The 72,089-nt window shown below is 41.7% G+C and overlaps 1 long non-coding RNA gene across 1 annotated transcript; it reads left to right on the top strand.

Annotated features, from left to right (window-relative positions):
• Positions 1–12,772: 12,772 nt before the first annotated feature.
• LOC132823135 (uncharacterized) lies at positions 12,773–66,007 on the top strand. Its single transcript, XR_009645502.1, has 3 exons — positions 12,773–12,950; positions 24,260–24,436; positions 65,794–66,007. It is a non-coding gene; the product is annotated as an uncharacterized LOC132823135 (long non-coding RNA).
• Positions 66,008–72,089: the final 6,082 nt, after the last annotated feature.

Raw genomic sequence — 72,089 nt, 5'->3', positions numbered from 1 at the left:
TCTTCGGAGGGTCGGTGTGGACTTGTTGGACCGAAGGGCCTGTTTCCACACTGTAGGGAATCTAATCTCTAATCTAATCCCAGTCTCAATAGTGATGCAAGCAAACAGCCCACTGCTAACTCCTCAGTTGGTCACTACCCATATGTAAATCTGGATGTGACCAATTCACCAAATGAGACTGAGTCATTATCCAGTTGGGGACCTCCTGAATTATGCAGAGTTAATGATAAACAAAAGTATCTGCCGTTTATTAACAATTCAAGGAAAGACTGACTGACCATATCTGTCAAGAAAGTAGCAAAGAATACATGGAAAGTCTGACCATTGGACAAATAATACAAATGTTGTAGATTAGATTTAGGTTTTGATTTTATTGTCATGTGTATACAAGTGAAAAATGCATAATGTCACACATGGCACCATCTGAGGAACCTCGGTGCAAAACCCTTAGACACTAAGTAGAAAAAGAAACCAAGTTTAAAAGGTTAAGCATTACTTTCATAAAATAAGTTGAAAAATAACAAAATGAGGTTTGAGTTAACACTAAAGTCATGGGGGCTATTTTGCTTGCAAATAGCAATTGATAGCAGGAATTCAAAGTTTATTTAAGTAAACAGAATGTTAACTCAGGCACTTGCCCCCTGAATCAGGCTGAGAGAAATATCAAAAGGGTGATCAGGGTGGGAGATATGATCGATTTCTTTTCCAGATGCACTCATTCTGAGTTTCACGATTGTGTCCTGAATCTGACCCCAGCCGAACCTGCATCAATCAGGGATCTAACAGAACAAGTCCCCTCATTTTGTGTCCTTGCAATGTACCAAACAGCACAACTGGACGCAAAGCCAGAGGAAGTGATGGGCACACAGTTAGTCTCTACCAAACCAGCAGAAATCTGGAGGAAGTGGTCTGTAACCCGCTGTTGAGAGTTTTAACCAAAATTAGTATGAAGAGGAAGGAAAAGGTGCAATCCCACAACCAGCAGAGTCCTTTGTGCTGATCATAACCTCACTAAACTTGAACTGGTTGCTTGAGTAAGGCAGCTGCTCTGACTTTCCTTTCAGGGACAGGTAGTGGGATGTGGAGGCAAGTGTTTGTTTTATCTCTTTAACTTGCGTTAGAAGCAGATGGGCTCCTCCAGACATAAAAGAGAAATTTCAGACATCCTTGTTATGAGGCTCACTGTATGCGATAATCCTGGCAAAGCTCTCTGGAATCCAACTCTGCCACCCACCTTGCATTGACCAGTGGCTGTGGGCCCTGCAATTTTCTTCTGCACCCTAATTGAGCCAGGTCGGGGGTTAAGTAACAACATATTAATACAAACTAAACGTTGAAACAGCCCAAGCCTCCTCTCTGAACTAGAATCAAGGACCAACAGCAGGTCCTTCAGCCCACACCAAGCTTCCAAAGAGCATCTCATCCAGGCCCATTCCCCTACCTCTGTACTTCCCATGGCCAATCCACCCTCACCTGCACATCCTTGGACACTATGGGGCAATTCAGCATGGTCAATCCACCCTCACCTGCACATCCTTATATTCTATGGGGCAATTCAGCATGGCCAATCCACTCTCACCTGCACATCTTTGGATTGTGGAGGAAGTCAGAGTACCTTGAGGAAACTCACATAAACAGAGGGAGAATTGCAAACTCTGCACTGACAGTCACCTGTCTGTCAGAGCCTCCACCTGAGGCTGGAATCGAACCCAAGTCCCTGGCACTGTGAGGCAGCAGTGCTGACCACTGAGCCACCATACTGCTCCCAGCAATTAGTTGCTCTTAACCCCACAGAGCTAAAATTAGGAGCAAGAAAGAGAATTTTAAACTGTCATTACGAGACAATGTGTTGGGGTCAGTAGAAAAGTTTGAACGAAGCAGAGAAAGAAAGTGAAGAAAATATAGTTCTGGTGTGTTAATATTTTTGATAGCGTGCTTCAGTTTATATTAAGTAGGCAAGCTGTGAAATTGTGACCAACTTCCAATCCAAATACACACATAATTGTGCAAGCCATATATTCCACAGTTGTAACCTGATCATGAACTAGGAAACTTCCATGTGGGAAATCACCTGTGCCACCTATTTCCAAAGAGCTATTCCTGTGTTGGTGTGATAGCTTCAGTCCCCCAGTCAAGAACAGACTCTGTCAATGAATGATTAGTTTTTGAAGGGCTCCAACAGATGAATCTCAAATCAGAACTTTAAAAAAATTCTTTTGAAAGCCGTGATTGAATCTGCTTATACCACCCTTTCAGGCAATGTGTTCCAGATCTTAACCAGTCATAGCAGCCTGACCTTAAAGTGCATTACCATTTCATGCTAGTAACATTATTGTGCAGTAGACCAACATCCGTGTGCTACTAGGATCCAAACTTGCATCTCTTTCGTATAAATATTAACCCTTTCCTATACTGAGGAACGCTTACAGGACCCGCAATATTAAAACTGCTTTCTCTCCACAGGTGCTGCTGGACCTGCAGAGATTTTCCAGCAATTTCTGTTTTTGTTCCGGATTTTCAGCATCTGCAGTTTCTTCAGTTTTTGTTTTGTTAAATTCTTCCCTTTACTGCTCAGAACTCCCCTTTTTAAGGAGAGGCAAAAGTTGTTCGGACTTCAATCAGTCTTCTTTGAATTGCCAAAAACCTTCTGAACTAAATTTGAAAAGCAACTTGCTCATCCTAAGGCAATGACTTAATGCATACTTTCTCCAACTGAAAACTCCCACAACAGAAACACACACTCCAAATCATGGTTCTATAAAGACACACCTAGTTAATGCTTAAACTCCTTAGCATCCATTTACCATAGGATTCAAACTTCCATCTAAACTCTAAAAAAAGTATGAAATATAAATAAATTACACATCTGTCACCACAGTGCCTTCACAAGTGATGAGGTAGGAGTTTTCCTAATATAGCAAGATTGAAAGCATGTGCCAAGTTGTGACCAGAGAACCTTTCTATGTTGTGATGTGAATGACGTAGAAGACTGACTCCAAGGTTCATAGACTGTATGAACTAAATTAGCAAACATTCCTGTAGAATGAGTTTTGAGGATGTACTTGGGACAATTTCTTATACCAACGTGTTCAGGAATTTGTTTTTGGGACAAGCTGTTTTCGACCAGATAATGTCAAAACCCCAATTGGGAGGATGACATTTAAACCAATCACTATAACTTGAGAAAATAAGAAGGAATATTAATGGTACTCAAAGCTGAAAACTCCCCTACATCTGATGGTCTGTAATGCCAGGTCATCGGGTCACAGAGTCATAGAGATCCACGGCATGGAAACAGGCCATTCAGCCCAACTTGCTTATGTTGCCCAGTTTACACAATTAACCCAGTCCCATTTGCCTGTAATTGATCCATATCCCTCCATTCCTATCCCATTCAGGTACCTGTCCAAATGTTCCTTACTCATTTCCACCACTATCTCTGGCTTGCCCATTCCAGACTCTCACCACCCTCCATGTGAAAACATTGCCTGTCTGGACCCTTTTGGATCTCTCCCCTCTCACCTTCAGTCTATGCCCTGTAATTGTAGACTCCCCTACATGGGGAAAAGCTGTTATCCCATGGTAGCGAAGGCACCACACCCCCCCCCCCCACCTCACCTTCATCCAGGGCCCCAAACAGTGCTCCCAAGTGAGACAGAGGTTCACATGTCTCTCTTCCAACCTAGTTTATTGCTTCAGTTGCTCCCAATGTGGTCTTCTCTACATTAAGGATACCAAACTTAAACTTAAGGAACAGTTTAAGCTGGACACACAGGGGCCGGACACACAGGGGCTGACCTGACCTCCCAGTCACCGCCCATTTTAATTTCCCTTCTCATTCCCTTACCGACATGGCCATTCCCGGCCTCCTCCATTGCCACAATGATCCACACCGCAAAGTGGAGGAACAACACCTCATCTTCCGCCTGGGCAGCCTACAGTCTGGAGGACTCAACATTGAGTTCTCCAATTTTAAATAACCTCTCTCCCCATCCCCCGACTCCTTTCCCAGTCCCTCCCCCTCCCTTTGACTTCTCCCTGCCACTAACTGGATTCGTTCCTCCCATTGACCAACCAGGCTGTACCCTCTACCTGCCTTCACCTATCCCCGCTTCACCACCCTGCCTCCGCCACCCCCTTTATCTGCAGCTCCCCCCACACCCATCCCCAATCTTGAAGAAGGGTTACACCTGAAACATCGGCTTCTCCACCTCCTGATGCTGCCTGACTTGCTGGGTTCTCCCAGCCTCCTGCCTGTCCACTTTAGATTCCAACGTCTGCAGTTTTTTTTATTGTCTCCAGCAAATGGAATGATGCCAATCAATCCAAACCACTTCACAAGCATCGGAGTGTTTCTTAGACAGTCAACATGCCAGTGAAGAAAGTACTTTGTTTCAGGGCTGATTAATAAAGTTGGATATCAACTGCAATACAAAAATAATCAAGTGAAACTAACCAAAATAGTTCAACTCTGATAATATTTTAATGAATAAACAGAATTAAAGGTTAATGCAGAGAACTGCATGCATTACAATGTACTTTACCTTGAATAATCTCATAGTATATGGGTAAACATGGCAGGAATTAACTTCCATTTAATATGAATGCTAATTGGGACCAAATACAATAAATTAATAACAAAGATATTTGGTATTTTTCCCCTCTTTGTCTGTCACAGGTTGAGAGTCTGGGGCACAAGTTACACAAAAAAAAATAGCCTCACTGTGAATAACTTGGAGTGCCCATCCCATTGAAAGTGACATTTATTGTCCAGTGCCCAACACCTATCCCAAGATATTCTGAAAACTAACTTTTATACAAAATGTTTGTAAATATTATCAAACGAAGGCTGCATCTGCCACAGTAAAGATGGCAAGGGTGTCTTATCATCAAGTAATGTTTTACTTTTCATTTCTCTCCGCTGGTGCCAACAGCAAATCTAATGGGTTTTTTCATTCATTCACAGGATGTGGGTGTTGCATTGGGTTTACTGTCCATTTCTCTTGAGAAGACGAAGGCAGTAAACTGACTTCTTAAACTGTTACGGTCCTTGAAATGCAGATATACCCACAGTGCTCTTCGGAAAGAAGTTCCAAAATCTTTGACTCAGCTACAGTGAAGGAACAGCAACGTAGTTCCAAGTCAGGATGTGGTGTGTGGCTTGGAGGGGAACTTGCAGGTAGTGCTGTTCCCATGCATCTGCTGCCCTTGTCCTTCAAAGTGGTAGAGGTTGCAGACTTGGAAGGGCTGTTTCTTTTGAGAAAGATGATACCTCGGCTTTAAAGAAAAACACTTCTTGTGGCATGCTCAGGCAGTGACACCCATCCTGTTTTTGCATTCACTTCCATTAGATAATCTCAGAAACTGTGCTGTCAGACAATACACTTTTTTAAAACTTTCTGCTGTCTATCTAACCATTTACCCTTTCAGTAATTCATTGAAACTTACCTACTGGAATATTAGTTGCCAATCAGTTAACAAATGTAACCAGTTAAACCATAAGGCCATAAGACATAGGAGCAGAAATTAGGCCATTCAGCCCATCGAGTCTGCTCCATCATTCAATCATGGCTGATGGGTTTCTCAACCCCATTCTCCCACTTTCTTCTTGTAACCCTTGATCCCTTTGACAATCAAGGGCCCATCTCTCTCCATCTTAAATATACTCAATGACCTGGCCTCAACAGCCTTCTGTGGCAGTGAATTCCATAGATTCACCACTCTCTGGATGAAGAAGTTTCTCCTTACCTGCTTTCTAAAAGGTCTTCCTTTTACTCTAAGGCTATGCCCTTAGGTCCTAGTCTCTCCTACCAATGGAACCATCTACACAACGTCCACTCTGTCCAGGCCATTCAGGATACTGTATGTTTCTTTGACTGCTGTGTACATACAACCTCAAGAGAGGAGAGGGTGTGAGTGTCAACTGTTGTCAGATTAAGCGACCGATTTACCGTTCAACATTGAGTCATAGAGATATACAGCATGGAAAGAGAAAAAAACTTGTTTAAGTGTGTGACATTTTTTGTTACAAGTCCATGTGCATCGTTACATTCGCTGATGAAATTTTAGACTGGAATAAAGATTTGTTGCACTCAAATCTCAAAGTTAGAATTCTCTCCTATTGGTCTGACCTCAAGGGACAATCTGTAGTTTTGAGTCACTTGTCTTTTGCATTGTAATTCATAATAAAGCACACATATCCATAAACTTGCTAGTTGACACTCAATTCTTGGCTGACCAACATTGGCAGCTTAACTTTGACCCAACCTTGCACCAATAGCAGGTTTTGAAAACGTTGGGGTTGGCTCTGCAAGTTGCAGGCATAAAGAAACTTTCTTTAGTTTAACTCCCAGCATGATTTTAATGAGACAAATCTTTCTCAGAGCAACTCGTGTGTCTTTTAAAAAAAATACTTCAAGTCTTTGGCTTGGCCCAAAACCCTTGCAAACCTTTCAGTTTCACAGGGATCCTGAGACAGACCTTGTGCATTCGGCTTTTGCCAAACTTTCCTTCAATGGTTCCATCAATCCTGCACTTACTGTTCCCTGACCACGGGTCATGGGCAGTGGAACGTGAATGTAGGAGCCTGGAAATGCTGCTGTGCCATTGAAACAGTGACTGTGGGTGCCTGCAACTTGTTCAGAAGCTGGCTTATATCATGGACCACACTCGCGCTGGGTAAATTGCAAGGATTGGGATCAATTGTAAGTATCTTTGATATTTTTTGCATAATCTGAGCTGTTAACTTTTAGACTGCATTCCTGTGGGCTAAACGCAGCAGAAAAAATAAAGAATCTGACTCCAGGTCAATGTAACTTTACTCTCATGCTATAATGACAGGATGTGATAAGCTTCCTTTCTTTCTTAAATGAATCTGTATTTCCATCACTGCTATTTACACTTCACAGTTTAGACTTTTGCTTTCTAGAGTGCTATATTCCTAAACTTTCCACTGTAGACAAGGAAAGAAAAGCTGGAGAATCGATATTTCGGGCATAAGCCCTTCATCAGGAATGAGGCTTGTGGGCCAGGGGACTGAGAGATAAATGGGAAGGGGAGTGGGGTGGGTTGGGGGGAGAACCCCACACCCCTCCCATTTATCTCTCAGCCCCCTGGCCCACAAGCCTCATTCCTGATGAAGGGCTTATGCCCGAAACATTGATTCTCCTGCTCCTTGGATGCTGCCTGACCTGCTGTGCCTTTCCAGCACCACATCTCCAACATCTGCAGGCCTCACTTTCTCCAAAGGAAGAAAAGCTGCCTGTCTCCCAGGTTTTTTCAGACCTTTAGCTTAAACCTATTAAGAATTATTTGGAAGGTGAATTCTGCAATCAGGTCCTGAGTGCAATTTGAGATTAATTGCTGGGTTTTCCCCCAAGCCTCCACTTCGAGCTCACTTGGGAATTGATTTGGTGCAAACTGACTAAGTTACTCTTCACTTTTCATATTTCAGACTTATTTCCGAGTCGTTTGAAACCTTTATGGAGAGGGATGCACCAAGATGCTTACAAGCAGCTGTGTAATGCAGTTGCTACCTCCTGTTGTACGTTCAGGCTTCGTGCGCAACTAATGCCTAAAGGGCTATCATTTTTCTTCAGGAAAAAGCATTTGACAAATCCTTCCTTACCTGGCGTGGAGGAAACACTGCTTTAAGTTTGTGCACGTTGACACACATCATTACCTTGTGTGATTGTTCCAAATTTAAAAAGACTAACCAAGTAAGTTCTTTTAATTCCCATGATGATTTTTAAGGCTATTTTATTGTAGACAGTGCATTACATTTCATTCTGCTCGCTAATCCAATCTTGACTTAATGCTTCATCAATGAAGATAAAGGAAAGCTTAAAGAAGAGTATTTTATCTTTTGATTGGCACTTTCCAAAGTTTATTCTGGACTCCCCTTCTTGAGTTCAACAGCTGTGGGTGAAAGCCTCTTCATTGCTTTTCTGGATGACAGCTGTTGGTAATGATTCTCTCATTGCCATTTATGCCTCGGCTAAGCACTTTTGAAAGACTGTAATGTTTGAGTTTTTAGCTTCATTTTTCTTCATTTTTCTACTTAATACTGAGAATTACTGTAACGTTTAACTTTTAACATTGTCAGCGATTTTTGAGAAGATTTGAATTGAATTGAATTGAAGGCACAGTGAAAAGCTTTGTCTTGTGAGCAATACAGGCAGATCACAGAGTTAAGTAGCACAGATAAGTAAATAATAGGTAAACAGCAGCAAAAACAAAAACACAGGTGAATGTTAAGAGTGTGTGAGTCCATTCAGTATTCTAAAAAGAGTAGGGTAGAAACTGTTTTGAAACCGGCTGGTGCGTGTGTTCAGGCTTCTGTATCTTCTCTCTGATGGTAGAGGTTGTAGAAAAACATTACCAGGATCTTTGAGAATGCTGGCGGCCATTCCTTGACAGTGGGCCTGGTAGATGGATTCTATAGATAGGAGGTTGGTCTTTGTGATTGTCTGGGCTGAGTATACAAATTAGCTCACTGAGCTGGAAGGTTTGTTCTCAGATGTTTCGTCACCATGGTGAGGTAACATTATTAGTGAAAGCCTCTGGTTCACCAGTGCTTCACCAGAGACTCTCACTGATGATGTCACCTAGTCATGGTGACGAAACATCTGCAAACAAACCTTCCAGCTCAGCAAGCTAACTTACATAATTTTAACTTTGTTCTTTCTTTCTATCTTGTTCTTATGATTCCACGCCTAGGTACTTGTACCTAAGATGGCACCTTGTGTGGCGACATTATACTCTTTTTGCTGTACTCCTGTACTTGAGTACATGTGACAATGGGAATCTAAATCTAAACCTTCTCAACCCATCTTTCATTTCTTTACCAGTCTCACTAACATCCCCTTTTACCTCAAACTATCATTCCTTTTGTCATTTAATCACTCTTTCCCTCTCCTTTATTCTGGACCTTTCTTTTCTACCCCTGTACACAACTCTTTACTTGCTTAAGAATCTGCAACCTATCGATGGCTTTTAAAAATGTGTTCATGGGATGTGGACATGCCTGGCTATTCCAGCATTTATTGTCCATTACAATTTGTCATGGAGGAAGTAGGGTGAGCTGTCTTCTTGAGACATGAAATCTCTGGAGTGTGGTGCAGTTAGACAAAGAGTCCCACAATCCTGACCCAGTGACAGAGGAAGAATGGTGATATTCCAAGTTAGGATGGTGTTTGATTTGGAGAGGACTTGACCTGACTGGCTGTGCTTTTCTAGCACCACACTCTTCGATTCTGATCTCCAGCAGCTCCAGTCCTCACTTTCCCTTTCTGTCCGTGGATGCTGCCAGACCCGTTGAATTGTTCCAGGAACTTCTGCTTTTATTCATATTGCTGGTAGCTGGTCTCGTTCAGTTTCTAGTCAATGACAATCCTTGGGAGGGATAATGAGGGAATTCAGTGATAACAATGCCACTGAATATCAATGAAAGAAGGCTGGATTCTCTATTGTCAGTGGTGGTCATTGCCTGACATTTGTGTTCTACGAATATTAATTGCCACTCATCAGCATAAACCCTGATGCTGTGCTGGTCTTATTCCATTTAGGATGAGAAAGTGATGGTGTGACTGGGATGGGCAACGTTAAAAATCACACGTCACCAGGTTACAGTCCAACAGGTTTATTTGGAAGTACAAGTCTAATTCTGTGTCCTATGATCCTGCCCCACTAGCTACCTGATGAAGGAGCAGTGCTCTGAAAGCTAGTGCTTCCAAATAAAACTGTTGGACTATAACCTGGTGTTGTGTGACTTTTAACTTTGTTGCATTTAGACATGGACTGCTTTAGCATCTGAGGAGTTGCAAATGTGCAGAATGTTGCATCATTAGCTAACTTCCCCATTTCAAATTATTAAGAAGGAGGGAAAGTTATTAATGAAGCAGTTGAAAGATGGTAAAAGCTACAACACAGCAGTGAGGAATACTTGCAGTAATGTCCTGTGGCTGGGGGTGACTGAACTTCAATAACTGCAACCATCTTCCTTTCTGCAGTGTGTGTCTCCAACCACTAAAGAGTATCGTGACTCTGGATCAGAACCCTAAAGTACTCATATGCACATTAAAATTTCAACTCCTGCATGTCTTTGTTAAAAGAGGACAGCTACAGCCAAAAGATGTCTCTGGATGTAAACACACTGACTGTCTGGCCAAGTCTTGGGTGAACCCATGGAATGTCGCGCCTGTGCACAGTCAAGGAATCTTCAAACAGAAAGACTAAAAAGGAAAAGATAATGAGAGGCTGCCTACTGAATCCTCACTCAGCAGGAAGCCATCGTCTGTAGACAGGTCTGTATTTTATCCCTCCGGGAATATGCAAAGAAAGGGTTCAGAAATGTTTTCGTGTGTCAGTGGCCTGATGTGTTAACATGTGAACCAGTGGACTGCGAAGTTTACACCCTTAAAATGGTTATTTCCTGTGGTAGGGGTGCTTAACAGAGGAAAAGACACTTCCTCTCTCTCAGTGCTGTCAGCCAGCAACCATTAAAAGGAAGCAGGACAGAAAAATTTAAATTAACCTGCATGGCCAAGAATCTTGAATACATCTGATCACAGATACATGGGTAGAAGAGACTTAGAGAGACATGGACCCCAACAGGCAAATGGGACTAGTTCAGTTTGGAAAACCAAGTTGGAATGGGCAGGTTGGGCCAAAGGGCCTGTTTCTGTGCTATGTAACTCCATTAATGACCACGTCAACACAATCCAATATCATTCAATGGGATGGTACAACATTTTACTACCTACAACTCAGAGAAGTATTTTAATTCAAAATCTTTTTGGATCACTTCTTATTCCGAATGTCCAGATATGAGTGTGGTTCATTGTTTCTTGTCACGTTTAGGAACTAATCAACACACTGTTTTGTTTACTCAATAAAGCCTGGGTAAATTGACTACTTTTCCACACGTCAACTCATTTGCCGTGAGAGAAAGGCCTCCACAAGGGAAGGGATCCATATTAAGTGAACCTTGTTATGACCAGACAAGTCACAAAGGGAACCAATTCATCCCGTCTCACCAAAGAACTTAACAATTTGGAGCATCTTATCCAGAACTGTAACAGGTTTGGGGCAGCATGCTGGCTCAGTGGTTAGGACTGCTGCCTCACAGCACTACGCACCCAGGTTCAATTCCAGTTTCGGGTTTCCTCCCACAGTCCAAAGAAGTGCAGGTTAGGTGGATTACAACTCTAGGTCCATCTGCATTTGAGTTCTGAGCTGACTCTGAACCACCACCACCACCACCACTATCACATTGACCCAACTAATGTGGAAGTTGCCAATCCTTAGGTATCATCATTTGCCATTGCACTCTGGGCTCACTCTCCTCCCTCGAGGGTCTCGCCAATGCAGCCTCAGATACTCAGGAGGCTGGGCCTATTCTCGCCCTCCAGAGGACATTGAGAAAGACTTTTTAAAAAGAAAAGCAGACAAAGGGGTGGCACTGTGGCTCAGTGATTGGCACTGCTGCATCACAGGGCCAGGGACCCGGGTTTGATTCCAGCCTTGAGTGACTATCTGTGTGGATTTGCACGTTTGCCCTGTGTCCGCATAGGTTTCTTCTGGGTGTTCCGGTTTCTCCCACAATCCAAAAATGTGCAGATGAGGTGGATTGGCTGTGCTAAATAGCCCATAATGTTCAGGGTTGTGTAGGTTAAGTGCATTAGTCAGGGGTAAATGTAGAGTAATGGGGAATGGTTATGGGTAGGATACTCTTCCACGGGTCGGAGTGGACTTGTTGGGCTGATGGACCAGTTTCCACACTGTAGGTATTCTATGATTCTAAGCAGATGAACTCTAGGCCACGAGCCTGGACTCAGTGCTGCTGCTCCACTGCCGCCATCTTACATGCTTTCCAAGTATTTGTTACATTAAGAGAACGCAATTGCTGTGGGTTTCTATTTTCTCTCTTTAGAACACTACATCTGTTGCAGCTCTGAGTTTTGAAATGTCAATGGACCACATTCCAAGTTGTTAAATCTACTAAACATATGCACACCTCTTTTACTTGGGCCTTTTCCTCAAAGTCCTCTCATTCCTATTGGAACAATATCCGATGATACTTTAAGGCTTCTATAAAGCTCATTGTTCTTGTGCAGAAAGTTCAGTAATTTTCAGTGGAGTACAGTACAAGTGTACATGGTTCCTAATTATCAAGGCTCCTTTATTCTATTTGCTACGGTTCACAGCATGCAACTCATTTCTACTGAAACTTTAGTTCTTGCCTAAAATGTGACCAAACATCTATGTTCCAGTGATAATTTTCAGGATTTCCCCGAATCTACCCACGGAGTTTACACTCAGGAAGCTGCAGTATCAAGTGATCGACCATTACTTCCTTTTTTGTTGCACTGCAGGGGTTTTCTTAGAATTTACGCCTGATCTAACACTTTTCAAAAGGAAACCGTAACTTTTTCTTTGAATTTTCCTTCTTGAATAACTTTATTTCTAATCAATATTAGCCTCGGGTTACTTAATGAGACTTGCATGTTATCATACTGTACAAGTGGCTAAATCAAAGAGGTTTTGAACTGCCATCATGTCATGAGTTTTAAATGAGTCGGGATACAAGGGGAATTTCCCACAGCTATAACTGCATCAAGACATGTGAATGGAATCCACGCTTATGCAAATTAGCAGCACATTTTCCTTTATATACACAAATGTTTATGAACTAGTCACGTATTATGTCCAATGTAGGTGTTCAGTAAATCTAAACACACGATGCAGTTATTTCATTCAAAAGTAATCGACTAGAAAATGATGTGTAATGGGTGACTACAAGAGGGGGAAGGTAAAGGAAACTGCCCAATCATCATGAGTAAGTTCTATAGATGAGGATGGAACAGACAAGAATGAGAGGCGACAATCAAGGTAGAGATAGAAACTGAGAGAAGCTTTGTCATTGAAATTTCTGGAGCTGAAAACACAAGGTAATTTGAACTCTTTTGCATATGTTAAAACTAGATCAAGATTGGCAAAACAGCTAATTGGTGCCAATGATCTCCTTTTCTTATTAATTGCATTGGTTTCTGCAAAAGTTGTGTAATCTTTACAAATGAGAAGAAATAATTGAAATGTGACATGGATGCAATCAAATTCGTAAATCTTATCATTTAAAAATGATCAGAAATTAAATTTTGGAAACAATTAAAAAGGCTTCAGTTTCATGGCAAATATTTATGTTTTATCAAATATGTCAAAGTACTATTTATTAAAATGTTTAATTACACCAGGCACAGAATATTCCAAGATCATATATGTATGACACTTATAGCTATCACTGTATAGTCTCTTAATATAACAAACATATGGAATTTATAAATAATAATCATTAGAGTGTATAGACTTATGAAAACTCATATTGAAAAGGAGAAATAGACCAACAATGTCAACATTTTTACACGGTTTTATATTTTAAGCTCTTTGGTGAGAAATGGTGATACTTTAAACTTAGTTCTTTAAATATAATTAAAAATGGTAACTTCATATACGAAAATTTGGGGAAGGCAAATTAATTCACGCCAATAAATCTTTCATCCTTGCAGAATATTCTTTTAAAAAGTATTCCCATATAATAGAGAAATGAGATCTAATTATCAGAACATTTCAAGATTGTCTCCATTTTAAATTAAAGAGGTTAATTAATGCTACTATTCAAAGGATTGGCCATCTTCTGTCCTGTAGCTCTACTTAAATGTTAACAAAATAATTTAAATGTTTGACAGAAACATGTTCTAAAAAAATAGCTCTGATTCCACAATGCTAACTGCCCGTTTTTGGCAGTTCAAACCACTTTCGATACAAGTGGCCATACGTATTTTTTTTCATATTTTGATTCACAAGAAACTTCCTTGCACTTATGTCTCACGAGTATTTGATTTGCAGCCAGACCCTTCTCCTCAAAACTGACACAGTCAATTCACAATTGGTAGCATTTGCAAAATTGTTCCACCCAAAATTTCTAAATTGTATTGTTGTAGTGTGCGATAAAAGTATTTCCTGGACAAAGAGCATTTACAGCAAATAGGCAGTAATTTTACTGTTTAAGTACAATACTAAAGGAGATATTTTTGCGGTCAACTTTGGAAACATAAAGCGTTCTTCACCTTGGTATGAATTATTTTATGTAACTAAAGAGTCTTTCCCTCCAGCTATATTTTAAGATGTCTTTATTTGTATATAAATAACTGACTCGAAAAGTGGTTCTCATTTTTAAAACTCAGATTTCTTCATTTGGAATAATCCAGCCTTAATTTTCCTTAAATATAGTGGTTTCCCACTTCTTTCAAATAGATTTGGGGCCAGTTTGTGTCATGTACGATTGCCAGTTTTTTATTTGCCCCACCCTATCAGTTACCTACTTAGTAATTTGTTGGTCTATTCTCAAAAGCAAGAGAATTTCGGTGGCATTTTTTTTCAAGGGCATGGTAAGAAATATGAGGTAGGTAGGACTTGAACCTGTATCTTCTAGTCTAGGGGGCAGAGATACTACCACTGCACTGCAAGACTTCAAGGGCATTTTAGATGCTGGTAGCTGACACGAAATAAGAAAGAAAGAGTTTACAGAACCAAGTCCACCATTATCAGGATATCAGCATTAATCATATAGTTGTTATAATCATATAATTTAAACAAAAACTAAATATATTCTGCATACTGTCAACTGGAAAGAAGGTTAGAAAAAATGGTGTGAGCATTATCTGTCGACAGTTAATGTCACTTATTCTGGAGGCGTTTGCAGCAATCTGGAGGATATCTGGCCAAATGTTTTGAGTAAATGATGTATGTAGTTAAGACAGACAAATGGTAATAAACATAAGGCATCAGTTTACAGACAATTGCACATCACACATCAATGAAGACAATTATTCTACCTTAAATTGTTGCTGACCCACCCCAGCTCCATGTCTCTCTGCAATTAATGATCCATCAACAAACTGTTCACAGCAGTTGTTCTTTGAAAAGAGAGTGAAGTTTCATGAGCATGATAATATTACAAATTTAACAAAAATACAGAAAGGCATATTCCCATTATGTAACACAGCAGTTTTGTACCCTTCTGTCGGACTGTCTCTGTCCATGTAGAATTTGTGAAGGTACACAAAAGCAGACAGAAGAACCTCATTATTTTGTGAACTGCATCAGACATTTAAGAAGGTATTGATCCATTACATAGATTATATTGTACAATAACTGACAACAAAATATCTACCATATGAAAGCAACTTAATAGTTTTTTTTAGGCAGAAACAGTTGAATAGATTGATATTAAAACTACTTGGAATTACAAGGAAGCATATTGCATCTGAATCAATTTGTGCTGAGCATCTGTAACAGATAGGGCCCATTGAAAAATGATAATTGCACGTAGATCACACCTTTATAATCTTATGCTATATCTTGTTTCACATAAAGAATCATAGCTGCAAAATACCTGTATTGTAAAAATGAACTATTTAAGCCATTGTATTACAACAGTTGTAAATTAAACAAGGTAGTCTATCAATGTAAGAATTACAGAACTCTTTTTGAGTACATATTAGCAACAAACTAATGTTAATATGTCTTTTATGAGCACACTTCATATGGATGCAAGCATAGTTAGTCTGTTTGGATCCCTGTTTACTCGCTACGTTAACCTTTCCCTATCACCACTTACATGAATTTGATACATTTGACTTATTTTTCAAGAAGATTTTGCAAGATGACCATTATATAGAGATCATGTTATTGAAGCCCTCAGATAATATTCACAATTATAGAGACACAGAGTCATAGAGCACAGAAACAGACCCTTCTATCCAACCAGTCCATGCTGACCATAATCCCAAACTGAGGTAATCTCACCTACTGTGCTTGGACCATATTCCTTCAAACCTTTCCTATTCATCAACTTATCCAAACGCATTTTAAATGTTGCAACTGTACCTGTATCTGCCACTTCTCTAGAAGTTAATTCCACAAACGAATCACTCTCTGTGTAAAATGTTTGCCTCCCATGTCCTTTTTATATCTTTCTCCTCTCACCTTAAAAAAATGCTTATGCATCAAAGCCAATAGGACAGATTATTGGGGTTGATTTCCAACATACCTCATGGACATTGAGGATTAATTGTCCGTTACAGAATCGCTCAATTTTTATTTCCATTGCAAAGATGGCAAGTGGAAAGTCTGCCCCATTATATTACTTCCATCCAGATCAATTCAGCAACTCATTGCATTCAAGAGTCATACAGTCAGACTCTTGAGATTCATTATATTATTGATTTAACATAGCACGATTATTGTAAGACAAAGAACTGCGGACTTTGGAAATGTGAAGCAAAAGCAGAAATTGCTGGAGAAACTTAGCAAGCCTGGTAGCATTTCAAACTGGTTCTGGAGAAGGCTCAAAATGTTAACTCTGGTTTATCTCCCCAGATGCTGCTGAGTTTCTCTGGCAATTTCTGTTTCTGTTTAACTGGAGGTAGATCATGGATATGAAGGGGAACAGTTACTTTATTTCACAATGGATGATTGATACTTAACTATCTGCTTTGGAAACGGAAAAGCAAGTCAATCAGTACAGTATCTCTGAAGAAAGAGGAGAGGTTTTAGATGTGAGAAAACATTATTTTCTGCATTTGTCACCTTTTGGATCTTGACGGATGTGATGTGCATATCCACCACCTCCTTGTGTTTCTCTTCAGAACCCAACATTCTTCCTTGTTGCTCATTCCATTTTATAACCTGACAATATTTGTTAAATAAAACCAAATCTTAAATCATGGGAATCCATTTTGTTACTTTACTGACCTTAGACTGCAAAATGCCTGCTCCTTGTGACTCTCCTTATCAAGATGACAATGTGATTTTTTTTAAAATGGTAATTAATTTACAAAGACCTATTGCTATTAATGTTACAGATTTTTAAAATACTAGCTTCATTATAAACAAATCAGAACTCAAACTTCCAATATGCCAGACTGACTACAATTCTTCTTAGACATGTTTGGATTTTGTTGACAAATTTGGAGATGTTGTGGAGGCCGAAGAAGGTTTCCTCCGATTCCAACAGGATCTTGATCAGATGGGCCAATGGGCTGAGGAGTGGCAGATGGAGTTTAATTTAGATATATGTGAGGTGCTGCATTTTTGAAAGGCAAATCAGGGCAGGACTTATACACTTAGTGGTAATGTCCTGGGGAGTATTGCTGAACAAAGAGACCTTGGAGTGTAGGTTCATTGTTCCTTGAAAGTGGAGTCCCAGTTAGACAGGATAGTGAAGAATACGTTTAGTACACTTGCCTTTAGTGGTCAGTACATTGAGCATAGTAGTTGGGACATCGTATTGCAGCTGTATGGGACATTGGTTAGGCGACTTTTGGAATACTGCTTGCAATTCTGGTCTCCCTGCTATCGGAAGAATGTGTGAAGCTTACAAGGACATTGCCAGGATTGATGGGCTTGAGCTATACAGAAAGCATGTTTCCCCTGGAGCATCGGAGGCTGAGGGGTGACTTTACAGAAGATTTAAAACCATGAGGGGCATGGACAAGGTAAATAGCCAAGGTCTTTTCCCTGGGGTGGGGAAGTCTAGATGGCACAGGTTTAAGGTGCGGGGGGAAAGGCTTAAAAAGGACCTGAGCGGCAACCTTTCCATGCAGAGGGTGGTGCATGTGTGGAGTGAGCTGCCAGAGGAAGTAGTGGAGGCTGTGCAATTACAACATTTAACTGGCATTTAGATGGATATATGAATAGGAAGGGCTTAAAAGAATATGGGCCAAATGCTGGCAAATGGGACTAGATTCATTTAGGATATCTGGTCGGCATGGATGATTTGGACTGAAGGGTCTGTTTTCATGCTGTAAATCTCTTTGACTCTATAACTAACATTTATTGAATTATACTACAAGTGAGTGATTTTTTTAAAGGCTAGTACAGAGACTAAGTAGGAACCAATTACTCTGATGTCAGACTGGGAGTGGCATAACCACTATCGTGTTTTTTAAGTTTAGGGTGGGATGTGGGTATTGCTGCTTGGGGCAATATTTACTGCCTGTCCTTAGTTGCCCCTTGCGAAGGAGGCGGTGAGCTGCTTTCTTGAACCGCTGCAGTCCACGTGCTGTGGATTGACCCTCAATTCCCTTCAGGAGGTAATTCCAGGATCGTGACCCAGAGACAGCAAAGGAATGGCAATATACTTCCAAATCAGGGTGGTAAGTGGTTTGGAGGGGAACCTGCAGGTGGTGGTGCTCCCGTATATCTGCTGCCGTTGTCCTTCGAGATGTTAAGCAGTTGTTGGTTTGACAGGTGCTGTCTGAAGATATTTGATGAATTTCTGCAGTGTATCTTGTAGATAATACTCACTGCTGCTACTGAGAGTTGGTGGGGGGTTGACTGAATGCTTGTAGAAGTGATGCCAGTCCAGCAGGCTGTATTGTCCTGGATGGAATCAAGCTTCTTAATTTTGTTGGAGCATCCAAGCAAATGGGGAGCATTCCATCACACTCCTAACACACAGTTAGTATGCAGTTAACCTTTAAGAGACAGGTTTGTGATATCATATCTGTATCACAACACATAAACAGAGGGTTATAAATGCCTCAGACTCACATCATAACTGGGCCCACTTGACATATGCCCTGTTGTTGAAAGCATGTTACACATTGTGTCTGAATCACTCAATACTAGCCCATACACAGAAGTGCCGGTGATTGTAGTAGTTGTAGAATTAGGTGCCGTAATAAATGTGACCCATACCTAGTTCTTATGACACGGGAGTTAACGTAACTATCGCTGCGTTAGATAGAAGAGCCTTACTGAATCGCAATTCCAAACCAGAACAGTTGGCAGTTAAACAGCAGGACTGCAGTTCATCTGATAGTACAAGACTGATCCAGTTGGACGTTTTATGATAATCTAAAAGGATCATATTTCCAGTTTTAACTGAACGTAAATCCTCTCACTGCCATATTACCTGGATTATTTTCTCTGGCCTCGGGGTTACCAATCCAGTTGCATAGCCGTGACATGACTGTACATGATACTTATTTTCAATGATACAAACTACATTTTGGTCAAAATATTTGCATTTTTGTGTTTTAAACAAAGCAGCATTTAAAAGAAGTAAATGTAATTACATTAAAAATAAAAGGATTGTGGATGCTGGAAATCTAAAATCAATACAGAAAATGCTGGAGGAACTCAGTTAGCCTGGGACCTTCTGTGGGAATCTGTACGTGTCCTTCATAATTTTATAAATCCCCAGAAGAACGCCCATCGGCTCCTGAGAGAACAGCCCCAGCCTATTCCAGTTCCAAATAAAATCTTACTGGACTCGAAACGTTAACTTACATTCTCTCCCCACAAGTGCTGCTGGATGTGTTGAGCTTCCCTGGCACTTTCCGTATTTAATGTAATTACATTGAGGACCTGTCCAATTAGAGTTTGCAACACAAGACAAAAATCTACCCAGAGTGTGAGAGAACATCATGATTTAGCGACTCACATTTTACATCAGCAAGTTTTTCATTTTACTTCGTGCAAACGTATACATTAAATTATCTCATCAATTATGCATAAAAGATTTAATGACAATAATCTCAAGACTATTTCCCTAGCTGCTTTCTGCCACACTTCAGTACAACTGTTAAGCACTTAGCAACATTCACATTTCAAAAACTTTGCTGCACCAATATTCTCCCGGTTTTCCTTCATGGTTTTGCTTTATATGGTTACATTAGTATCTGCAGTCCTGTTCCTTCACCACAGTGGCCATTATCCAACTGCTCACTGTTGGCCAGTGGGTGGTATCAGAGCCAGATTATGCCAACACACACACAGGTACATTTCCAGCAGGAGTAAGTGGCTTGAAAATGGAATGGAACTGTGATAAAGGAGCAAGAAATCTAGCTTAAAGGAGTTCTCTGTCATACGCTAGGGAAATAGAGTCATAGAGTCAAAGAGATATACAGCAAGGAAACAGATCCTTCGGTCCAACTTGTTCATGTCAACCAGATATCCTGAATTAATCTTGGCCCATATCCCTCTACGCCTTTCCTATTCATGTACCCATCAAGATGCCTTTTAGATGTTGTAATTATACCAGCCTCCACTGCTTCCTCTGACAGCTCATTCCATGCACGCACCACCCTCTGTGTGAAAACGTTACCCCTCAGGTCTCTTTTAAATTTCTCCCCTCTCACCTTAAACCTACGTCATCTCATTTTGGACTCCCCCGGCCAGGGAAAAGACCTTGTCTATTCACCTTTTCCTTGCCCCTCATGATTTTATAAACTTCCATAAGGTCGCCCCTCAGCTCCAGCGAAAACAGCCCCAGTGTATTCATCCTCTCCCTATAGCTCAAACCCTGCAACCCCGGCAACATCCTTGCAAATCTTTTCTGAAGTGTTATCAGAGATTTTTTTAATATTGTGACTGTTGCTTTAGAGTAAACTATTTAATCACATTGTGATGATACAATGGCTTTAAGAGGTATATTTTAACCTTTGTTTTATGGAGAAATTCTGTTCCAAACCATTAAACAGGTTTGGGTTTTTCTTTTAAGTAGTGAGGAGGGATAGTGTCAAGCTCCCACAGAACCAGAATTTTAGTTTAACTTTCAGTCCCTGTTGGGCTATGGAAGCTGCTGAACATCTCTCCCTGCCAGGCAAAACATTTGAGTTCTCTCTCTGTCTCTGTCTCTTGATGTTCTTTCCTGCTGGACTGTATGTGAGACAATTGATTTCACTGAATTTGCCTTTGTCATGGGCGTGTTAATGGGATGTTACTATACTGGAACCCAGCTGCTGTTTAGTAGTTAAATCACCTATTATTCGGCCTTTAGAGTTGTTATTCCAATTTTTCTTACTTTTATTTGTATTTTAAGTATTGTGTAAGAGTAAAGTGTGTTTTGCTTCAATCCTGGTAGATTGACCAAACAAATCACATTCTGAACACAATGCCTTCCACTTACTTTTTTTAAAAAAAGTTAAGGTCTAGTCTATTTTCTCGATATATTTTGAGGGGATTTAGTCTGATCTATAGCTACATACAGACTAAAGTTCAACCTGGTGTCTTTAAATACATAGAACATCATAAACCACTTAAAGGATATAGTGGAGATAGAAGGAATGGAAGGGATCAACTGTTCACTGATAAAGAACTCCATTCTAATGGTAGGAATTTAGCATGACATTTTCTGAACAGTTGGAATTTTGCAAGAAATGTATCGTCAGAAATGATACTTAGCTACGGCTAAAACATCAGGTCATTTGAGATTAAAGGCCTTCCATTTTCTTTACTGCACTTAATCTGAAATACAACCCACCACCACATAATCAATATTTACTCATGGCTCACTTAAATACAGATGCATGTGCAAAAACTCATTAATTGATGGAAAATGCACTAACATCACCTTAAAAATAAATGCAATCAGTTCAGCTGATGATTGTATTTTGATACTCCTCAGCTAATAGCAAAGCCTCAGTAAAGGTTATCTGTGGGACAACAATTTACATTTGAAACCTGATAAATCAAAGAGAGCTAACCATTTGTCTTTAGCAGCTAATGCCACTGCAATATTTCAAAAATCATATCATGTTGTAGCCATGAGATTAATTTTATGAGGATTCAAAAAGTGTCCATTTCGCTCTGTCACAAATTAGGAACAAAAATCGAGTACAGATCTGCAGTCAGATTTTCCTTGGACATTCCCCCAGTGTTCTCCATGACATGACTCCCAGTATTTTTTTAAATTCATTGAAGATGTCGATGGCTAGGCCAGCATTTATTGCCCACTCCTAATTGCCCAGAGGACAGTTAAGAATCAACCACATTGCTGTGGGTCTGGAGTCACATATATGACAGTTTCTTTCCCTAAATACTATTAATGAACCAGATGGGCTTTTCCAACAATTGATCCACAGTCATCATTAGATTCTTCATTCCACATATTTATTGAATTCAAATTCCATCAACTGTCATGGCGGGATTCGATTCCAGATCCCCAGACGTTACCTAAGTCTCTGGATTAAGAATCAGACAATAATACCACTAGGACAGTCTCCCCATATTTCAATGCTGCGTTCTTCAGTAAACCCCCCCCCCCCCCCACCCCCCCACCTCCCCACATAGGTGCTATTTTGTGTGAACTAGATGCATTTGGCTCTCTCTCTGACTTACCCTCCTTCCTTCAAGAAACAATTACATGGTAAAGTTCAAGGAGGAATTCAGCACAAAGCTTCCTTTTCCCAGATAAAGGAAACGAGTCCGACTGTGGGGAGTACTCCAAGGATTGTTCCAGCATTCAGCAGCTTTTACCCATATTCTGAAGTAATTAAAAACCGAAAGAAAGAACTGTGGTTGCTGTAAATCAGACGCTGCTGGAAAGGCTCAGCAGGTCTGGCAGCATCAGTGAAGAGAAATCAAAGTTAATGTTTCGGGTCCGGTGACCCTTCCTCAGAAATCACAGATGCTGTGACACCTGCTGAGCTTTTCCAACTACCTTTGTTTTTGTTGCCAAGGTATAACCCTGTTAAAAATTACAATATAAAAGAGGATCACTATTCCTCTCTAGCCCCTGTATGAGTGTAATTGAATGCTGACTATTCAGCTTGGTATGACTAATAATTAGTGGCTGCACAACTTCAAGAAATTGTTTATGCTGGCTGTCGATAGATAAGTACCCACCTCACTTTACAGTGATTTAAATTCCTTCAGTTCCTCCTACTGTTATAGACCAGACCAGACTCTTCAAAATATTTCAAGAAAGTAGCTTAGACCCTAACTTTACTCATTGTTTTAAGCAGGTGGAACGCTAAAATCCCAGGAGGGATGCAGCTGGTCAAACCACTCAGTTTTAAACAAAACGGAATTTATTTACAAGATTACCGAATAAAAGAGAACAGAATACAGAATAAACTATCCAAAAACCCAACAGACCGTTCCAAAGTAACGATGCTGTTCCAAATACTTGCAACAATCCCCACAAACACACTTTGGCACAAAAGGTAAAATAAAACACAGGGTCTTACAGGAGAGAGAGAGAGATGGCAGTATGAAACACCCACTTCCATGTAGCTGTTTCTTAAATCATCAGCCTCAAGTCTGCCTGACTGCTTTCAGTGAACAGCCAGGTTGCCAAAAATCAAATCAAACCAGATAAAAGCTGAGCTGGGAGAAGTGGCCATTCCCTTTTCATTGTAACCTTTTTTTAAAACTTGAAAGCCTTTTTTCTGAGGCAGTATCTGTTAGCTATTATCAAATTGGCCCGAAAACCCATCAAAACCTAAACATTTCAGAGCCTGTGTCTTTACCACCTTCTGAAAAAAAAAACCAAGGATAATGTAACTTTGTTAACTGAGCAACATCATCACCTTATCCATTTGCAAATTTAATGGCAGCCATCGCAAGTCAGTAGGAGCTAAGAGATTTTTGCACGTCAAATAGTAGATAACCAATATACTTAGTAGAAATTTGTAAAAAGAGTAAAAAGATCTAGTCCAAAAAACTGGAAACGAACCTTCCAGCTCAGTGAGTAAACCTACATTCAGAACCTCAACCTGAGCTACAAATCTTCTCAAAAGTCTCTAGATGTAATCCAATTGGAGGGTTGAAAGGAAAGCATTAATGGTGAGGTCTATCCGCAGGTATTATCATCGCAGTAACTGGATGTCAGAATGTTGGAGACTATCTGATATACTCATAGAATATGGTCCTCCTTGTGCCTTTGTATAGCACCCTACTGACTACGATGTCACAACAGATCCAATGAGATTGGTCAATGGAGAAAAACAATTTTTGCCAAGAGTGTAATTACATATTTTATATCTGGGAGACTTTTGCCAATCATTTATTCAGTTGTCTGTGACAGATACTCAATGTAATCTCTCCTATTCCCATTGGAAAATCATGTGGCTCATCAGTTGCGAAGACATGTTGGGTATCCCTCAGACGGGGGGTTCATAAGGATCATGAGATCACTCCGTCCTTATAAGCAATATCTTCTTTGACTTTAGTGCATTTGTTACCCCCAAGAAACTGCTATTCTAGCAAGTTGTGTGCAAGTCATGAAAAGAGACAGAGAGAGAAAGAAAGAGAGGGGTGGAGGGAGAGAGAGAGGGAGTGAGATTCCTATTATATTAAGTACATTCAATGTTTTGTAAAGTCTTATATTATGATGTCACAGAACTTTTATTAGCCTTAGTTCGCACTTTCTTGTATTTTGTGAATGTATATTTTTCTGCTCTTCCAGACTTCCCTTTAATTACATCCTATTTTTGACTAAGCGGTGAAGCCCACAACCAGTTCAGACTGGGCCTGAAGTTTTTGCTGTATCAACAGTGATATTCAGAAAACAAGGTATTTTGGAATGTTGGCACACAGATTGCTTGGTTCGCCAAACCCTGGGTTCTGTTCTACGGTTTGATGGGTAAGTCCCCCAAAATGAAATTTTAGAAAGCTGAAAGAAACGTAAATGGTGGTTACTTTCTGAAATGGGTTCTGGGAAGCCTTGTTAGTTTTTATTTTTAATTTGACAATAGTATTCCCAAGAAATAGCTTCTCGTCTTCTATAAAACAGCATCAGAAAGGGTTAATTACGTGGAATCTCTACAGTATAGAAGCAGGTCATTTGACCTGTTGAATTCACACTGAACCTCCAAAGAGCATCCCATCCAGTCGCAACCCTATAACTCAACATTTCCCATGGATAATACACTTAACCTGCATAACCCGGGACACTATGGCACAATTTAGCCTGGTCAATCCACCTAACCTGCGCATCTTTAGACCATGGGAGGAAACTGGAGCACCCAGAGGAAATCCACACAGATGCAGGGAGAATGTTTCCGCCCACAATCCAAAGATGTGCAGGTTAGGTGAATTGCCCATAGTGTTCAGGAATGTGCACACTAGGTGAATTAGTGAGGAGAAATGTAAAAGTTATAGGGTAGGGGAATGGGATACTCTTCATTGGGCCACATGGCCTGTTTCCACACTGTAAGGATTCTTTGATTAGTTCTATGATTGAGAATGTGCAAACTCCACATAGACAGTCACCTGAGGGTGGAATCGAACAACCCATGTTGCCGGTGCTGTGGGACAGCAGTGCTGGCCATTGAATAACCCCATTACACAACAATATCCAAGCTGTCAGAACATCAAGTCCATGCAGCTAATAGAACATGTACTTATGCTTAACTTGAGGCTTAGGTTTCACGAGAGACAATTATCTACCTTATTTAGTAGATGTAACAATACTATTAATAGTTCATTAACACCATTTATAAAAGCCTTTATCCTTTATCAAGACTGAACCCAGCTTCTGTCAAAACATTCACATGGGCGTCCTTTCCCACACGGCATCAGGAAGACAGACTGATAGCAGTAAGGAGGATACATAGATGCGAAACAGCCCAAGGCACATGATATTAGCAATGTTAATATGGTATCAGTGGTGAGTGTTCAGAGACTTAGATTATCGACACACTAATAGAAGGGGGAGGCGAAGGCCTAGTAGTTTCAGTGCTGCACTGGTAATCCAGAGACCCAGGTAATATTCCAGGGACCTGGGTTGAAATCCCACCAGAAACAGGATGTTGGAATTTGAGTTCAATAAAAACCTGGAAAAAGAATCTAAGGTTGATTATGATTCCATGTCAATTGTCAGAAAACCCATCTGGTTCACGAATGAACTTTAGGGAAGGAAACTACCATCTTTACCTGGTCTGGTCTACATGTAATTTCAGACCCATGGCAATGTGGTTGACTCTTAACTGCCCTTGGGTAATAAATGCTGGTCCAGCCAGTGACACTCGAATCCTGTGAATGAATGAAAAAAAGTGCTCAGTGAAAAATATTTGTGTGACCAGTTTTAAAGTTACTTATGGCTTGAAGAGTTACTACTTTGAAGAGTAACTTAAAAATACCAAAGAATTGAGGTGATGCTTGAATGGATCTGCATGCATGCATTTTGAAATCAGTCTATGAAGAAGAGTGCTGCATTGTTTTGAGGAGGGACACTGGATTTCTCTCTACCCACAACTGCTACAATGTAGCACAGACAACAGTTGGCTGTCCAGTCTCTCGAAACTACCCCATCATTCAGTAAGGTCAGGGCTAACTTGCACCTTTACTCCATCCCTTAATTTCACCAAGAAGTTTATGCATGTCGGTACAATTTAGTTGCAGCAACAGGGATGAGACAGAAAATAGCGCAATAATCTGAATTTAGTTATTCCGAAATGGAATGTTTATATTCAATTTCTCCAAAAAGATGTCTGCTTCCTTTCAACGTCATGTTGTTGCTTGGTTCCCACTGAGCATTTATTGTGAGTCGTATATTGTCTCTCTACAACTGAATCATTGGGATATGTCTGAGCAGGATTCCACAGTGTTGTAGTTATCTTCCAGAGCCTCATTCAGTGGGTCACAAGTGACCCTGGTCTATGAAGTCTTCAAATGTATTAGAGCCGAGTCCCAACTCAGTCTGACCTCAATCCACACCCAGAACGTCTAATGTGTATCTTTGCCTTCATTGTTTGAAACAATTACTTTTGTCTAATCCAGAGATACTTATTATCTTAGCAGAGGTCAGCAAACACAGCAAAGATCTGGTGTGTGAGGGTCAGTTACCAAAACAAAGTGATTTTGATCTCTGATAACAATACAAATGACTAACTGAAATGGTTAGTGTAGGGATAGGGTTGTCTGTAATAAAACAGAGCTTAATTCCCTGCTGTAATTTGATCTGCTATGGAAAGTATAATCAGGAAAAATCCCCAATCCCAAGCTTAAATGGATAAGATGCCCCTAGGCCTATCATTAAACAGCCAACATGATTAAGTACTACCTGGATTGGATAGCAAATTAGCACATTTTACTAATCACATATTGATCTAATCAGTATTCAGACAATTTCTAAAACATGTCATACATCATCTTTACAATTGTAGATAATTAATATATTACGGAATATACCTTAATGAAGGAATATTAATTAGTAAGATGTCAACAGGCCAAATCTTAATTCTTTTCCCCCCCGAATCACCCATTTAATTTAAACTCTCACAGAAATACGAACTGAACTTCAGCAATCTCCATCTAATTGTAAGGGTGTTTATTTCCATTTCTCAAATTGGCTCAAGGTTGAACATTCTATATTTATAGTCCCTATCAACATGGTCTGTCCAAGACAGTACACGATACATATGTTGCTCATTGGCTTCTGTCACCTCTATTCCTCCATAATCGTAATTACTTTGACTTGCAATTTAGCAAAGATTTATTGGACATAAAGAATAATAAAAATCCATTTGAAGTATTGTTCAAGATTGGGTTCCCTTATACAGCTGCTGCAAGTCATTCTATTTAGCAATCACCTGTTCTACAATACTTTAGGAGAGACCCATCTCGGTATACATAAGAAAGCATTCAAAACAAGCCAACATTCAAATTTCAAGAAAAAGTAATGTGCTTTGATATTGCATCTTACCTGGCCTTTGCGTACCATTATGGATACCTCAAGTTATTGCAATGTGTAGTCACTGTTGGAACACAGCAAGATATCACAAGCCAAATGCCAAGAGTGTCTGGTTTAGTAATGTTGGGAACAAATGTTTGACACAGGAGCGGTAACCTTCGTGCAATTATAAGATTGCATCGAACAATATTTAGTTGAAATTTTTCTTCAAACAAGAATTGTGTTTTTTTGCCATTCTAATCCAGCGAGCACATCAAGCAGAACTCACAAACTACCTCATGCAGCAAGCTTTTGTAAGCAAATTAAATTATTGGGAATTTACATGAAAACTACAATTTTGCACAGAGGACTTTTGTAGTGGCTTTACCTATGACAAAACACTTCTTAAAAGTTCATTTGCAGGATGAGGGCATGGCTGGCTGATTCAGCATTCATTGCCCAGAGAGTAGTTAAGAGTGAACCACATTGCTAATGGTCTGGAGTCACATGAAGGCCAGACCAGGTAAGGATAGCAGTTTCCTTCCCGAAAGGATGTTAGTGAACCAGATGGGTTTTTCGATATGGCCATCATTAGACTCTCAATTCTTGCTAATTATTGAATTCAAATTCCACCACCTGCTGTGGAATGATTCAAACCCAGGTCTCCCCAAACATTAGCCGGGTCTCTGGATTAATAGCCCAGTGATGAATTTTGCCTTTCATTGCTAAATGGATTGAGTTTTAAAGCAGGGAGGTTATGTTGCAGCCGTCCAAGGTGCTGGTGAGACCACACCTGGAGTACTGTGTACGATTTTGGTCTCCTTGCTTGAGAAAGGATATATTGGCACTGGACGGGGTACAAACGAGGTTCACTGGGTTGATTTGGAATTGAGAGGATTGGATTATGAGGAGACACTGAGTAGACTTTGATTGTAGTCGAAGAGTGTGGTGCTGCAAAAGCACAGCCGATCAGGTAGCAGAGGGAATTGATGTTTGGAGCATAAACTTTTCATTCTGAATTCCTCATGAAGAGCTTACGCTCAAAACATCAATTCACCAGCTCCCCGGATGCTGACTGACTGGCTGTACTTTTCTAGCACCACACTCTTCGACTCTGATCTCCAGTCCTCTCTTTCTCTCTAGATTGGGATTATATTCATTGGAATTTAGAATAATTAAGGGGGATCTGTTATGGACCAGGCCAGACCCTCTCAAAACATTTCATGAAAGTAGCCCAGACCCTAGCTTTGCTAGTTGCTTTAAGCAGGTGTAACGCTGATATTCAAGGAGGGATGCAGCTGGTCAAAACACTCAGTTTTAAACAAAACAGGATTTATTTACAAGATTACCGAATGAAACACAAACAAAAGAGGACAGAATACAGGATAACTTAACCTAACTGAAACTCAACAGACAATCCCAATTTAATTATGCTGTTCCAAATACTTGCAACAATCCCCATAAACACCCCTTGGCACAAAAGGTAAAACCAAACCCAGGGTCTGACAGCAGAGAAAGAAAGAGAGAGAAAGAGAGAGGCGGCAGCACGGAACACCTTCTTCCATGTAGCTGTATCTTGGTCCAGCAGCCTCCTGACTGCTTTCAGTGAACAGCCAGACTGCTAAAAAACCAGAGAAAAGTTGAGCTGGGAAAACCGGCCACTCTCCTTTCATTGTCCAAGTGTTTTTTTGTAAAGACTTGAAAGCCTTTTGCCTGAAGCAGTATCTGTTAGCTATAATCAAATTGACTCTAAAACTCTTCAAATTTGGCTTTTCAGAGTCTGTGTCTTTTATGGCCCCTCTGAAAAAGATGCCAGCGACAGCATAACCTTGTTAAAAGAGAAGCAACATCACAGATTAGATTAGATTCCCTACAGTGTGAAACAGGTCCACACCAACCCTCAGAAGAGCAACCCACCCTCTGACTAATGCATCTAACACTATGGGAAATTTAGCATGGTCGATTCACCTAACCTGCACATCTTTGGACTGTGGGAGGAAACCCACGCAGACACGGGGAGAATATGCAAATTCCACATAGACAGTCATCTGAGGTTGGAATCGAACCTGGGACCCTGGCGTTGTGAGGCAGCAGTGCTAACCACTGAGCCACCATAAAAACATATAAAACTATGGAGGGAATGGATATGGTCACATAGGAACATAAGAACTAAAAGCAGGAGTAGGCCATCTGGCCCCTCGAGCCTGCTTCCCCATTCAATAAGATCATGGCTGATCTTTTTATGGCCTCAACTTCACTTACCCACCCTCTCATTTAATTCCTTTACTATTCAAAAAATTATCTTAGCTTTAAAAACATCTACTGAAGTAACATCAGCTACTTCACTGGGCAGGGAATTCCATTGATTCACAATCCTCTGGGGTTCACAGCCGTTCTCAATTCAATCCTAAATCTGCTCCCTGTAATTTTGAGACTACGTCCTTGTTTCACCTGCCTGTGGAAACATCCTCTCTACTTCGATGTTACCTATTCCTTTCATAATTTTATATGCTTCTATAAAATCCCCCCTCATTCTTCTCAATTCCAATGAATATAATCCCAGTTTACTCAGTCTCTCCTCCTTAGCCAACCCCCTCAACTCCGGAATCAACTAGTGAACCTCCTGTGCACCCCCTCCAGTGCCAGTACATCCTTTCTCAAGTAAGGAGACCAAAACAGTACACAGTACTCCAGATGTGGCCTCACCAGCAACCTGTACGGCTGGAATATGACCTCTCTGCTTTTAAGCTCAATCCCTTTAGCAATGAAGGACAAAATTCTATTTGCTTTCCTAATTACTTGTTGTACCTGCAGACCAACCTTTTTGCACAAAGATATTCATGCAGTAGGACACCCAAACCCTCTGCATAGTTCCATTCTGCAATTGAAGTAATAATCCTTATTACTGTTACTCCTACCAAAATGGATGACTTCACATTTATTAACATTGTATTCCATCCGCCAGACCTTTGCCCACTCACTCAAAGTATCTATGTTCCTCTGCAAAGTTTCACAGTCCTCTGCACACTTTGCTCTGCCACTCATCTTAGTGTCACCTGCAAACTTTCACACATGAGACATGGTCCTCAATTCCAAAACATATAGATGATAGAGAGGACGTTTCCACTGGTGGGTGAAACTAGGACAAGACGGTATAGCCTCAAAATATGGGGAACAGGTTTAGGACTGAGTTGAGGAGGAACTTCTTCACCCAGAGGGTTGTTCTGTGGAATTCCCTGCCCAGTGAAGCAGTTTAGGCTTCCTTCGTTAATGTTTTTAAAGCTAAGATGGATAATATTTTGAACAGTAAAGGAATTATGGGTTATGGTGAGCAGGCGGGTGGGTGGAGCTGAGTCCATGAAAAGATCAGCCATGATCTTAGTGAATGGGGGAGCAGCATCGATGGGCCAGATGGCCTACTCCTGCTCCTGGTTCTTATGCTCTTATAATATCACCAGGCCATTGGCTCCTTTTGTTCAAACCTAAGAGTACAAATTTCAAGATGAAAAATGGAACAAGAGTTTTCATAGAATTATAGACTGCCTACGGTGTGGAAACAGGCCACTCGGCCCAACAAGTACACACCAACCCTCTGAAGGGTATCCCATCCAGACCACTGAGCCACTATGCTGCCCAGTTGGTAGAGATGTGGGCCAGTGAAGCTGTCCTTTCTGTGTGAGGTCAGCTACAGCAAGTGATCACACTCTCCAGCACTCAATGCGCCCCCACCCCTTCCAACCATCTCATTCCTAAGCTGAGCAGGCACCTCTAATGTTTTACTTAAAACGTTACGTTGGAGAGAGGACACCCCCAAGTCTGGGCACTTTATGTGCAATGTTCTCAACCTGGAAAGCCTCCTTGGCATTCCAATCTGGAATGCCATTGAGCCTATCCCGAGGTCAGTAATTGGTACAACTCTAAAATATTATGAGCGCCCATTTTCCACATGGTGTGGGCTTCAGATGCACATGATCCGATTGCTCTGCTTCTGAAGGGAAATTCCTGTATGTAAAAACATGAACCGGGAAGCATGTTTGAATGGTTCATTTTTAAATCATGTATAGAAAATAACTTAATTAGAGGAAATGAAAGATTGAATTGAGAGAGAGGAAGACGACAGAAAAATGTATTTTTATAAAATCTTACAAAATGGACTTTAATTATTTGCAAATAATAGTATTCTGCCAGTGGGCAACTGAAACACTGAACATTGTTAAAAATTCACTTGCACTTGAATTGATAAATGCACCATAGAAAGGTAGGATTTAAGAGAGGCCCCACACTCTTCCATTTATCTCTCTACCCACACAAGCTTCATTCCTGATGAAGGGTTTACGCCCGAAACATTGATTCTCCTGCTCTTTGGATGCTGCCTGACCTGCTGTGCTTTTCCAGCACCATACTCCCGAATCTGATCTCCGGCATCTGCAGTCCTCACTTTCTCCTAGCAAACAAAAACAGACATTTTTGGAGAAACTTGACAGGTCTGGCAGCATCTATAGAGAGAAAAACAGGGTTTTGAGTCCATGACCCCTTCTTCAGAACAGATCTGGACTCGAAACATTAGGTCTGTTTCTCACTCCGCAGTTGCTGGCAGACTTACTGAGTTTTTCCAGAATACTTTCTGTCTTTGTCGGGTTCAAATTTCCAGCATTTGCAGTTCTTTGTTCTGTTTTAGAATGGGAACCATTCAGTTTTGACGTGATGATTTAGCAGTTTAAACATAGGTGGTCAAGCGACTTGGCAATAATTGAAATACTCCAGAAAATGGGAATGTTCAATTGGAGTTCACAAGTTCAGAAAGCATCAGCTTTTAGCTCGCCCCTTCAAACTCAGTCTCTTAACTTACCATTTCAGCATCTAGCTGTTGCGGACCTTTAGCACGAAAGCAGTCAGTGAGAAACCAAGATAAAATTGAAAATGCTGGCAATGCTCAATAAACTTGGCATCGTCTATGGAGGAAGTGAACGCTGATTTTTTTATGGTAGCTTTGTAGTCACATCGATTGGGAATTGAATGAAGTTTAGATGCCTCCTTTCTGAAAACTACCGTATATACTCGAGTGATAGTCGATCTCATGTAAAGGTCGAGCCCCTATCTTTAGTCAATTATCCTGGAATTGTCCATATATCTCGTGTAAAAGTTGACCCTTGTTCTTCACAGATAACAGATCAATGTTTATGGGCCAGTGTGCTGGCCTCATGACCAGGTCCAGCTTTCTAGTCTACCCGTTGTTCGGCTCTTAGTCTTCCAATCTGCTTGCTGTTGAGATCCGCTCCGGGCTTTCAGAATTACCATAATTCATTTTGTTTATGTTCATTTAGGGATCAATTAGGCTTCTGCTAATGATATGGCATGAATTTTGACGGGCATGAATTTCAATCCCACAAACATAGCATCCATGTAATAAATTTAACCTAAAAAACAATCCAAAACATTTGACTATTATTTGAGTATATATGGTATCTGCAAGTTAACTTTTGAAAAATTCTTTGTGCCACTTCAGTAATTTTGAGAGGTATCTTCAAATTCACTTTGTTTATTCACCATTAACAAATATTGAACAGTGTGGCTTAAAGATCAGTGCTGTATTCAGAGGGGGTGGGGGCAAGGCTGAGAAATAGGCCCTTCAGCCCAACAGGTCCACACTGATCCTCCAAAGAGTAACCCATCCAAACCTCTACATTTACCCCTGACTAATGCACATAACCTACACATCCCTGAGCACTATGGGCAATTTAGCATGGCCAATCCACCTAACCTGCACACCCTTTGGACTGCGGGAGGAAACCAGAGCACTTGGAGAAAACTCCACACAGACAGTCACCCGAGGATGGAATTGAATGTGGCGCTGTGAGGCAGCAGTACTAGCCGTGTAGCCACCATGCCACCTCAACTTTTTCACCTTCTGCTGTTTTGAAAACAGAAGTGCTGCTGTGTAATTCACAGCCACCCACTGGACATTAATAAGCTAACCCATCTGACAACTACCTCATATAATCCCAGTTGGGAAGAAATCAGAAAGAGCGCTCTGATATTCAACAAACCACTCCTTGACATCAATAGGCTGTACTTCATTTGACTTTAAAAGTTAAAGAATAAATTAACGAGACAGGTCACAAAGAACATGTACAGGAAAATAATACATCTCTGCCAATGGACCACCATTAAATTGTTTCAGTCATTTTTGTGTGGGTTATTTAAAGATTGCTTTGACTGCTGTGAGGCAGGGCAAAGGGCAGAGGAACTCTGCATCCATCAATGTGTCTTTTTACTGTTTGAATCAAAGGGTTCAGAAAACACTTACGAGGATGTTGCCAGGGTTGGAGGGTTTGAGTTACAGGGAGAGGCTGAACAGGCTGGGGCTGTTTTTCCTGGAGTGTCGGAGGCTGAGGGGTGACCTTATAGAGGTTTGTAAAATCATAAGAGGTATAGATAGGATAAATAGACAGGGTCTTTTCCCAGGGTTGGGGGGAGTTCAGAACTAGAGGGCATAGGTTTAAGGTGAGCGGGGAATGATAAAAAAGGGACCTAAGGGGCAACCTTTTCATGCAGAGGGTGGTGCATGTCAGAATGAGCTGCCAGAGGAAGTGGCAGAGGCTGGTACAATAACAAATTTTAAAAGGCATCTGGATGGGTTTATGAATAGGAAGGCTTCAGAGGGATATGGGCCAAGTGCTGGCAAATGGGACTTGATTGGGTTGGGATATCTGGTCGGCATGGACGAGTTGGACCGAAGGGTCTGTTTCCGTGCTGTACATCTCTTTGACTCTAATTGGAATACAACAGAAAGCACTGACAGCACATCAAACATTGTACAGTTTCCTGGAACTCAATAGCAGCTCCTGGGGACTTCAGCTGGTGAGGAAACGGAACAGTTACTGTATGATGAATTCACTCGCCTTGTTTAATCCAAGTACTTGGCATTTAGATATTCTGACTGCATCGTGTAAGCTCCCGTTCCGAGAGCGCGCTGGTTATTAAATATTGGCATCAGAACAACAACTGACAATTCAGTTAATTGGCTACAGTTGAAAATTGCCCAGCAGAAATTCTTGCCCGCAGAGCAGCAGAAGGTGTTAGCGGTGGAAAAGTATAGTGTAACAGAGCTTTCACAACCCTGTGTCCCCAGGTTTAGTGGCATTATCACTTGATTATGAATCCCGAGAGCCAGGTAATGTTCTTGGGATTCGGGTTCAAATCCTGCCCAGATGGTTGTTGGAAATTTATATTCAGGAACAAAATCTGGAATTAAGAATCAAATGATGACCATGAAACCAATTGCCTGGATAACACCCATCTGGTTCACTCATGTCATTTAGGGAAGGAGATTGACTATTGTTAGGTTAAAAGTTCCGGAAGGGTCCTTTCAGATCAAAATAGATATATGAAGACATGTGCACTTTGATACAAAGCAAATTTGTTAGCTTCATCCAATTTAAATATGTGCAATCGAATGATTGAATCTATTAGCTTAAACTACATTGGACATATTCAACAAGCAAGTCTCACGGCCCATCAAGTGATTGGAAATCAATGTGTTTCCCCAGACCCAGTCTGATGGTAAATGGTTCTTCCTGAGTTGGGAAAACTACCCAATATTCTTGCTGTTCTGATTGTGTGCCATCACTTTTCCCAAAGTACAGTCCTTTCTGCAAAAACAGGTCCAGGAGTCTTCGTAGAACAGTCTGTTCCAAAGACCAGCCACAATCATCACAATCACCTTCCAGACAAAACATGCTGACTTTTACATTAAATGTTTTTTAAGTTAACATTAAAGCTTTACATATTTTCCTTCAATTGCTTATTGCCGTGCCCAATTAATCCTGAATGATTTGCTCTTAACAATCTGGTTTGGAGGTAACATTTTTAAGCCTGACCCCACACTGACCTAGTAGAACATAGAACACTACAGCGCAGTACAGGCCCTTTGGCCCTTGGTGTTGCGCCGATCTGTGAAACCATCCAACCTACAGAATCCCATTTCGTCCAGCTGACTATCCAATGATCTTTTAAATACTCTTAAAGTTAGCTTGTCTACTACTGTGACTCAGATCCACAGCAATGTGGTTCCCTTCTGAAGTACCTAGCAAGGCTTGTGACTGCCAGACAGTCCCAAAAAAAGCAATGAAACTGATCTAAAATCTTTGTATCGGAAACAACAATGGCATATTTAGCCTTGCGAACAAGATTTGGAGAGCTCTCTTCCAGACTAGCCAAGCAGCAACAGAAGCATTCACAAAAACAATCTGCAACCTCATAGATTCAGAATAGTCCACACATAACCATTGCTATCAAGCTAGGGGATCAACCCTAGTTCAATGGAGAGTGTAGGAGGGCATGTCTAAAAATGTCAACCTCATGAAGCTACAAAGCAGACTACTTGAGTCAAACAGTCAGGGCAGGCAGGGACAAGGTAAGCCTAATAAACTAAACTGCATTTATTTCAATGTAAGGGGCCGAACAGGGAAAGCAGATGAACTCAGGACATGGTTAGGACCATGGGAATGGGGTATCATAGTAATTATAGAAACATGGCTCAGGGAGGGGCAGGACTAGCAGCTTAATGTTCCAGGATACAAATGCTTCAGGAAGGATAGAAAGGGAGGGAAGAGAGGAGGGGGTGTGGCATTTTTGATAAGGGATAGCATTACAGCTGGGCTGAGGGAGGATATTCCCAGAAATACATCCAGGGAAGCTATTTGGTTGGAACTGAGAAACAAGAAAGGGATGATAGCCTTATTGGGATTGCATTATAGACCCCCTAATAGTCAGAGGGAAATTGAGAAATAAATTTGTAAAGAGATCTCAGCTATCTGTAAGAAAAATAGGGTGATTATGGTAAGGGATTTTAACTTTCCAAACATAGACTGGGACTGCCATAGTGTTAAGGGTTTAGATGGAGAGGAATTTCTTAAGTGCATTCAAGACAATTTTCTGATTCAGTATGTGGATGTACCTACGAGAGAAGGTTCAAAACCTGACCTACTCTTGGGAAATAAGGCAGGGCAGGGGACTGAGGTGTCAGTGGGGGGACCACTTTGGGGCCAGCGACCATAATTCTATTACATTTAAAATAATGATTGAAAAGGATAGACCCAATTTAAAAGTTGAAGTTCTAAATTGGAGAAAGGCCCATTTTGACGGTATTAGGCAAGAATTTTCGAAAGCTGATTGGAGGCAAATGTTCGCAAATAAAGGGATAGCTAGAAAATGGGAAGTCTTCAGAAGTGAGATAACGAGAATCCAGAGGAAGTATATTCCTGTAGGGGTGAAAGGAAAGGTTGGTAGGTATAGGGAATGCTGAATGACGAAAGAAATTGAGGGTTTGGTTAAGAACAAGAAGGAAGCATATGTCAGGTACGGACACGATAGATCGAGTGAATCCTTCGAAGAATAAAAAGGAAGTAGGAGTATACTTAAGAGGGAATTCAGGAGGACAAAACAGGGACATGAGATAGCTTTGGCAAATAAAATTAAGGAGAATCCAAAGGGTTTTTACAAATGCATTAAGGACAAAAGGGTAACTAGGGAGAGAATATCCTCAAAGATCAGCAAGGTGGCCTTTGTGTAGAGCCATTGAAAATGGGGGAGATACTAAATGAGTATTTTGCATCAGTATTTACTATGGAAAAGGATATGGAAGATATAGACTGGAGGGAAATAGATAGTGACATCTTGCAAAATGCTGGTCAAAGCACAGCAGGCCAGGCAGCATCTCAGGAATAGAGAATTCGACGTTTCGAGCATAAGCCCTTCATCAGGAATAAGAGAGAGAGCCAAGCCTGCTGGCTCTCTCTCTTATTCCTGATGAAGGGCTTATGCTCGAAACGTCGAATTCTCTATTCCTGAGATGCTGCCTGGCCTGCTGTGCTTTGACCAGCAACACATTTGCAGCTGTGATCTCCAGCATCTGCAGACCTCATTTTTTACATCTTGCAAAATGCCCAGATTAGAGAGGAGGAAGTGCTGGATGTCTTGAAATGCATAAAAATGGATAAATCCCCAGGACCTGATCAAGTGTACCCTAGAACTCTGTGGGAACTAAAGAAGTGATTGCTGGGCCTCTTGCTGAGATATTTATATCATTGATAGTCACAGGTGAGGTGCTGGAAGACTGGAGGCTGGCAAATGTGATGCCACTGTTTAAGAAGGGCGGTAAGGACAAGCCAGGGAATTATAGACCAGTGAGCCTGACCTCGGTGGTGGGCAAGTTGTTGGAGGGAATCCTGAAGGACAGGATGTACATGTATTTGGAAAGGCAAGGACTGATTAGGGCCAACCCAACCACCCTGTGGCTCAACACTTTAACTCCCCCTCCCACTCCACCAAGGACATGCAGGTTCCTGGACTCCTCCATCGCCAGACCATAACAACACGACGGTTGGAGGAAGAGCACCTCATCTTCCCCCTAGGAACCCTCCAACCACAAGGGATGAACTCAGATTTCTCCAGTTTCCTCATTTCCCCTCCCCCCCACCTTGTCTCAGTCAAATCCCTCGAACTCAGCACCGCCTTCCTAACCTGCAATCTTCTTCCTGACCTCTCCGCCCCCACCCCACTCCGGCCTATCACCCTCACCTTGACCTCATTCCATCTATCGCGTCTCCAACGCCCCTCCAAGTCCCTCCTCCCTACTTTTTATCTTAGCCTGCTGGACACACTTTCCTCATTCCTGAAGAAGGGCTTATGCCCGAAACGTCGAATCTCCTGTTCCTTGGATGCTGCCTGACCTGCTGCGGTTTTCCAGCAATACATTTTCAGCACTGATTAGGGATAGTCAACATGGCTTTGTGCATGGAAAATCATGTCTCACAAACCTGATTGGGTTTTGGAGAAGTAACAAAGAGGATTGATGAGGGCAAAGCGGTAGATGTGATCTATATGGACTTAGATAAGGCCTTTGACATGGTTCCCCATGAGAGACTGATTAGCAAGGTTAGATCTCACGGAATACAGGGAGAACTAACCATTTGGATACAGAACTGGCTCAAAGGGAGAAAGCAGAGGGTGGTGGTGGTGGAGGGTTGTTTTTCAGACTGGATGCCTGTGACCAGTGGAGTGCAACAAGGATTGGTGCTGGGTTCTCTATTTTTTAGTCATTTGCATAAATGATTTGGATGCAAGCATAAGAGGTACAGTTAGTAAGTTTGCAGATGACACCAAAATTGGAGGTGTAGTGGACAGCGAAGAGGTTACCTCAGATTACAACAGGAACTGGACCAGATGGGCCAATGGGCTGAGAAGTGGCAGATGGAATTTAATTCAGATAAATGCGAGGTGCTGCATTTTGAGAAAGCAAATCTTAGCAGGACTTATACACTTAATGGTAAGGTCCTAGAGAGTGTTGTTGAACAAAGAGACCTTGGAGTGCAGGTTCATAGCTCCTTGAAAGTGGAGTTGTAGGTACATAGGATAGTGAAGAAGGTGTTTGGTTTGCTTTCCTTTATTGGTCAGAGTATTGAGTACAGGAGTTGGGAGCTCATGTTGCGGCTGTACAGGACATTGGTTAGGCCACTGTTGGAATATTGCGTGCATTTCTGGTCTCCATCCAATCAGAGATATGTTGTGAAACTTGAAAGGGTTCAGAAGAGATTTACAAAGATGTTGCCAGGATTGGAGGATTTGAGCTATAGGGAGAGGCTGAACAGGCTGGGGCTGTTTTCCCTGGAGCGTCAGAGACTGAGGGGTGACCTTATGGAGGTTTAAAAATTGTGGGGAACATAGACAGGGTAAATAGGCAAAGTCTTTTCCCTGAGGTTGGGGAAAGGGCTTATGCCCAAAACGTTGAATTTCCTGTTCCTTGGATGCTGCCTGACCTGCTGCGCTTTTCCAGCAACACATTTTCAGCTCTGATCTCCAGCATCTGCAGACCTCACTTTCTCCTGAGGTTGGGGAGTCCAGAACTAGAGGGCATAGGTTTAGGGTGAGAGGGGAAAGATATAAAAGAGACCTATGGGGCAATGTTTTCACACAGAGGGTGGTACGTGTATGGAATGAACTGCCAGAGGAAGTGGTGGAGGCTGGTACAAATGCAACATTTAAGAGGCATTTGGATAGGTAAAAGAATGGAAAGAGTTTGGAGGGATATGGGCCGGGTGCTGGCAGGTGGGACTAGATTGGGTTGGGATATCTGATTGGCATGGATGGGTTGGACTGAAAGCTTCTGTTTCCATGCTGTACATCTCCATGACTCTATGACTCTATGAGTACCAAACAGGAAATGGCAACAAATGATGGAAACAGCTTAATAATTTCAAATCCAATTGATGAAATATCGGCTCTCCAGAGCGTTTCAGAAAACATCTCTGGGATACCTGCACCAACCAACCCCATCGCCCTGTGGTTGAATGCTTCAACTCCCTTCCCACTCTGCCTAGGACATGCAGGCCCTGGGCCTCTTCCATTGGCAAACCCTAACCACCCAACGCCTGGAGGAAGAATGCCTCATCTTCTGCTGTGAGACCCCCCCAACCATACTGGATCAATTGGGATTTCACCAGTTTCCTCATTTCCCCTCCCCCCACCTTATCCTAGTTCCAACCTTCCAACTCAGCACCTCCCTTATGACCTGTCCTGCTTGTCCATCTTCCTTCCCACCTAACCACTCCACCCTCCCCTCCAACCTACCACCATCACCCCACCTCCATCTACCTGTTGCACTCTCTGCTACCTTCCTCCCCAGCCCTAACCACCCCCACCACACACCCCTCCCCACAACTCCCTCTCCATTTATCTCTCCACCCCCTCAGCTCACAAGCCTCATTCCTGATGAAGGGCTCTCGCCTGAAACTTCAATTTTCCTGCTCCTCGGACACTGCCTGACCGGCTGTGCTTTTCCAGCACCACACTCTCAACTGTAGGCTCTCCAGTCCTGTCACATCCAGCTGTGAATGGTGGAGGACAATTAATCAACTCCATGGAGGATGAAGAGGCTCCACAAATATCCCCAATCCATAAGAAATAGACTTCAGCATGACAGAACAAAACCTAAGGCTGAAGCATTTGCAGCAATCTTCAGCCAGAAGTGCCGAGTGGATGATCACTCTCGGTCTCCTCCAGCGGCCATGACAGATACCAATCTTCAATTCACTCCATGTGACATCAAGAAATGGTTGGAGACACTGGACACTGCAAAGGCTATGGGCCCCTGACAACATTTTGGCAACAGTACTAAACATTTGTGCACCAGAACTTGCCGGACCCCTCTCCAAACTGTCGCAATGCAGTTACAACACTGGCATCTACCCAACAACGTGGAAAATTGCCCAAGTACATCCTGTACACAAACAGCAGCACAAATCCAACTCAACCAATCACTGCCCCATGACTCTACAGTTGCTCATCAGTAAAGTGATGGAAGTGATCAGTAAATTATCAAGCAGCACCTGCTCAGCAATAACCTGCTCCGTGACGCCCATTTTGAGTTCTACCAGGGCTACTCAGCTCCTGACCTCATTACAGCCTTGGTTCAAACATGGACAAAAGAGCTGAATTCCAGAGGGGAAGGGAGAGAGACAGCCCTTGATACCAAGACCACATTTGACTGAGTGGGGCATCAAGGAGCCCTCGCAAAACTAGAGTCAATAAGGATCACAGGGAAAATATTCTGCTGGTTGGAGTCATACCTGACACATCGAAAGATTGTTATGGTTGTTGGAGTTCAGTCATCTTAGCTCCAGGACATCTCTGCAGGAGTTCCTCAGGGTAGTGTCCTAGTCCCAAGCGTTTTCAGCTGCTTTGCCAATGACCTTCCCTTCATCATAAGGTCAGAAGTGGGGATGTTCATCAAGGATTGCACAACGTTCAGCACCATCTGACTCCTCGGACACTGAAACCGTCCATGTCCCAACTCAGCAAAACCTGGACAATACTGAAGCTTGGGCTGACAAATACAACACACAAATGCCAGCCAATGACCATCACCAACAAAAGAGAATCTATTCATTTTCCTTTGCCAGTCAATGGTGTCAATCCTGGGAGAAAATGAGACCGCAGATGCTAGAGATCAGAGCTTAAAAATGTGTTGCTGGAAAAGCGCAGCAGGTCAGGCAGCATCAAAGGAACAGGAGAATCAACGTTTTGGGCATAAGCCCTTCTTTCTGAAGAAGGGCTTATGCCTGAAACGTCGATTCTCCTGTTCCTTTGATGCTGCCTGACCTGCTGCGCTTTTCCAGCAACACACTTTTTAAGTAAATGGTGTCAATCTTGTCAGCAGTGTGACGCAATACTCCCCACTTGCCTGGATGAATGCACCTCCATCAACACTCATGAAACTTGACACCATCCAACACAAAGCAGCCCGCTTGATTGGCAGCACACCCACAAGCATCCACTCCCTCCACCATCAGTAGCAACAGTGTGTACCGTCTACAAGATGCACTGCAGAAATTCACTAAAGCTCCTTATGCAGCACCCTCCATATCCATGACAACACCTTGCAAAAGGACAAGGGCAGCTGATATATAGCAACACCCTCCAAGCCATTCATCAGCCTTACTTGGAAATATATCACTGTCCCTTCAGTTCATTGGGTCAATATCCTGGAATTCCCTCTTCACACCGTATGGACTGCAGCAGTTCAAGAAGGTAGCTCACCACCACTTTTTCAAAGACAGTGAGGATAATAAATGTTGGTGCAGCCTGTGACACCAACATCCCATGAGTGAATAAAAAAAATTGAAATTAAGGAAATAGTGGATAAATTAGCCAGGTATTTTGCATCTGCTTAAACTGTAGAGAGTACAAATATCAACCTTAAAATAACTAAGTTCCGACGTCACACGACACCAGGTTATAGTCCAACAGGTTTATTTGAAGTCACAAGCTTTCGGAGCACCGCCCCTTCATCAAGACCTCACCTGGCGAAGGAGCAGAGCTCTGAAAATGATTTCAAAGAAACCTGTTGGACTATAACCTAGTGTCATATGACTTCTGATCTTGTCCATCCAAGTCCAACACCAGCACCTCATGAAAATAATTAAGTCAACAGGTGAAAGGAAATGAAGAACTTTAAGGAGTTACAAACACCGTTGAAATGGCACTGAAAAAATTCTTAGAATTAAAGGCTGACAACGCTTGAGTTTCTGATGGATCACGTACACGAATCTTCAAAGAAATTGCTACTGAGATAGTAAATGAATCAATTTTCCAAAAATTTGTAGATGCAGAAAAGAACTCATTATATTCAAAACCCATATGTAACACCTCTATTTAAGAAAGAAGGAAGACAGAAAGCATTGACATTTACACCAGTTAGCTTAATATCTGTCTTTGAGAAAATGCCTTATTCTGTAGGTTACAGGAGGACACTGAGAAAATCTGAATCTGGCCGAGCCAATATAGGTTTTTTCTTTTAAAAGGGAAGTTACGTTTGACTAATTTATTCTGGTTATTTGAGGAAGTACACATAATTTTGATAAAGGGGAAACCTGTGAATGTGGTGTGCCTGCATTTCTAAAAGACATTTGACAAGGTGCCACATCAAAGGTTACTGGACAAGAGAGAGCTCAGTGTGGGGTGCAACATATTAGCATTAACAGAGGACTTGTTAGCTAACAAGGAACAGAGAGTAGGCGTTAATGAATCTTTTTATCATTAGCTATGAGTAGCCACCCAGAGGGATCTGTGTTGGGCCCGCAACAATTCACAATGTATATAAATGACTGGAATGTAGGTACCAATTATGAAACTCGCTCATGGTAAAGGGATTAGTAAGAAAGTAAGCTGTGAGAAAGACAAAAGAAACCTGCAAAAGGATAGAAATAAGTCAAGTGAGTGCTAAACAAAATTGAAAAATAGGATATAATACAGTCAAATGCAAACTTGTTCACATTGGCAGAAAAAACCCAGGTAAGCAGCAGATTACTAAAATGGATAAAGACTCAGGAACTTGAAGATACAGAAGGATCTGGATGTTCCAAAGCAGGAATCACAATAAGTTAGCATGCAGATGCAGCAAGTGATTAGGTAGACCAATAGAACATAGAACATTACAGCACAGGAACAGGCCCTTCAGCCTACAATGATGTGCCAAACTTGATGTCAAATTAAATTATTCCCTTCTGCCTGCCCTTGGTCTATGTCCCTCCATTCCTTGCATATTCACATGTAATCTAAAAGGCCCTTAAGTACCCCTATCACATCTGCCTCCACCACCAGCTCCAGCAGTGTGTTGCAGACTGTTATCACTGTCTGTGTAAAAATCTTGCCGCTCACTTCTCCTTTGAACTTTCCCCCTCTTTCCTTAAATGCATGCCCCGTAATTTTAAACATTTCAACTCTGGGAGAAAAATTCTGCCTGTCAATCTTATCTTGCATCTTACAGTTTTGTAGACTTCTGTCAAGTCTCTCCTCAGCCTCTGCTGTGGCAGAGAAAACAACTTGAATTTTTGTAGCCTCCCCTTATAGCTCATACCCTCTAGTCTGGACAGCATCCTGGTAAACCTCTTCAGCACACTCTGCAAAGCCTCCATATCCTTCCTGTAATGTGGTGACCAGAACTGAATGCAAGGATGGCCGAACCAAAGTCTTATAGAGCTGCAATACAACATTCTGACTTCTGACCTCAATCCCCTGACCAGTAAAGGTAATGAAATGTTCTTGTTTATTACAAAAAGGCTAAGTATACAAGTGGTCAAAAGTGAGGTCTGCAGATGCTGGAGATCAGAGCTGAAAATGTGTTGCTGGTTAAAGCACAGCAGGTCAGGCAGCATCCAAGGAACAGGAAATTCGACGTTTTGGGCCAGAACCCTTCATCAGGAACGAATGATAAAGGGCTCTGGCCCGAAACGTCGAATTTCCTGTTCCTTGGATGCTGCCTGACCTGCTGTGCTTTAACCAGCCACACATTTTCAGCTAAGAATACAAGTGGGATGCTTTGCTACTATTACAATAGGTTTTATTCAAATCACACTTAGGAGTCTGTGTACAGTTTTGATTTCCTTATTTAAGGCAGGATAGAATTGCGTTATCCAGAGAAAGTTCCCTGGACAGATCCCTGGGATGAGGGTTTGTCTTATCAGGAAAGGTTAGGCTTGAATCCATTGGATGAGAAATGATCTGACTTAAACATGAGACTCGGAGGAGATCTGACCGATGGATACTGAAAGGATGTCTCCCCTTGTGTGAGAAACTAGAATCAGAGATACAGGTTACAAATAAGGGTTTCCATTCAAGACAGAGATCATGGAGTCATGGGGCTGCACAGCAATGAAACAGACCCTTCAGTCCAACCTGTCCACGTTGACCAGATATCCTAAATTAATCAAGTTCCATTTGCCAGCATTTGCCCACATCCCTCTAAACCTTTCCTATTCAGAGATGTACAGCACTGAAACAGAACCTTCGGTCCAACTCGTCCATGCCAACCAGATATCCCAACCCAATCAAGTCCCATTTGCCAGCACTTGGCCCATATCCCTCTTAACCCTTCCCATTCATATACCCATCCAGATGCCTTTTAAATGCTGTAATTGTACCAACCTCTACCACTTCCTCTGGCAGTTCATTCAACACATGCAACATCTTCTGCGTGAAAAAATTGCCCCTTAGGTCCCTTTTAAATCATTCCCCTCTTACCCTATACCTATACCCTCTAGTTCTGGACACCCCCACCCTAGAGAGAAGCCCTTGTGCATTTCTCCTATCCACGCCCCTAATGATTTTATAAACATCCATAAGGTCACCCCTCAGTCTCCGATGCTCCAGGGAAAACAGCCCCAGCCTATTAGGCCTTCGTGGAGATTGTTTTCCTCAGAGGGTCGAGAGTCTGGGGACCACTTTTCCTGAGGTAGCATTGGAAGTCGGTTTATTGGATTCTTCCAAAACAGAGGTAGATCAGTTCTTGACTAACAAGGAAGCTAAAGGCTAACAGGAATAAACAAGAGACAGTCGGGTTGAGACCACAAGCAGATCAGCCACGGTTTTATCGAAAGATGGAGTGGGCTCAAAGGGGCAAGTTATTCATTGCTGTTCCATGTTTCTGTGTTCAGATACTGAAGCAACTCAGATCACGAGCAAGGACTGTACAGCACCCTGAAATAAGTCACAGCAAAATCCGAAAAGAATTTAACACTATTGTACCTCAATAATTGGCTTGGACAGATTTCTAATACAGTATATGCTTCTCCACAGGAATCTAAATTGGACAAAATTCGGAGTTGAATTACTCAAGATGATTTTAGAATGGAACATTGAATAATTGTTAAGAAATGGACTACTTGTTAATGGGAAATATGCAGACTATGTGCAAGTGATGCATCACGCCTTGTGTCTGTGGGAATCCAGCAATGTGGGTCAGTTCCATTAGCCCTTCTTCCTCCCAGAATCATAGAATCTCTACTGTGTGGAGGCAGGCCAGTCAACCCATCAAGTCCACACCGATCCTCTGAAGATCATCCCATCCAGATCCATCCCTCTATCCTTGCATTTCCTGTGGCTGAACCACTCAGCCTGCACATCCCTGGGCACAGCCTCAGTGGGAAGGTAATCATTGAATCCCTACAATGTGGAAACAGGCCCTTCGGCCCAACAAGTCCACACCGACCCTCAAAGAGTAACCCACCCAGACCCATTCCCCTACCCTACATTTACCTCTTACTAATGCACCGAGCCTACACATCCCTAGATACTATGAACAATGTAGCATGGCCAATTCACCTAACCTGCACATCTTTGGAATGTGGGAAGAAAAACCACGCAGACACAGGGAGAATGGGCAAACTCCACACAGACAGTTGCCTGAGGCTGGATTTGAACCTGGATCCCTGGTGCTGTGAGGCAGCTATGTTAACCACCATGCCATCTAATGAATGAATAATGCCCATTACTTACCTGATGGTTGTGCTGTATCAGGCTTGGTTCTGGTAAGACGTTAATGTTCATGTCACATTGTTTCCACCCATTTTATTAATGTTCCTCATTGTCTATCACTGGTGACAGCACCATTTACTCAACCTTTCAGAGGTAACTAATATACCTGTTCCAACTAAGGTTCTAGTAATTACAGCTGACCAAATGTAGTTATACTTATTGCAATCATGTAAGAAACCTTCTTGTTATAGAATCAAATTAATATATCAAGTCAAATTGTTATAGTCCAAATTAATCTAGTCTCATTTGCCAGCACTTGGCCTATATCCCTCTAAACCCTTCCTATTCATATACCCATTCTGCTGCCTTTTAGATGTTGTCATTATGCCAGCCTCCACCACTTCCTCTGGCAGATCAATCCATAGATGCATCATCCTCTGCATGAAAACGTTGCCCCTTAGGTCACTTTTAAACCTTTCCTCTCTCACCCTAAACCTATACCCTCCAGTTTTGTAAGCCTCCACCCTGGGTAATAGACCTTGACTCTTCACTCTGTTGAAGAATGGTGTCTCTCCTGTACTCCAAGGTGGATAATCCTTTACCACCAATCACTATATGGGCCCAGAACAAAATAAAACCAAAGGAGGATTGAGAGCATACAACTACCTGAAAGAAAAATGCACACCCCTAGAGGTAAATTTCACAGACAAGTTCAGACAAGTGAGGGGAAGTGTCACAGTGATTTATAAAATTCTAACAGGAATGGACAGGATAGATGTTCCCCATGGTGGGTGTGTCCAGAACCAGGGGTCACAGTCTGAGGATTCGGGGTGGATCATTTAGGAAGGAGATGCGGAGACATTCCTTCACCCAAAGAGTGGGGAGCCTGTGGAATTCATTACCACAGGAAGTAGTTGATGCCAAAGCTTTGAATGTATTCAAGGGGCGGCTAGGTACAGCATTTGGGGCAAATGGGATCAAAGGTTATGGGGAGAGAGCTGGATTAGGCCATTGAGTTGGGTGATCAGCCATGATCATGACTAATGGATGAGCAGGCTCAAAGGACCAAATGGCCTTATCCTGCTCCTATGCTCCTATGTTACTGTAAGGCCAAGTGTGATGTGAGGGGTAAGTATTTTACACAGGGAATTCGGGACTCTGGAATGTGCTGTCAGGGATGATGCTGGAGTCAGATACAACTGGGGCGTATAAGGACTGTTAGATAAGCACATGAATATGCAAGGAATGGAGGGATATAGACCAAGGGCAGGCAGAAGAGATTAGTTCTGTACAGCATCATGGGCCGAAGTGCCTGTTCCTGTGCAATGCTGTTCTATGTTTTATGTTCCATGTGGGGAGTTGTCAGAATTTGACAGGAGCATTTTGAAAAGCAATCAACATATTAAAGTCCTTGCACTGGCTATGGGACTCCACAAAAAGACACTGCAAAGTGATTTTCTGCCTATTGAAACATAGCTGCTGCAGACAATGCAGTTCTGTGACATTAACCTGATGCTCTGTTCATGAGTACCTGATTGCTTTCGGTAATTTGGGAATTTGTTTTTCTCAAGAGCTCTGGCTTTACTCACTGACGTGGTCCAATAAGTCAATGTGCAAGAAGTCAAATGAGTATTTCTGAAGATCCAGTTGATACAATCTTCTTGCACTTCAGGACAAAGTTGCTTCAAATGGGCTTCAAATTTATGTCTCATTTGAGCAAGTGTGTTTGTTGTCTTGACGACACTGAGCATCTTGTGCAATCACGTGACATTTGTCCACGTCAAAATGCTAATAACTGCCAGTGTTTGACCATGCATTGCAAGGAACTTAATAACCTTGTTTCCCAAGGACAAAAGAAAATAATGTGAGGAGAGTAAACATGTACACCTCACAGCAAGAATGGTGAGAAATATTCTTAAATTGGAACATATCCCCTATGCGCTCCTTGTTAATTTATCAGGCTGTTCATCTAAACCATCACTTTATTGCAGTACTTAAGAATTTTTCCCTTAAATAATACACTGGACAGGCTGATCAACGCAGATCACGGTTTCACTTGCTGCACTCACTTTGTTTTTTTGAGCACATGCTACGTCTTGAGTAATTCCGCTGGGGCTCAGTGGTTAGTACTACTGCCTCACAGTGCTGGGGACCCAGGTTCAATTCCAGCCTCGGGCAACTGTCTGTGTGGAGTTTGCACATTCTCCCAGTGTCTGTGTGTGGGTTTTCTCCAAGGTGGATTGGCCATGGGGAAATACGGGGGATTGTGTGGGATGCTCTTTGGAGGGTCAGTGTGGACTCGATGGGCCAAATGGCCGGCAGCCACACTGCAAGGATTCTACGAATCATATTGTACAGAAGAGACATTTCAGTGCATCTAGGCTGCTCCAAACAAAAGATACTCTAAACCTGCAATAGCCACACTTGACCCATTGCCTTGAAAGTTTGACATTGCAAGTACTTGAGCAAGTAGTTTTGTTTTTAAAAGTTTGTTTAGTTACCACCTTGACTAACTTCTCAGGCAGACCTTCATTACCCTCAGAGTAAAACAAATCCTTAAAATTCCTCTAAACCTTCTGCCTTTCATCTTAAAATTAAGTCCCTTGATATTGAACCATCAACTAAATCATAAAAGAATACCGTAGAATCCCTACAGTGTGGAAGCAGGCCATTCGCCAATCAAGTCTATGCTGACCCTCTGAATAGCACACCTACTCTATCCCTACATTTCCCATGACCAGCCCACTGACCATGTGCCTCCGTGGACGATTTCCCATGACCAATCCACCTAACCTGCACATCTTTGGATTGTGGGAGGAAACCCACGCAGACACGGGGAGAATATGCAAACTCCACACAGACAGATGCCCGTGGCTGGAATCGAACCTGGGTACCTGGTGCTGTGAGGCAGCGGTGCTAAGCACTGAGCCACGGTGCTGCACAGCTGCCTGTAATCCATGCCCCTCATAACTTTGTATGCCCCAGTCGGCTCTCCCCTCGACCTCCTCTTTTCTAAAGAGCAAATTATGACTCACCTCCAGGTGCCATTTGCTGAACAAGAAATGCAAGACAAAATTGTTTCTCACTTCAAACCAACTAGAGAAAAATAAGTCTATTTCTGAAAACCTAAGTAGCTGGTTTAAATTGCTTTGGATGAACACTTTGCATCCTGAGGCTGTACCTAACCAACTATGTAATAACGTTTAGACTTAAAGTGGAACTGAACGGAGAATGACAGAGACTTAAATTGAACAATTTAGATTATGGTAAGATCGCTTAAGTGACGTCATTTCATTTAATTACAGATTTTGATTACTCCGATTACAGAATTAGTCCACGTGCACAATACTCTCTTTATTGCCATGGATATTCTGTTCAGTTTTGCACCATAAGGTAATGAGGAGGAAGGTCCATTCAATTATCAAAAGTTATCCATTTGGAAGCACTCCACAGATTGCAGCTGTTCCTAATAAAGGAAACCCTAGTCTTACCTAGTACCCTTGCCAGCAAGACTATTCTATAGTGCTTCGATTCCCTACAGTATGGAAACAGGCCATTGCGCCCCACCAGTCCACAACGACCCTCCAAAGAGTAACCCACCAAAACCCATTTCCCTTTGACTAATGCACCTGACGCTATGGGGCAGTTTAGCCCAGCCAATCCACCTGACCTGCACATCTTTGGATTGTGGGAGGAAACCAAAGCACCCAGAGGGGACCCACACATACACGGGGAGAATGTGTAAATTCCACACAGACCGTCGCTAGAGGCTGGAGTCAAACCTGGGTCCCTGGCACTGTGAGCCTGCAGTGCTAACCACTGAGCCACCGTGCCATCCTCAAAGTGGTTGATCATTATTTCAGAAGACAATTTTCCTGGCAATTTGTTTTTTAGTGATTTGAACCAGTTACCCATCCTCTTAATCTGTTTATTTTGAAGTTGTATTTTACATCTATTGCTCCAATACCACTTACAATCTTATCCACCTCTTGAAATTACCTTCCAAGATTAAAACGTAATTGTTCTTTGTCGAGTTCTCCAGTTGCAAAGATTTGTCTTTTGTCATGAAAGTGACTAAACTTTAAACATTAAACCACAAAGCACTTACCTGGCCTTGGATAAATAAGGCTTGCTTTCTTTCTCAGTCGCAAGACTATTGACCTTGGTGACAGAACTGGACAGTAAAAAGTGAGGTCTGCAGATGCTGGAGATCAGAGCTGAAAATGTGTTGCTGGTTAAAGCACAGCAGGTTAGGCAGCATCCAAGTAACAGGAAATTCGACGTTTCGGGCCAGAGCCCTTAACCAGCAACACATTTTCAGGACAGAACTGAACACACTAATTCAGGCACTGCCTGACAAACCAGAAAGTTTGACCTTGACTTCTTCTGAGGTGTATTGTACCTTTTAGCTCATCAGAATTATGTATATGTTCAATGATATGGAGTCAGGAATATTGAGGGTCAAGTGTATGAAGAACTTTTCAACTTCCTTCTAATTCATGTACTTCAATATGGAACATGAAGTCACAGGGTTTATTGTTCCATAGTTTGTACCTTAGCCTTGTCTGAATTAAACTGTACTTGTTGCTCGGTCAATATACATATTTTGGAGTTGTTGCACCCTTTCCTTTTATTTGGCGACCCATTCAGGTTAAGCGGATGCATGCAAGCAAGGCAATGGTTCAGATAAAGTGAATAGCAATGGTCTTTTCCCCAGGGTAGGGAAGTTCAAAACTAGAGGGTAAAGGTTTAAGGTAAGAGCAGAAAGACTTTAAAAAGGATTTGAGGGGTCACTTTTTCACACAGAGGGTTGTGCATGTGTGGAATGAACTGCCAGAGAAAATATCGATGCAGGTACAGTTACAGTATATTTAGAAGACATCTGGACAGGAACACGAATGGGAAAGAGGAAATAAATATCGGGCTCAATGGTTAGCACTGCTGCCTCACAGCGCCAGGGACCCGGGTTTGATTCAGCCTCGGGTGACTGTGTGCAGTTTGCACATTCTCCCTGTGTCTGTGTGGGTTTCCTCCGGGTGCTCCGTTTCCTCCCACAGTCCAAAGATGCGCAGGTTAGGTGATTTGGCGATGCAAAATTGCCCATAGTGTTCAGGGATGTGTAGATTTGGTGCATTAGTCTGGGGAAATATAGGGTAGGGGAATGGGTCTGGGTGGGTTACTCCTTGAAGGTTTGGTGTGGACCTGTTGGGCCCAATGGCCTGTTTCCATACTGTAAGGATTCTGTGAAAGAGCTGTGGATACTGTAAATCAGTGACAAAAACAAAAATTGCTGGAAAAGCTCATCAGGTCTGGCAGCATCTGTGGAGAGAAATCAGAGCTAATGTTTCAAATCGAGTGACCCTTCCTCACTCAAGCCAAAATGTTAACACTGTTTTCTCTCCACAGATATGCTGCCAGACCTGCTGAACTTTCCCAGCAATTTCTGTTTTTGTGTGAGGTTTAGAGGGAGGTGGCCACACACAGGCAAATGGGACAACTCTGGGAAAACTGATCAGCATGGATGAGATGGACTGACGGGTCTGTTTCCGTGCTGTATTACTCTATGGCTCTATTAAGCAAAAATGCTAGTTAAATATTTTGATTGCTTAAGCATGGACAAATCAAAATCGGTTTCACTTTGATTCAGCTCACAGGTATAATGGAGAATGAGTAAATAGGAGAAAAATGATCTAATCACCCAAATCTTTGTTGAAAAAAACATCGATCTGAAACTGGCAAGTACACAATCAATCAAATCATTTTGTAAGCTTGGTTTGGACTAGGAAGTTAATTCCCAGGGTCTTCTGAGAAGATTCTCCTTTCAGTATCATTAATGTAACAATTCAGGGCAAAAGACGCAGGAGTTGCTGATGGAACATCACAAAACTCTGGAAGGTACTTACTTACTGAGGTTGGTTTTTTGTTGCAGGAATTTGGATTACTTGTCTGAAAGTTCAGTCCTTGAGTTCAACTGCTGTTTTTTTTTACTTTTTGGCTGATGTTCCAGTACTTCTGATGCATTTTTTTTCAAAAAGTAGTTAACATCCCTTTAAAATAGCAAAACCTGAAGTTTACGATCAAATGATATTTGTGCAAGAATATTTATTGTAGGATTTCATTTAGCTCAGCACAGGAGCAATTGACCTAAAGACCAAAACAACAATTGTGTCTCCTTCTAACCATTTCTGTTGCCTTTTTTGGCTTCTCTATGCATCCATTTTTCAATTTCTCTGTATGCCTCTTACACTTGTTCTTATATCATAGCTTTATTGACCACCTTGTTCATAACATCAGAGATGCAAATGGCTATAATTACACAGTGCATCATTGGAATTCAGGAAATAACATTTGATAGTGTCACAATCTAACTTGGAAATGTACACAACTAATCATACTTTTAAATATATATAACATCTAAACAAGACCACCAAACTAACCAACTTTCCAGACTCAGGACCAAAACAACTCACAAGAAATTTCGTCAATGATAGATTAAAAATAAAAACTTATTTTAACACACTTTAACAAGGACATTGTAAAGAGTAGAATTGTCATCTGTTCACCTTCAACTGCACCCCTTCAAAACCCCAATCTCCCTTTCTCTCTAACAAAAATAGAAATTTCTGGAAAAGCTCAACAGGTCTGGCAGCATGTGGAGAGAAATCAGAGTTAGCGTTTCAAGTCCAGTGCCTCTCTCTCTCTGTGTCTTTCTCAATGCACACATACTGAATTATGATTTGATTTGATTTATTGTAGTCAAATGTAACTAAGTACAGTGAAAAGTTTTGCTTTGTGAGCAGTACAGGCAGGTCATAGTAAACAAGGACATACAGATCATAGGGTGCTTAGACAGAGTGAGGCACACAAGGTTACACTGCATAGGAGGGACGCAAAGCAAGATCAATATTAACAAAAGCAAACTTATTTGATGTTAGAGAGGTCCATTCAGCAGTCTATTAATAGTGGGGAAGAGGCTGTTTATAAACCTGTTGGTGCATGTGTCTGTGTGTGTTCAAGCTTCTGTATCTTCTGCCTGACAGAGGAGATTGGTAGAGAGTATTACCGGATTGGGAGGGGTCTTTGATGACATTGGCAGCCTTTCTGTAACAACAAGACGTGTAAATGGAGTCCATGGAAAGGAGATTGGCTTCCATGATGGTCTGGGCTGTGCACACAATCCTTATGTAGTTTCTTACAGTCCCAGGCAGAGCAGTTGGCGTACCAGGCCATTATGCACTCAGATAGATTGCTTTCTATGGGGCATCTGTTGACGTTGGTGAGGGTCCTTATGGACATGCAGAATTTCCTGAGCCGCCTGAGGAAGCAGAGCGGCTATTGTGCCTACTTGACCGTCGCATTTATGTGACAAATCGTTGAATACAAAATACGGCTGGAAAAAAATATATACATGTATCAAAAGCCCAAACCACAAAGTGGAAAATTACTTTTTCTCACATTGCTTTTGATTTTTGCAATGATGAGACACTGTGGGGTTATAATCATCCTTTAATTCAATGCTTGATAAATTAAACTTTGGTCTTTTCTTCAATGAATTCTATATTTTAAGCTTCTTGGGTTTTCTGTGTTTTACCCCATATGAAAAGAGAAAGACAGAGAGGGAGGAAGAGAGACTGAGATGCTTTTTGTTCGCTAGCACTGGATGGTTTTCCACAGTTTGTTGCTCTTGGCATATATAACTTTCTTTAATCAAAAGAGCACTGTTGGTGGGGAAGCTTTCCTTAGTTCCAGCCTGTCAGAGCCGTTCAGTCTTGAATTCAATCTCTATTGTTTCCAAAAAGCAACATGGAATTGTGCAGCTCAACAAAAGGCAGCGCTATGGGTCAGCATGGTGGTTCAGTGGTTAGCACTGCTGCCTCACAGCACTAGGGTCTCAGGTTCGATTCTAGTCTCGGGCAACTGTAAGTATGGCATTTGCACATTCTCCCCATGTCTGCGTGGGTTTCCTCCCACAGTCCAAAGATGTGCAGGTTAGGTGAACTGGCCATGCTAACTTGCACATAGTGTTAGGTCCATTAGTCAGAGGGGAAATGGGTCTCGGTGGGTTACTCTGCGGAGAGTCTGTGTGGACTGGTTGGGATGTGGGGCCTGTTTCCACACTGTAGGGAATCTAATCTAATCAAAATGCAGAGTTGTTTTCAAGTGGCAAAACTTGCTTTTTCAGTTATACCAGTACAATTTCCATTTCAGTTTACAGTTCCAAAAATAAAAGTAAGTAATGTCTTGCAAAAAAAATACATGAATATAATTACTTGCCTCACATAAAATTAATGTTTTACATAAAATTAAAGTATGTACTAATTAGAATATAGCATCCATTCCAATCAGTTATACATTGAGTACTATTTTTCCTTGATGAGCTGAAAATGTGTTGCTGGAAAAGCGCAGCAGGTCAGGCAGCATCCAAGGAGCAGGAGAATCGACGTTTCGGGCATGAGCCCTTCTTCAGGAATGAGGAAAGTGTGCCAAGCAGGCTAAGATAAAAAGTAGGGAGGAGGGACTTGGGGGAGGGGTGTTGGAAATGCGATAGGTGAAAGGAGGTTAAGGTTAAGGTGAAGGTGATAAGGTGAGGGTGATAGGTCGCAGTGGGGGTGGGGGCGGAGAGGTCAGGAAGAAGATTTCAGGTTAAGAAGGTGGTGCTGAGTTCGAGGGTTGGGACTGAGACAAGGTGGGGGGAGGGGAAATGAGGAAACTGGGGAAGTCTGAGTTCATCCCTTGTGGTTGGAGGGTTCCTAGGCGGAAGATGAGGCGCTCCTCCTCCAGCCGTCATGTCTGGCAATGGAGGAGTCAAAGGACCTGCATGTCCTTGGTGGAGTGGGAGGGGGAGTTGAAGGGTTGAGCCACGGGGTGGTTGGGTTGGTTGGTCCAGGTGTCCCAGAAGTGTTCTCTGAAACGTTCCGCAAGTAGGAGGCCTGTGTCCCCAATATAGAGGAGGCCACATCGGGTGCAGCGGATGCAGTAAATGATGTGTGTGGAGGTGCAGGTGAATTTGTGGTGGATATGGAAGGATTCGTTGGGGCCTTGGAGGGAAGTGAGGGGGGAAGTGTGGACGCAAGTTTTGCATTTCTTGCGGTTGCAGGGGAAGGTGCCGGGAGTGGATGTTGGGTTGGTGGGGGGTGTGGACCTGACGAGGGAGTTACGGAGGGAGTGGTCTTTTCGGAATGCTGATAGGGGAGGGGAGGGAAATATATCTCTGGTGGTAGGGTCTGTTTGGAGGTGGCAGAAATGACGACGGATGATATGATGTATATGGAGGTTGATGGGGTGGTAGGTGAGGACCAGTGGGGTTCTGTCCTGGTGGCGATCAGAGGGGAGAGGCTGAAGGGCGGAGGAGCGGGAAGTGGAGGAGATGCGGTGGAGAGCATCGTTGACCACGTCTGGGGGGAATTTGCGGCCTTTGAAGAAAGAGGCCATCTGGGTTGTTCGGTATTGGAACTGGTCCTCCTCGGAGCAGATGCAGTGGAGTCGAAAGAATTGGGAATATGGGATGCCGTTTTTACAAGGGGCAGGATGGGAGGAGGTGTAGTCTAGGTAGCTGTTGGAGTCGGTCAGTTTATGTTTATATTTTTCCTTGATGCAGTTCATATGACACAGTTTGTCAGATCTTTCTAGTGTGTGGACTGGATTTTCCACATTGTTTTTCTTGCCTTTGAAAGTTAGCTTGTTCGCTCAGAATGAATTCAATGCTGTTTTGATTTGAATATAGTCATATCATTGAATTCCAAATAACACTTCAGCTTAACTGCATCATAGAATTGGAACAGTAGTAGACTCGCCAACTTTAAGGGCATTTAAATGGTCATTGAATAGGCATATGGATGAGAATGGAATAGTGTAGGTTAGATGGGCTTCAGATTGGTTACACAGATCAGTGCAATATTGAGGGCCGAAGGGTTTGTACTGTGCTGTAATGTTCTATGTTCTAACTGCAAACACTTGAAGTTTAAATGTCAACTAAATCAGCTCTTAAGCATCATGACGTGGGCTAATAAAGCAACATATTCAAGCAACTTAGAACATTTACATTAACACAACATTTAGATGTCACCACCTCCAGTCCCCTGACAGCACATTGCAGGGACTGTTCTCTTCACAACATTCTCATCCACTCCTCCATCATTGCTAACACCTTTCCACACCAGTCCACCTTCCCATGCAATCATCAAAAACCCAACACTTACCACTTTACCTCCTCCCACCTCACCATCCAAGTCTCCAAACACATCTTCCGGGTGGAACAGTAATTTGCATGTATTTCTTTCAATCCAGTTCCACTGCCTTTGTTAGTCATAATGTGATATTCTCACCATTGGCGAAACCAAATACAGACTGGGTAGCCACGTTGCGGAACTCTTCCATCCTGTCCCACATGAAAGCCATTTCAAGGCACCGTCATGCTCTCATGTTCTGTCCTAGGCTGTTGCAGTGTTTCAGAAAAGCTCAGGACAGCCGAAGTAACAATATTGTGCTGAGGCATTTTGCAGCCTTTTGGACTTGACATTAAGTTCATGAACTTTAGATTATGATTTCCGTCTCCATTCTGATGAAAAAAACCTTCCCCATCAGTATTCTATCTACCTAATGGAGCTAGGGCAACCTCAAAGCTTTGCTTTTGTTCTCTTCCATTATTATGGGACACACAGTTCTAGATATTAACCATTTCAACCCTAATCCTACAGATTTCTACCAAGAGGATATAAAAATGACTACCAGCCCCATCTTTTCACTTTGTTATAGCAAATTGCACATTGTTTCTTCTTTAAACGTTTCCATAAACTTTTCCACAGTGCCAATAAAAAAACACCATGTGTTGCTACTTTTAGTCAAACATTAGATAACATAGCACATCCCACATGCTTCATTGATGTGTAGCATTTTTCTTTTGATATGCAAGTAACAGATTTTACCACAAATACTGGATTACAGCCAATGATAACCATGCAACATCTGAGCGACGAAACATGAAGTTACAGTGCACTGTAAAGGCTGCTGAGATATATGCATCGAGTTCCCTCAGCAAACTGATGTTTCCTGCTTGATTTATTTGAGTACACACTTCAAGAGCTTCAGTTCTCTAGCAAAGGTGGCTGAAATATAGCGAATAAACAAACATTAACAGAATAAAGAAAAAATATATATTTAGATGGTGCTATTAATGACCGTAGGATGTCCCAAAGAACTTTAGATGGTGCTATTAATGACCCAAAGAACTTTACAGATATTTCAGTACTTTCCTTTGAAGTGTGCTGACTGTTGTAAGAACATATGTAAAACTGTAAAAATATTGGCAGTCTAGTTTTGTATCAGCAAATTTGCATCAAGCTGTGAATACGATGATCGTCGTTTGTGCAGCCCAAGCCAGTTACTTTCTACTTGGCAATTATCTCAAATTTCTAAATATCTTAGCATTTGCTGCCACACATAGACATGGGAATTGTGTTCACTCACTGAGCAACCCCTATTCCAATCCTTCTGAAGAACTGTTCCAAGAAGCAAATACTTCAGTGTCCCACAATCTTCTTTGCTGTAAAAGTTGAAACATCTCATTTTTGGCAGTATATTCTCCTGGAACCACCTGAAATGTGAACGCATGGATGGCCCAAGGATCATGATTTATTCCTTTGGCATCAGGTCTCTACAAATATAATGCAGTATTTGTATGGAATCAAGCCTGAAGTTTACGTTTGGTTGAGGAATTCCTTTGTCTGTCTGATCTATCTCCCCACCAGGCCTCCTTCCCCAAAAGATCTCCTTTTCTCCAGGAAAGGTCTATTCAACTGCTTGAGCTGACCGTCTTGCTTCTGTCCCTCATCATCGCCATCTGCTGCTGGGAGGTTCCACTACACACACATACCTTCACTCAATGCACCTACATATCAAATAACAGGAAGTTGACTCCGGGAATAATCATCACACCAAATTTCCTGCTCCCACAATGAGTATATTTCATGTATTTGTATCTATTTATTCATAGGCAACAAGTTAATTAGCTGAGTTTGCAAAATGGAGGGCCAGTTAACCAATCCCATTTCGTCTCTTAACTCATTTTTCTACAGCTATCATGTGAAAAAACTTTTATAGTTATCTTGGAGATTAACAAGCAAAGTTGATGCATCTTCTTCACAGATTCCCTACAGTGTGGAAGCAGGCCATTTGGTACATCAAGTCCACATTGACCCTCTGAAGAGCATGTGGCTATGATTCCTGAAGAAGGGCTTATGCCCGAAACATCGAATCTCCTGTTCCTTGGATGCTGCCTGACCTGCTGCGCTTTTCCAGCAACATATTTTCACCTCTGAAGAGCATCCAACCAAACCCACCCTATGACCTACTCTATGACCCTGCATTTTTTATGGCTAATCCATCTAACCTGCACATCCCTGGACACTATGGGACAATTTATCATGGCCAATCCATTTCAGCTGGGAGGAGAAAACTGGAGCACCCGGATGAAACCGACGCAGACACAGGGAGAATGTACAGACTCCACACAGACAGCTGCCTAAGGGTGGAATCACACCTGAGCCCCTGGTGCTGTTAGGTAGCAATGCTAACCTCTGAGCCATAGGCCATAGAAGAGTACAGCACAGTACAGGCCCTTCAACCCTCAATGTTGTGCTGGACTTTTATCCTACTCTAAGATCAGAGTAACTGACATATCCTTCATGGTATTATCTTCTATGTGCTTCTCCAAGAGTAGCTTAAATGTCCCTAACGTATCTGACTCTATTATTACTGCTGACAGTGCATTCCACGCACCCACCATTCTCTGTGCAAAGAACCTACCTCTGTCATCTCCCCTAAACCTTCCTACAATCACTTTAAAATTATGTCCCCTTGTGATAGCCATTTCCACCCTGGGAAAAAAGTCTCTGGCTATCCACTCTATGTATGCCTCTTATCATCTTGCACACCCCTATCAAGTCACCTCTCATCCTTCTTCACTCCAATGAGAAAAACCCTAGCTCCCTCAACCTTCTTTCATAAGACACACCCTCCAGTCCAGGCAACATCCTGGTAAATCTCCTCTGCACCTTCTCTAAAGCTTCCACATTCTTCCAATAATGAGGCGACCATCATATGCTAATGAAAGCCGCAGTCGTTAACAACAGACTTCACAATATATAGACCTGCTTTTCAAAGGACAAGCCTTCAGCCTGATGAAAGATGCCTCCAGCTGTGAGAACTGAATTCCATGAGTTGTTCTAACTACTATATCTCAGCCCATGGTACTCAGTTCTGCAGCTTGGGTGATTTTTGCCTGCATTCGGCGATATTGTTTGTAACAGCGAACTACGTAAATGGGATGAGTAAGCAACTAAAAGTCTGCATCACTTAAAGACATTTATAAAAATATCAGCACTCCGCAATGAGTAACACACGGCAAAAATAAAATCAATCTTGTAAATGACGACTCTCAAATACACTTTATCGGTGTTTTTCTTAATGCTTTTTTTTCTGCTGGTAATAAAACTTTCTCCTTGAGCAATAATAGTGTCAGAGCCCAGGAACAGTTTACTTCACCATGCATTTATTACAGGGGATTCATTAATCTTGTGGAAGAGGAGACATTTAATGACCAACTTGGGAGGCAATTTCATCAGTTTGAGGAACCCCCTTCAAATTGCTGGTGAATGAAGTGAACTGAGTCAGTGAGCATAGGCATACAGATTTAAATAACAGGCAGCTGAAATTATGATCTATCATGGAAGCTTGACCTATCTCAAATGAGACATAAAGGACTGAAAACAGCTGGAAGAGAGAATAGGGGATAGCTTAAAAAAAATGTTGGAGATAAAATTGTAACAAGTGAGGTAGGAGTGTAATGGAACTCTAGTGCATGTTTTCACTAAACTGATAGCTACAATAAAGAACAGCCATTCAGCACACATTGCAGTCTCTTGGCATGAATCGCTACGGCATGGAAGCTGGCCATTCAGCCCACTGAGTCTACATCAAACCTCCCCTCTCTCTGTAGCCCTGCACATCCCATAGCTAATCCACCTAGCCTGCACACTTTGGGCAATTTAGCATGGCTAATCCACTCTAACTTCCACATCTTTGGACTGTGGGAGGAAACCGGAGGACCCAGAGGAAACTCACACAGACACGGGGAGAATTTGCAGTCTCCACACAGACAGTCGCCCAAGGCTAGAATCAAACCCTGGTGCTGTGAGGCAGCAATGCGAACCACTGGGCCACCTTGCCACCCAAACTAATTTTCAAATTGTCTGCGACAGTATAATACCATGATTTTTTTCATACAATTGGTTCTATTAAACTGGTGAGATTGGATTTAACTTGTAAACATTCGGGAAGATCAGATGACTAAACATTACAGAATATGCGCTTTATTTATCTTTGCAGAATGTGTGAAACCTAAAGTGCAGGGCGATCAGTCATCTTTTTCTGTCCTTACCTCAACTCATATCATGCTACATCTTTGCTTAAATATTTCCACCTTCAACGAAGAAACCATTTTGTCACAATGCTATCGTTATAAATCTATAATTTGAAAAGCATATTATGTTATGTCTATTAGCAGACAAGAGTATGTTTTTATATAAATAATAAGATTTTTCATTTGTTGTCCTTAAATACAATCATGCCATAAAGTACACCTGAAGAACACAACCTCCTGATGAAGGAACGGCGCTCCAAAAGCTAGTACTTCCAAATAAACCTGTTGGACTATAACCTGGTGTTGTGTGATTTGTAACTAAACTATTTACTTGGTTCATTGTCACACGTTGTGCTGTGAAATATGACATCATTTTAAAATAAAAGCCAAACATTTTAAAGAAGAAAATGAGATTTTTGTATTTATATGAGCAAGTCTTGTGACCTCAGGACATGGTGTGAAGTACTTTTATTTTATTTGTCCTCTGGGATATGTACTTGTCTGGCTAGACCAGCGCTTGCTCCCCATCCATAATCGACCTTAAGAAGGTATTGGTGAGTCACCTTTCTTGAATCTCTGGAGTCTATTTATATATATTAAAAGGGCAAAAATTTCAGGATGCTTTACACAGCAACAGCAATATAATAGATTAGAGTGGTGCTGGAAAAGCACAGCAGTTCAGGCAGCATTCGAGGAGCAGTAAAATCGATGTTTCGGGCAAAATTCCTTCATCTGGCTTTTGCCCGAAAAGTCGATTTTCCTGCTCCTTGGATGCTGCCTGAACTGCTGTGCTTTTCCAGCACCACTCTAATCTCAACTCTGGTTTCCAGCATCTGCAGACATTGTTTTTACCTAACAGCAATATAATTCCAAGTGAGGATGAAGTGAGATTTGGAGGAAGTTGCAGGTGATGGCATTCACTGCTACACTTGTCCTTCTCATTGATAAAAGATGTGGGTTTGGAATGTGTTATTAAACACAGTTTGGTTAGTTGCCTCAATGCATCTTGCAGATGATACCCACTGCTGCAACTGTGCACTAGCTATTGAAGGAGTGAGTGAACATTTAAGCTGGTGTATGGGGTGCTGATCAAACAAGCTTTGTCCTTGGAAGGGTCAACAAACCCGAAACATTAACTCTGATTTCTCTCCACAGATGCTGCCAGAGTTGCTGAGCTTTTCCTGCGACTTTTCATTTCTGATTTACAGCATCTGCAGTCCTTTTGGTTTTTATTTAGTCCTAGATAATGTTGAGTTTGTTAAATGTTGCTGAAGCTGCACTCATCGGGAAATTGGAAGGCCTTCTAGCACGCTCCGAACTTTTGACATTGAGCCAGCCTTGAGGAGCTGAATTGTTCACTACCTTTCATGAAGCACTCTTGAACTGAAGTTGTGTCATTGTAAGAAACATGATAGTTCTTTGGTGCATGACAATAGAAAACATAAAGGTAGATAAATCTCCAGGACCTGAGATCCGAGGACATTGAGGGACATTGTAGCAAGTTAGGGAGGAAATTGAGGGTCCCCGGCAGAAACATTTGTATCACCCTCCATTCCTCTGGTGAAGTACAAGAGGAATGGAGGGTGGCTAATGTTATGCCATTGTATGAGAAAGGCTGTAAGGAGAAGCCTAGAAACTATAAACCAGTGAATCTGACATCGATTGGCAAATGATTGGAGGTGATTCTGCAAGATAGGGTTTACAAGCATTTGGAAAGGCAAGGATTGATTAGGTATAGTCAACATGGCTTTGTATGAGGAAAATCATGTTTCACAAATTTGGCTGAGTCTTCTTAATTAAATTGATTAAACCGATTGATGAGGGCAGAGTGGTAGACGTTAGTCAAGCCTTTGACAATTTCTGCATGGTAAACTAATTTGTAAGATTAGATCACATGGGATTCAGGGTGAGCTTGCTGATTGGAATTCAAAATTGACTTGATGGGAGGTGGCAGAGCGTGGTGATGGAGGGTTGTTTCTCAGACTGGAGGCTTGTGGCCAGCAGTGTACCACGAGGATTGGTACTGGATCCAGTTTGGCTTGTCACTTACATAAATAATTTGGATGAGAATTTAGGAGGCATGGTCAGTAAGTTTGCACACAACACCAAAATTTTATATAGTGGTATAGTGGAAAGTTATCTGAAGTTACAAAGAGATCCGAATCAGTTGGGTCAATGGGCTGAGGAGTGGCAGGTAGAATTTAATTTGAATAAATGTGATAATACAAAAAAATGATAGGACTTACACAATTAATGTTAAGGCCATAGGTAGTGTTTAAAACACAGAAACCCAGGAGCGTTATCCTTTGAAATTTGCCTCATAGATAGATAGTGTGGTTAAGAAAGAATTTAATATGCTTGCCTTCATTTCTAAGATTTTTGAGTCTAGGAGTCGGGATGTCATGTCGAGGGAGACATTGGTGAGGCCTCTTCTGGAGTACTGTGTCTAGTTCTTGTTGCCCTATTATAGGAAGGATATTATTAAATTGGAGAGGATTCAGAAAAGATTTACCAGGATCTTACCCAAAATGGAGGGTTTAAAATGCAAAACAGACTGGAGAAAACTGAGACTCTTTTCCACTGGAGAGGAGGAGGTTGAGGGGTGACCTTATTGAGGTTTGTAAAATCATGAGGGATGTAGATAAGAGGAGTGACAAGGGACTTTTTCCTAAGGTGTTTGTAAGGTGAGAGGAGGAATATTTAAAAAGGACCTGAGAGGCAACATTTTTACACAGAGTGGTTCGTGTGTGGAATGAACTGCCAGAGAAAATGGTGATTACAAGTACAGTTACAATGTTTAAAAGACATTTGGTTAAGTGCATGAATAGGAAAGGAGCAAGAAGCAGGGAGGTGAGACTGGTTTAGTTTGTGATTATGGTTGAGATGAACTGGTTAGACCGAAGGGTGTTTTTCAGTGCTGTATGTTTCCATGATTCTTTGGCAAGAACTCCCACAAATTGCAATGACATAATAATTACATTGTATTAGCGGTGAAAGCTGAGGCAGAAATATTGCAACTCCGGAGTTGCAGTTTCCAATAAATGACTAATGTATAATTGAGTGGGCTATTACCTGTTCAAACCTACAATTTTCTAGGCTGGGTAAAGAAAAGGTGCTATTCTGAACTACATCTCCTGGAGAGCAAAACTCAAACTCGGTAGCAGATAAACTGCATGGACCACGTTTACCCATGTTGTTACATGGAACAGGAGATAGCATAGTGATAATGTCACTGAACAAGTAACTGAGAAGCTAATGTGAACACTCTGGGGACAAATCCGACCACAGTACCTATTGAAATTCAATTAATAAATCAGGAATGTAAAAGTAATCTTCACAACGGTATCTAAGAAACCATTGTAGACATTTGCAAATAAAAAGTTCAATAATATCTTTTAGGGTAGGAAGTCTGTCACTTTTACCTGGTCTGGCCTATGTATGACTCCAGTTGAGAGAGTGGTGCTGGAAAAGCACAGCAGCTCAGGCAGCATCCAAGGAGCAGGAGAATCAATGTTTCGGGCATCAGCCCTTCATCAGGAATGATAAAAGGTTTATGCCCAAAACATCGATTCTCCTGCTTCTCAGATGCTGCCTGACTGCTGTGCTTTTCCAGTACCACAATCTCAACTCTGATCTTCAGCATCTGCAGTCCTCACTTTCTCCAAATCCAGATGAGGTCAATTCTTAGTTGCCCTCTGAAATGGCCTCACGAGTCACTCAGTTCAAGGGCAATTAGTGTTGAACTACAAATGCTGTCTTTGCAGTTATACCCACCCCACAAAAGAACAAGTAGTTGTCTAACACGTGGATTCCCAGTACTCCTTGGTCAGTCATTCTCTCAGGTGCCTGTTCTAACCAATATGCATGGTGAGGAATTTCAGGCATTAAAATTCTAGAAAATATTACTGATTATACACATGTTGAAATATCAAGAATGTTTTAAAATAAATATTTCAATTCAAATAGGTCATGCAATGAGTAGATAAACCTCAAATGTCATGCAGAGCAGCGAGAGACTAACAACAACTCGTCAAGTGAGTGAATCATTGCTGAGTTGGTGTTTTCGTGGGTTAATGTATATTAAGTGTTACATTGGCCTGCTTAGCATCCATTTCTCAACAAAGACTGTTAAAATCAACATATTGCCTTGAAGCAGACTGTGGGAGGATGTTGTGTTCAAATGGGCTGCTACATTTCTTACAATGCAGCAATGGCTCCAGTACTTCACCGTCTTGAAGTTCTATTGGTCATCAAGGGTTGTGAAGGATGCAAAATCATCCCCAGTTCTTTCTTTAGTGCAGAAACAATACAAAAGCAATAATTATGAAATTAACAAATATATAGCAGATTGGTGGGTTAGTGTATTGGAGAAGTTTACTTTGTCCTGCTGTTGTAAGCTATCCCATCATTGTGGCTGATTATGTTGACAAAGTAATCTACCTTAATAAAAAGTCTGAAAGTAATCTGAAATAAAGGCTAAAAATGTCTGAAGTGCTCTGTCAAAAACTTTCAAGAAATTATAAGATGGTTAACTTTGTAGTTCCTGGGAGCTCAGTTTGATAAAGAGCACTTCTCAAAACTTTGACCTGTCATGAGTCATTTCAGATGCTAAAGAGCCTCTGTACTTGCACATTTCCTGTTTTATTTTAGGTCAAATACAAAGTTTACCATTACTTTCAACCATAGAAAGTTCCTACTTTTAAAAAAAACACATGTTCTGGATACTTGTTAACTTTAATCCCAAAGCTGCTGTCTTTTCCAAAGCAGCTTTTATGATTATGCAGATTAGCAGATTATATTGTAGCCATTGAATTTGGGCATGTGACTCTTGACTGAAGATCACTTGTTTATAACTTTTAAAAGCATTAATTAACTGTGCTAAAAAAAAGCTGTCCAAAGTAAATTTGACTCATTATAAATTTCTGGATTATATTGAAAATTAAAAAGACTGCAAATTTAAAATTACATTTCCACAAATGTTGAAAAACGTGTCAATAATATGAAGTGGGAATAGGCCATGTGATAAATTGATAGTCGTTTAATAAATTGATGGCTGATTCAATTGTAAACACCGTTCCATTTCACATTATTCCAGCCAACATTTCCATTCGCTCACCAGGAAGCTATCCACCTCTGTCTGTACAGCAAGAGAGATCTGAAGATTCACATCCCCTGAAGAGAGAGAAAAAAATCAGTTGGTGCTTAAAATGAGTGATACTTTATTTTATAAAAGTATAGTTCTGGCTGTCAACTTCAATCAATGTTATTCGGTTCGTACATCATATTAAAATGAAACCATTGCTAATTTTCATTCGCTTCCTGCAATTTATCAAATTGTTGAAAAATAACTTGGTCTATCCTAAAGCTCAATCATTTGTCTACCTTAGTACTACTTCAGAATTGCTAATTGTTCCAAATTTCATAGGTTTTAATTAACACCATTACAGTGGCCAATCCAGAAGACTGAGCGTTAATGGAATTTCCTCCCCTTTCTAATATATTTCTGCTTATGCCCTCCAATAATAGGCAGCACTGGTTCAAGTTTGTAACTGTGTAAAACACTCTTTTGCATTTCCCAGTAATTGACTATTTGTGTTCTGAGTGTAGATTCAGGCTGAAAAGAAAAGTGGAGTTATCCTCAGTTTTGGACATGGCTCTCAGACTCTAACTTTTGTAAAATCTCCAAATTAGTTCATTCTCCAAATCCAACATTGCTAAAGAAGTCACGACCTGTAATCATCATGTGAAATGTTTTGTTGACTGACATTACACAAAGGGCAGATTTCCAACGTCCGAAACGTCGATTTTACTGCTCCTCCGACCTGCTATGCTTTTCCAGAATCACTCTAATCTTGGCAATACACAAAACCTATACTGATCCCTAGAAGGCCTGAAATGTGTGCTGTTCAAGTGTTTTTGGGGCGACAGGCAGTCAGCTCATGGCGGAGCTGTAGAAACTGTCACAGCCACTGGGTACGTGTATGAAGAACTATCGATCAGACCGAGTGGATTGAGACAGAGTTACAGCCATCAGGAACGAGAAAGTAAAAGTAGCATCCTTCTTGTCCATCTTTTGCAGAACTCTGGTACAAAGGCTCAACTTCCAATGCACCATGGCATAGAGTTAGAGGATTCAGCTTAGTTCATGGATGCCCTCATGGTAGACTTCCACTTTTAAGCTAGTCCAGTACAGAGAGGTCTCTTGTTCACCAGTGGTAATTTGTTACAGATTGGAAGAAATTAATGATCAGCTTCCACAATTCAATTTAACTTGAGCTATCATCCACTGAAAGTTAACTATGTTGTATCAACTCAGCAACTGAAAAGGACCAAGCAAGCAATTGAACCACCTTCTGTTGTACTTTAAGTGGCCAGAGTTGAAAAGTGTGGTGCTGGAAAAGTACAGCAGGTCAGGCAGCATCTGAGGAGCAGGGGAGTTGATGCTTTTCAGGAATGTCCCAGACATTCTTGATGAAGGGCTTATGCCTAAAACTTCAATTTTTCTGTTCCTCGGATGCTGCCTGAACATAAGCCCTTCATCAGGAATATCGGGCATATTCCTGATGAAGGGTTCATGCCCAAAACGTCCCTCTCCTGCTCCTTGGATGCTGCCTGACCTGCTGTGCATTTCTATCACCACACTTTTTCAACTCTGACTCTCCAGCATCTGCAGTCCTCACTTTCTACTACTTCGAGTGGTGTATGTTACATTGAGCTGTACAATGGCATTGTAGGTCAACCTAAAGCAGGTGGACTGCAGCGGTTCAACAAGGCAGCTCACTCTCACCTTCTCAAGGGTCAATTTAGGGACACGAAATACATACTGGCCAGCCAGAGACACCTAAATCCCACAAATGTATACATTTTTAAAAATTAAAGAAGAAACTACACTGATGTGCATCATCTTGATTTACGTCAAAAGGATAATTTTGCAAGAACAAAGAAATACAAGAGTTTTAGTGAGAGACCAATTTGTACTATAATAATTGCCACCCTGTCAGACTTCAAGTAAGTACTGCTGTCAGAAAGACACAACAACTAGATTCTGGAGAAAGTAGGCTCATGTGATTGCTGACAACAATTACACTTGGTTATTTAAACTAATTAGCTCCTATTAAGCTCACAGGTTCCCACTGTGTGTAAGTGACCTCATGCACATAGAAACTTGGGAATTTGGTTCAAACTGCTTTGAACAGTCTGTCACTTGTGCAATCAATTACTTTACTCTTGAGCCTCTTAATCAGATAACTTTGCCTCACAAATGTTGATATTATGAATAACTGAAAAGAGAAACAATGCACACCATTAGAAGCCTGCCTTACGTCGAGTGTCACCATTTTATCTACTAACAGTTATAATGAAGGGAAGTCCTTTTTCTGTCAGACTTGGCTTCTATTAATCAAGGATGTTGAATTTACACTGATGTCCATTAACTAGTAAGGTACAATTCTGATTACTGGTATATAAAAATAGGCAAGAAAAGAAATAACATTGATCCTGATAATAAAGACTTTAATCATAACCCTCCACTGATTAGATTATCTACAGTGTGGAAACAGGCCCTTCAGCCCAAAGCGACCCTCCAAAGAGTAACCCACCCAGACCCATTTCCCTCTGACTAATGCACCTAACATGCAATTTAGCATGGCCAATTCACCTGAATTACATATCTTTGGACTGTGGGAGGAAACCCACGCAGAGAGAATATGCAAACTTCACATAGACAGTCGCCCAAGGCTGGAATCAAACCTGGGACCCTGGCACTGTGAGGCAGTAGTGGTAACCACTGAGCCACTGGTTCGGCAGCTTTTCCTGATTATTATCGCACTTTTTGTTCCATCATCTGTCTGTACCATCATCATTGTGAGTTCCACTATTGTTACAGTTCCACTATTGTCTACTACAGCAGCATTGTCCCATACAGGAATACTCACATTTAAATGTGAACTCTGTCTAATTGACCACAATGTGCTTTCCTGTACAAACGGGATTGGATGGGATATATATACAGAATGTCATGGAAAGTGAAACTAACCATAGTCCGATAAGTAGATGAGGTCTCCTGAGTCTAAGTATCACCGACAGTCCTTCTGAACTAATATATCTAGGATCATGACCTTTATTAGGGCTTGCTATCTATCTGTTATTAAGTTCATCCAGCATCATTTAAGTTAATATAAATAACATAGGATATGGCCCCTCAAGTTAATTTAGGGAAATAGAATCATGGAACAGGCCGTACCAATTCACTGAACAGCATCCCACACAGACCCATCCCCCACATTTCCCATGGCCAATCCACTGAGCCCACACATCCCTGGACAATTTAGCACGGTCAATCCACCTTAACCTGCTCATCCTTGGAGTGTGAGTGAAAACCGCAGCACCTGAAGGAAATCCACGCAGACATTGGGAGAATGTAAAATCTCCACGTGGACAGTCACCCAAGGCTGGAATGAAACCCAGGTCCCTGACGCTGTGAGGCAGCAGTGCTAACCACTGAGCCACTATGACGGAGTATTTTCTTATTAGTTGCAGAAGCCCCTGCTTTGTATGTGCCTAAGTAAAACCAAGTGCCATCTGAAATACATCTTCAAATGTTTGTTGAGCGTATCAATAGATGTACAGCAGTGTGCACCCATGAAAACCAGGGGGAAGGCAACAAAGCAGTAACTGGAACTAGGAGGTCGTGTTCAAAGTTTTCAAGGCCAATATTATCTGGCTAGACAGACCACAGTGTATCTATTTTCAACAAAGTTGATCTTGACCAGAAACCAAAATATTGTTGACATTTTAATGGGGAGAAACCCAAATGATGGAACAGATTACACTTCAGCAGTTACTAAAACGTATGTTCTTTTGCAAACTTATGCGGCTAACCAGCAGCAAACCTATTCGTTAATATGAAACTGACTTCAGAACTGTTTATCGACCAAAAAGTTAACAGAACCCTCAAGAGGATGTGATACACTGACCTGCTTTCAGCTGCATTTATTAGAAAGCCACATAGGAATTTTGTCTGGGGGAATGGCTAAACACATCAGATGCACATTGTTGCTCTGCAATTTGGACTGGCCCATCACACAGCCTTTATTCAATGGAGATATGTGAGGGAGTTAAGTCAATGGTGAGGCAGTGTCCCTCAGTTTAAAGCCAGTGTAAATTCCAGCATGGATGCAAGAATCAGGTAGCATATGTTAGAGAGCATTGCAGAAACTAATGTCTCACTTGAATACAGGGTATACAGTTAATGGCATGTCACAAAATTCTTTGTGTGAAGCCAGTTTTATTGTGCAGTGAGAATGAGAGAAACAGTAAATCACTACATGCACTCTAACGCAGAAGGTCCTACAAACCAAACGGCCTTCAGTTTATCTTAGAATGCAGATCTTGTAATACTTGTTTTTGACAGAGAAAATAGTTTAAAGTCACCTACATGTCCTTCTCAAGCTGGGGAAAATTTCAGCTATCAGCTTGCCTGAATGCAGGTTAGGTCAAGTTTTAATCATAGAATCCTTACAGTGTGGGATGCAGGCCATTCAGCCCATCGAGTCCACACCGGCCCTCTGAAGAGCATCCCACCCCTCTCTCCATAACCCTTCATTTCCCACAGCCAACCCCCCCCTAACCTGCACATCTTTGGACTGTGGGAGGAAACCCATACAGACACAGGGAGAATGCACAAAGTCCACACCGACAGTTGCCCCGAGGATGGAATCGAACTTGGGTCCCTAACACTGTAAGGCAGCAGTGCTAACCACTGAGCCACCCTTAAAAGGGATTGTGATCAAGCAGCATTCCCCAAAATAAACTTTCTCCTCAGGAAAGATCCAGGAAGTTGAGCTCTCATGAAACACCATGAGCCTGGCATGATTTGAACCATCTTCTAAGCTGGAGTCAGACATACTGCCATCATGACAGAAGACCACACCCAGCAGGATTCCAAATTGGATCTACAACTTCAATGTCAAATAAGATCATGTGCATTTAACTATTGCAGGTTTAACATTTAGTTAAATCTTACAAATTCAGGTTTAAATAATTACTCATAATAACTTTGTTCCCGTGCTAACATCTTTCAATTTGTATTATAGAAGTGAAATGCTATAGACGTTGGAAATCTGAAACACAGAAAAAGAAGTCTGTGGAGAGTGAAAGAGGGCTAACGTTCCAAATCAGTTTTCTGATAAAATATCGAGCAGAAGTTCTGACAAAACGTCATTGATCTGAAATAACAACTTCTCTCGGTACAGAAACCACCAGATTTGCTATTTTTTTTCTTCAGCAGCATTTTCTGTTGCGATCCTATTATCAACATTTACTGAAATATTTGCCTGTGATTCTTGCTTTGCTGCTGGATTAAATTTTGTTTTGTCCTGGTTCCTTTCAGGGGTGGCTGTCAGTTATTGAAGACTTTCTACTTTCTTTACCTGTAGTGTAGGAGTGTTAAATTTTTGTGCTCAAATCATGACCTTCACAGCACACTGGTATGCCTAATAACACAATCCAGCACTTATTATCAGTATTTGTATTTCAAAAATATACTTAATTCATAAAAAAAAACTCTGTATATATACATTGCCACAAAAGCAGTTCAGTTCTGTACAGTTGCATATCAAGTAAATGGACAAAACATTGGACTTTGACTCTATCCAAAAAATCAAAGATCTCCCTAACATGCACAATACTCATGGTGGCATGGTGACTCAGTGGTTAGCACTGCTGCCTCACAGCGCCAGGGACCTGGGTTTGCTTCCACTCTTGTGATGTTTGCATGTTCTCCCTGTGTCTGCATGGGTTTCCTCCGGGTGCTCCAGTTTCCTCCCACAACCCAAAGATGTGCAGGTTAAGTGAATTGGCCATTGTAAATTGCTCATAGTGTTCAGGGATGTATCGGCTAGGTGTCTTCATCAGAAATAAGGGAATGGAGGGGGGGTGGGGTTTATTCTGCAGAGGGTCAGTGTGGACTTGCTGGCAAATGGCCTGTTTCCACACTGTAGGGATTCTATTCTAATACTAATATTTAAATACATTTTAGGCACTAGGAGGGTCCGATAACTGAACGGAGTCCCGTTTACCTTCAGCAGGAAGTCCTCAGATGGTGGCCTTTCCCCACTGTGCCTTGATAGCAGCTACCGCAAGCTTTAGTGCATCCATCAGTACGTAGTCCTTGACCATGGAATGTGCCCGTTTACATCACTCAGTCAGGGTCAACTCCTTGCTCTGGAAGACCAACAAGTTTTGGGCAGACCAAAGAGCATCTCTCACCGAGTTGATGGTTCTCCTGGCACAGTCGACGTTTGTCTCAGTGTGCATCCCAGGGAACAGACCATAGAGCACAGAGCTGCCCAGGATGAATGCCAACACAAATCATTGCATCATCCTCCAGAT

This window comes from Hemiscyllium ocellatum, chromosome 16 (assembly GCF_020745735.1).
Source record: "Hemiscyllium ocellatum isolate sHemOce1 chromosome 16, sHemOce1.pat.X.cur, whole genome shotgun sequence".
Classification (NCBI taxonomy): Eukaryota; Metazoa; Chordata; class Chondrichthyes; order Orectolobiformes; family Hemiscylliidae; genus Hemiscyllium; species Hemiscyllium ocellatum.
The sequence above is the reverse complement of the archived record's forward strand: the minus strand, read 5'-3'. Positions and strand labels throughout refer to the sequence as shown.